Source organism: Ciconia boyciana, chromosome 25 (assembly GCF_034638445.1).
Source record: "Ciconia boyciana chromosome 25, ASM3463844v1, whole genome shotgun sequence".
In the NCBI taxonomy this organism is placed as follows: Eukaryota; Metazoa; Chordata; class Aves; order Ciconiiformes; family Ciconiidae; genus Ciconia; species Ciconia boyciana.
The window spans coordinates 2,565,120-2,634,080 of record NC_132958.1 but is presented as its reverse complement, the minus strand read 5'-3'; the positions used below and the strand labels follow the sequence as shown (position 1 = coordinate 2,634,080).

At 42.0% G+C, this 68,961-nt stretch overlaps 1 protein-coding gene and 1 long non-coding RNA gene across 2 annotated transcripts; both read right to left on the bottom strand.

Moving 5' to 3' along the window:
* Positions 1-19,069: 19,069 nt before the first annotated feature.
* Positions 19,070-38,044, bottom strand: ADRA1A (adrenoceptor alpha 1A). Its single transcript, XM_072846119.1, has 3 exons — positions 37,873-38,044; positions 34,865-36,515; positions 19,070-20,039 (listed from the first exon to the last, which is right to left on the bottom strand). Exons 2-3 carry the CDS (start codon positions 35,745-35,747, stop codon positions 19,528-19,530), a joined length of 1,395 nt encoding a protein of 464 aa, XP_072702220.1. The 5' UTR covers positions 35,748-36,515; positions 37,873-38,044; the 3' UTR covers positions 19,070-19,527.
* A 21,834-nt stretch (positions 38,045-59,878) lies between these two features.
* LOC140643770 (uncharacterized) lies at positions 59,879-62,522 on the bottom strand. Its single transcript, XR_012039644.1, has 3 exons — positions 62,506-62,522; positions 62,144-62,346; positions 59,879-60,039 (listed from the first exon to the last, which is right to left on the bottom strand). It is a non-coding gene; the product is annotated as an uncharacterized lncRNA (long non-coding RNA).
* Positions 62,523-68,961: the final 6,439 nt, after the last annotated feature.

Here is a 68,961-nt window from a genome sequence, read left to right as displayed (position 1 = left end):
GAGGTGCGGCCTCACTTTATGCCTGTGTCTGGTTTTGGGGCTGGCTTTGTGCCTGATTTTACCTTCTGTAAAACAGAAATACAATTCTGACCACTTTTGTAAGCAGCTTGGAGTTCCTCCAATGAAAGCTATCACACAGAAACTATATTATTAAACTAAATATTCTTAGGTTTATTCTTATGCCAGAGCAATAAATCAGATTCTCAGAGGCAAAAAACCCCCTTGGGCTCAAAATTTTTCAGCTCACATCCATTTTCCTCTCTCTTCTGACAGTCCAGTGTTGATCTCAACAACAAAGACCGTGTCCTTTGCGACCGAACTGCTCTGCCTTTCACCAACATTCAAAAATCACTGAGTAGAGCAGTTGCCTTAACCCTGACAAGGTCTAGCAAACCCTCAGAGCATCCCTGACCAAATCCCAGGGCTGCAGTGGGAGGAACCCAGCTGCAACGGGGACCCTACAGTCTTCTGGGCAACCATCTTTGTGGTTTACTGGCCACCAGTCTTGGTTAAATGCGTGCATATGGATGGTGCTGAGTTTTATTGGGCAGCGCCTTCTGATCTGATGAGCGACCGAGAACTCATTAGCACAGCTCTGAAAAATCCTCCTCCAGCCCCGCCTTCGTGCAGCTGAACAGGTCAAAATCTGGAAACATCAGAGGGGAAAAAATAGAAAACAGTTTTTGCGCTTTTTGCTCTTGTGGGGCTCCTCTAGTGTTACAGACATGCATCCTCTCTTTCTGCAGACTTCACCCTTCCCAGCACAGTGAGGCTGGCTGGTGGGGGTTTTTCTAATCCAGCTCTAAAGCAGTTTTTCCTGGTAGTTTAGAAATAAAAGTGAGCAACAGCCACCAGAGGGCAAGAGTCTCCCATCCCGGGCTGGAGAAATCTCTCCCCATATTAAAAACAGGCTGCTCCAAACTGACTTAAATCAATAAGAGTATTTCCATCCACTTCAGTAGTCTGTGCAGTGGGTCCTAGAGTTCTTTTAGTATTTTAAAAGCCCCAACAAAACCAGCAAGATGTTTTATATAAACTTAGAAACAAGGTTTTATAAACTGAAAAAAGCCCCTGGCATTTATACACTTTGGGTTGCACTGTAACTCGTCACTTGGATGTTAAATGGTCCTTTTTATTTATAATAATTTATTTTTTAAATATCCATGTTATGAACAAGCCACAGCAACAGAGGGGATGTGATCCGAAGCCCTGCAACTTTTGCTTTAAATCTCTGAAAAGCTGTGTCTGCCTGGTGTTGCAGTGGGGCTAGCAGTGCCCGTTAATGCTCACATGCAAAGGCCAGTGCCTATAAGACAGTTTTAGGCCGTAATTTAGCAATGTTTGCATGTGCTGGGCTACAGGCATGGTACCAGCTCACCGACTGCAATGGGAACTGATGAAGCCTGAGGTCTGAAATCCTACTTTGCCTCCCGGAGGAAAATCCACAGTCCTAATCCCAGCCGCCAGCCCAGCCGCTGTCTGCAGAGCTCCCGTAGCCAGGCTCAAAGACACGCAGAAGGGAGCGATGGCCATGACCCCAGCCACACAATTTGCAGCTGGGGAGGAACATGAGGAAAACTGGATTAAATTTTCTCTCTTCTGTCTGAGTACGTCTGAACCTATATTTTCCAGAAGTATGAATATAAAGAGCTCCTGGGTTCAACACACTAAATCCCTCGCTGACCCATTGTATGATTCAGGGCAAAGCCACATTTTCTAATTTTACAGCTGAAGAAATGGACGTTAAAAACCTTTAATAAGGCTTAGACAGCATCTCAAAAGCTGCCTAGCTCCTCGGGCTGCCCCAGGGAAGGACAGCAGGAATTGTATATTACCTTCAGCGTGAGAAGAGCTTTGGCCAATACAAAGAATACTTAGAAAAAAATGTCCCCAATAATATTTATAAAGCCCTTTCACGTTCTCTGATGAAAGATGCTATTGAAGTGCACAGTGTTTGCTGGAAGTTTTCCCTCCCACCTACTGCACTGTTTCTAGGCAAATATCTTGCCCTTTTGAATAATATGGTGTGGAGTGAAAAGATAAACTCCTGTAATTATCCCTTCCCTTAGCGTGGCTGCACTGAAAAGACAAACTGCCTCCTTCAGCATTACTGCTCACAGAAAAATGGGACCTGAAGCGTACGTGGGAAGATTAGATGGACTTTAAAACATCTTTTCTCACACGCTGGTTCTTGAGGATGCTACAGCAGAGTGCAAAAACAGTTCAAAAAAGCCCTGGGGACCACCAAGACCTCATTTCCACAGGGAAAGTAATCATCTCCAAGCGTAGCAAAGGTGAGGAGGAGTCCGGGGGCGGACGAGGAATCGCTGCCAGTTTATCAAGAAAGCAGGAACGAGGAATGTGCCCAAGCTGTAACACAAAGATCTGTGTTGAAGCCATTGCTTGAACGAGGGTCTCCTGAGAGCCCAGATGGCCTCCCCGCTGCCTGCTCCCCCTGGCCAACATAGGTATGGAGGTCACCAAAGGGAAAGGGTTGCGAACGTGCTGGTTACCCTGGCCACTCTCTGTTTTGTGGTGAGATTATTTCAGTCTTCAGGGCTGCCAAAACTTACACTAGCACCAAACCCACTTCACTTGAGCACCAAAAGAGCTTGTGAGAAAGCTCAGGAACATCTGAGAAGATAATATTAGCATGTCTCCCCGTTTGGAAGTGCAGTTTGCTACCCAATATCAGGGAAGAGTGGAAACTCCTATTTTGAGAAAAACCTCTTGGCATCAGGCCTGCCCTACGAGTTCGATTTAGAAATAAGGCAAACTGCAGATGCCATAATCATAGATCTGTGTTTGCTCTGGGCCAGAAATTATTCACCCACTGGCTTTGTGTTGCATGAAAGTGTTCCCGGTGACAAGCACTCACGATGGAAGGATGCGAGAATGACTTCAGCCTGACATCCAAAGGGAAGAGAACATAATCTAAAGCCCAGAGAGAGGAAGGCAAGTGCTTCCTTTCGGGCTTGAACATGAGAGTTAATGAGCTAACGTGGTACAGACCAAGGACATTTCACTGGGGAACCTTCAACAGAGACAGCGAGGACAGAAGTGTCGGTCTGAAAGCATAAGGAGATCCTACCAGGAAAATGCCCTTCTTGTGCTGCCTTCCTTCTTCAAAGAGATTTAATTCATTAGGTACAAGTAATGAGTTGTCAGGCTATATCCAGTCCTATTTCTGGTTGCTGCAGTTCTCTCTGTAACAATCTGCAGTTAAGAAAAAAGAGAAAAATAAAATGCTTCTTCTCATTAGAAGAGAAAGTCTGAAATAATGTAATATCTGCCAGAAAAATGATCTGTGCCTTTGTGCACTTAGAACGAAGACAAGCATTTGCAGTTTCGTAGCTGTCAAAGACACTTAGATTCCTAAATATTAAGTCTTTTTTAAAACTATGATTCTTTGGTTAATTCCCTGATTTGTTCCAAGATCAGGCCCAAGAGTTTGAGGCTGAACTATCACATTCTTTAGACACTCATTTAGACTTATTAAAAGTCTTTCACGGAGAATTTATCATGTTGCTTAGTAATGTCTTAGTAATGTAGTAATAAAAAAAAGATGCAACCAATTTCTAATTTTTCTCCCAGACAGCAACTGCTCTAAATGAAGTAAAAAAAGAAAAATAGTCTCCATTTCTTCAAAGAGATCTTAGGGGTCCCAAAGAGAATGGAAATCCCATTGCTCTATCATGCTGCTTATACTGAGCTGTTCTCAAGCTGCAGGTTCGGAAGCTGCTGGATAATATTACCAATACAAATCTGAGAGAGGCAGATTCCTTTTTCTTTGGCGTCTTAAAAAATGACTTCTGATTTTTTAAAAATGTTAATTTTTTTCTGTGGCTTGATTCTTTTGTCTTCGAATAATTCCAGCCTTGCCATTTACTGAGAAGTTCTCTCTTCTAAATTTAGATTAGAGTGTTATTCGCTTTCATAAGAAGTGCTAATATCCCTAAGGTTAAGAATAATTAGATGTTAATTTTCAAAACCTGAAAGGAAATTATACCTCTAATTCATCATTTAGAGTAAGATAGCTGGTTTAAAAGGCATACATAGCTACATTAAACAAAGGTCTAGCCATTTTTTTCCTAAACAAAAATTAACCTCAATACAAATTAAGATAATATGATTCTAGGTAGATTAATGACACCAATTAGGCTAACGCATTGCTAAAGCTCCCGCAGTTCATGGGAGAAGAAGGCAGAAAATCAGCAACTGCAAAGCGGCGTAACTCCTCCAGCTGCGTATTGCTTTACCGGCTCTCCCGTGTCCAGCATTAACCCGTTTGCAGCAGCTGAACCTGTACCCCACGGAGAAGTGGCTCACAACCCACTCTTCCCCAAAACACCTCAAGGAGCAGGGTTTCCTCTGTTGGAGTACGCAAAACTTATCCCAAAGGAACTGGGGAACCTTGCCTGTATAAAACAAGGGTAAGAAGACTAGCTCACTGCGGTGATCAAAAAGTTTCATGTGAAGGGCTCATTTTGCCACGTCAGTCTTAACATTTCCTTGGTCTTCTCAGTTATTTGCAAGCATTTTCTGCTGATGTTTCTGAGGCTGAAGTTCTCCAGACCTGCCTCCCTACTGACGTCTGCCTGACTTGCTCCGGCATCTCCCCAGCCCGCTGCGACACCTTTGCAGAGCCACCCATTGCACGTACCTGTGCCTGATGAGCCTATAGATGCCTATATCAGCCTATACATGCCTCAAGCAGTTGGAAGGTAGACTTTCCTCCCTGTATGTTGCCGTTACTGCTAAGTGGGATCAGAAATAAAATCTGGCAGCAAAGTTCATGGCTCTGAAGAGCCAGTGTAAATGAGTTGCCCCAGTGCAGACAGTGGAGTGATATACTGGTGTGAAATGGGCGGGCAAACAGATTGGGGGCAATTCCTTGGCTCCCCTGACTTCTTTTTCCATCTTCATGGGTTAGTGTAGAATCACTTTCTCTTCCCAACTGTGCCGTCAGATCCTCTTCTTACCCCAACTTTGCTTTCAAACTTGCAGACCCGGGCAGACCACAAGATGGCAAGGCTGTACCGAACATGCCCAGAACAGCTACTGCGGATGCCACAGGTGTTTATTGGCCCATTTGCTGTTTGCCACCTGCTTCGGTAGATACTGAATTGTATTTTTATACGTAGCTTCCAGCAAAACAAATGTCCCCAGTGATGTGAACACTGGGTTCTGGAGTGTTCAGGCATGATCCCTTTGCAGCACCAGGAAAGGACGTATGATTCTTACGAGTCCTCTGGAGCCTTTCAATATGCCCAGATCCATATGTAAATATAGCTTGAGATGAGATTTATATTCAGATATTTCCCAGTGAAGCCAGCAGACACTCCAGGCATGTTACAAATGAAACAACAACCCAACCAAGCCTTGTAATTTAATTTAACTGCCTCTTTTTGGGTATGTGTCATGCATTCAGAATTAGACAACTGAATTCCCAATCAAATGTTCTTTGGATATAACAACATAGTGAAAGGCATAAAAGTGCCTTAAAATAGCTTGCTAACAACCACATGGAACCTATTCTTTTGGCAAAAGGAGGAGGCAATTTATGGGTCTGGACTCAGTGCTCATAAATAAGTACATGTTCCTTTTTCTTTGCATTGGCACATTTTTGGCTTTTCAGATTCGCCATGCACTTTATAAATTCCCATATAACTATTCAGAGAGTAGATGGGAATGCACAGGATTTTTTGGGGGACAGGAATTTATCGCATTTGAACTGTCTGACACAAGTTCTCTGTTAACCTTGCACGGCAATTCCTCCTGGGCTGGTTATTCGAAGTTTTCCTGCAAAGCCTATTCTGCTTTAACATCCTGAGACCAAACAAGCTGCTTGTTTTACCGAACCTGTTCTAAATATTATTTTCCTTAATGGGAGCAGCAGCAAGTGAGTTAAAGCAAACAGCAATTTTAGTCTGTTGCCTCCACTTTTGGTGATATTTGGTAGCAGCAAAATGCCTTTCTTGACGTAGGTAAGTAACGGGGTTGAGTCTGGAGTGGAGGAAAGACAGGCAGCAAGGCAGAAACCCACGGAGTCTGGTGATTAAGTGCAACTGTCTCGGTACAGGCCACCACGCTAAGTACTAAAAAAACCAGACTGAAAAGATCCTTTTCCCTGTGATTATGTTGGGATGGGATTCTGAATGAGGAATATTGAAACTGGAAAAGAGAGTCAGTTTTCTAAGAGTGTAGAGAAATGTAAGGCCAATGGAATAGGCATAATAATAGTAACAACAACAACAACAACAACAACAACAACAATAATAATATAATCCCCAAACCAAATAAACCCCATCCATCTCTGAAATGGATCTCTCTCAGGATTTTTGAGAAAGCCTTATTTCTTAGAGGTTGGTTGATGCACTGGATAACATGACGTGATGAAAAGGCAGGTTTCTGTAAAAAATCCACAATATGTTGAAAATCCACAATGGATGTGAGGACTTAAAAGCTTGAATACAAACAAAAAGCTGCAGGGTTTATGTGTGTTTTAGGAAAAGGTTTATAGTGTTGGCTGTCTTTGCCCTGAATGCCAGACCGTCTCTTTCAGAAATACCAGTTTTCAGAAGGGGAAGCAGCTCTCCACGGGGTCACCTTTACATTACCCCTTTGGAGTTCAGGTATGGGATATTGCAGGACTGGGCACCCTCAGACTATAAAAGCCACTGAAAGAGGTTCTTCCCTTTTCCAAAATAGCTGATTTTCTCTAATTCTTAGGATTAAAACTAAATCAATAAAATGCTAGGAGGGGTTTGATGTCTTTTACTTTTGGGGGGGCTGATTAGTGACCCCTGGGTTTAACAGCACTGCCTGTAACCAACAGATTTGGTTTGTCCTCCCTTTTACAAGTGCTCAAGGAAAGAAATGCTTTTAAAACCTAAGACTCCCTGGTAATAGTCTTCCTGCATGCCCCCTCCTCCACTACATCTCCGGATATAGCACCATTAGTTTGAGATTTTTATGACTCCCAAGGGAAACGCAGAACATTCCTGAAACTGAAGTAGCATTTTGGAGTCCCTGAGCTGGAGTGCAGATAGCACGGTCTCTCTCAAGGATAAATCGTTGGAGCTGCCAACATGTGGGATATTTGGTTTAAGAGGCATGGGGCCAATAAACATCGATACCATTACTTGATTCACTAATAAATAGTAAACGTTTCATCTCGAAGTAGCTCAGTCTGATTTCCAGCAGCAACTTGATGATAAAGAAGCATCACAACTGAAGGTAGGCAGTGTTAGCAAAAAACTAACTTGTCATGAAGGCTTCATTTGCTGCCAGCTGCCTCCGTCTCAGCAGCTATAATGAGAAAAAAAAGACCAATAAAGGAACAGGCAGCAGCTTTTCAGCTTTATGTCAACACCAAACAACACAATGCAATTGTGAATTTTAATAAAAAAGACTAATGGTTAAAAAAAACAACCAGTAAAAAAAAAAAACCCTCTAGTATAGCAGAGCTTTAGCTGGGCTGAAATACTGCTGTGGATTTCATTGAGTGCAAGAGGAATTTCTCCAGTTTTCACCCCTGCGGAGCTGGTCCGTTATGGTTAAAAACTCAGGAGCATTTGAGAGATATTTGAGGGGAGGGAAATCTTGTACTAGCCAGAGAATGTGTTGCTGTGTTCATATACACTTCACTCCTCTAAATTAGTGCTCCTGGGTAGGTTAACATGAAAACTGGACAGAAGCTGGGTTCAATGCTCATCAGCATGCGTTGTTACTTCCCGGCTGCCAGCTCCCCTCTCCCCCGTCCAGGTTAGGACTAACGCTATATATGTTATATATAACTAAGCCTGCCTAGCCCTAGATGCTCTCCTGGCAAACCCTCTTTTCTGTGAGCTTAAGCATGTGTAGCTGATGAAGAAAAATGAAATGTGTAAATGCTGTCTCCTCAGCATTAGTCAGTAGAGGACTTGTCACTCAGCAAGGAAGCAGGATGCAGCTGCAAAAAGCCCTGTTTTCCACAGCCGTGGCCAGCTCCATCAGGAGGGATCAGCTGCTGAAAGGAAAATCAGGTGCATGGTGGGGCAAGGGAGGGAAAAATGCAGAGCCATGTGCAAATGTGAGCATGTGGCTGCCTACAGGGAGGAAACAAGCAACAAATGAGCTATTTAACGAAGCCCTCTAACGCTTTCTTCCCTTTGCTTTGCAATGGATATGTGAAAGAGTGAAGAAACAAGTTAGGAATCTACAAAATCAGGTATGTGCTCTTACTCTTGGTCAGCAAGTTCAAGGCAGGTTTATCAATTTGAAAATAAATCTCATACAGAGTTCAAGTTTCTAAAACAAATCTTTAGATCAGCTGATAGATTTCTACTCCTTGCAGACTATATTCTCTCCCCCCCTCCCAGTTTTTTTCTATCAGTCCCAACTGTGAAAATGCCTACAGACATTGAATAGGGGGCTCTGGGCTAAGGTTAGGCAGGATCTGCATGTGTATGCATCTATCCACAAATACATATGTACACACATATGATAATGTGATACTGAGTTGGTTTCAGTCCGTCCGCTATACCAATGAAATGGTATGGTTTTCTGCTCTCTGGAGGTGCAAAGCAACCATTGTAGTCTGGATTTCAGTCCAGGCTGAAAAGGAGGTGTTCTCCCTTTGGTCAGCAGATCTATGGACAGGAACTTAACTGGTATCCCAACATCTTACTATGCAAAGGGAACTTAAATGCTGTCTTGCCGCTACCCGTCACGTCACAGGCCTTTATTTCTGTGTTGCACGTAAACCAAGTGGGGAATAAAACATGTAGGTCTGGAGAATCATTTGCTTGGGCTAATTTCATTGCTTGTTAGATCAAATTGTGCTCGGTTTTACATCCACTGGAGTCCCAGTGAAGTTAATTGTTGCCAAGATCTCAGGGCTTTGCCTAGAAGATGATGTTACACCCCATACAAAGAAAGGGGTGAGTTTATACCAAGAAGTAACAGATAAGTAATCCTCAACTCAGTATTATACAAAAGGGCTTTTTCCCCTCGTGTTGCTGGGGGGACACGTGAAGACCATCAGTTTGACCCTCTCAGTGCTCTTGGATCTCAAGCATTTCTTGCTCATCTTTCTAAAAACTAGTATTGCTACTCCTTCACCTCCAGGGCGTGCTTATGAGAGTGAATGAACAATTTTCAGCCCGTGATACTAATGTGCTGGTAATCGCTTTTGTGAGATTTGCTTTGCATTAACCAGGCATTCTTCTGCTCTAGGTTAAGGAGCCAAAGGAAACCCACCGACGAGCTGTCCTGCCGGAGCTACTGGGGTTCCTTGGTGACTGACTGCTCAGTATGGGTAAGGAATGCTGGATCTGCTTCAATATATATTTTTAATTGGACTGAGGGGAAACAGGATCGGCCCCTCATTTTTTTGGATATGGGAGGCATCAATTTTTTTCTGTTTTTTTTTTCCTCTTTTCTGCCAAAATATGTCAGGAAGAAAATGCAAAAGAAAAAGAAAACATCCCCAGAAAGCCTCTATCCATCATGCACTGTGTTTTCTTGAAAACAAAACAGAGCACTTGAATTATAACAAACTGTAAAAGCTAAAAGATGTGCTCTGGTGTGGAAGTGTGTTTGGGTACGATCCTCAGCTGAAATTCAATCCCACTCCTTATTTCTTACATCTCTTCTGTTGTGTACAAGCCCAAGCCGCGATTTCAGTTAAACTCTTAGAAATGTTTATGCAGAATTTCTTACCCATCTCTCTGACTCATTTTGCGCAGGTTCTCCTTGCTTTGGGAGACAGACTATTATATTAACAGAACCACTTCTAATTATATCTGGGAACCTGTCTCTTATGGAGCTAATCATTACAGTGATAAACTAAGCCAGCAGCGACGGGTCGCTGGTAGCCTGTCCATATAGCTGCTCCGAATCTATTTGCTTCATGCAAAAGATAATGTCAACTGCATGCCCAGGCCAAATCTGGAGAATGGCGTTAAGCTTGATATCGGGGAGAAAAAAGCCATTTCCCCAAAGTCGTTCAGTCAATTCTGCAGCTTTCTGATAAAGATCAGCGGCTGGTAATGGCATTAGGTGAACGAGTGGATTTAAACAAATACCTGTTTGGCTCACTTACCACTTTAATGAACAGCAGAAGTTTACTGTAAGAACTATGATAGCATTAGGCCAATAAAAAGCTGAAAGAAAAACTGGATGTTTTCTGGCTCTTGCTTCTCCTGTAATTGCCAGCACAGTGTCACTTACTGTTGTAAAAGTGTTTGAACCTCAATAAAGCTCCTGACTGCTTTGACCTTTGTCTGCAGCTAGATTAGCAAAACAAAAGCCGCAGCACTAAGATTTTTGTCCTGCAGGGGACCATGATTAAAACTGTCATAAAATTTCTCACGGGGCCTGAATCTTTATGAAAAACCCCTCAATAGTTCTTGAGAGAGTTAGCAGAATTTCTCTTGAAGGTGAAACAGTCCCATTAGCATCACCCGTCCATGGGTTGTTAAATACTGCATTCAGACAGAAAAATGCAGTTGTGTTGACTGCGTTGCTTTGGCCAAAGTCACATTTAGGCAGTAATATTCTGCCACTTGCATTTCCCTTGAAGTTCTCACTGGTGAAGGAAATTGTGGTTTCCTTATTAAAGCTGTAGTGTGATGCTAATGTAGATGCTAAACCAGATGCTTCCTTTCACACCAGAGTGGAGGATGACTTTAACTTTTCATATAGTTACTTTAAAGCTACGTTAAGTTAAAGTTTATGAAACAGCTTGGGAACCTTTAAGGGGATATGTATAACGCAGTTTCCGTATTGGAAAGGCTTAATTAAGAAATGGTTCTAAAAGCACTTGACGATACTTGACTGAAGTGTACTGCATGAATAGTATTTAGGGTATTTTAACTACTGTGGCATCTATAACACTATAACTGGTAATGGTAAGAAAATCCAGAGCTACTCTGGGATTTGTTGGTGGATCTCATATAAAAAAGAATTGTTTTACTTTATTTGTTTGTTTAAACCTTATTTGTAATGCTGAGCACAGACATTATTGTTGAAATTAATGTGTGGAACAGAGGTAGGGAAAATGGAAACGTTGCTTTTTCTCTTGATTGTGTCATTTTGGAGGAAATCAAGGACCTCCTGGAGCCTTCCGAGTGTGTTATTTTACCCTGATGGCTCAAGTCAGAGAAATAATCCCTAGTAGCCTCAGAAATGGCCCTGAGCAGAACTGCTTGGCAGTGGGGTACTTAGCTGTGCTGGCCCATGGCCAGGGTGTGGGTGAAAGCCGTACCTTTTGCCTTCACATTTAAGACAGGCAGAAGTAGCAACCTTGTGGCTCTTCTTCACTGTGCCGTTAGCAGAGCAGCAGGAACTCTGTCCTACCTTGGCCATGACAAGAAAGGGATGCAATGGGGGCAGTTTATTGAAGAGACTGAGTGGACCAAAGCTGCTGAGAAACTAGCAAAGACATCTGAGGACCTGGAAAGGGGTAGGAAGCTTATCCCAGAAAAAGCACAGGCAGAATTTGCCAAATTCATGTACTTGTAACGAAATGAAACAAATGCATCAACAGGTTTTATTTTTTTGCTGTCATATGTCAGCTTTTCAAAATAATTGTTGGTATTTTATGAGGCTCAACATTCCTGGGACAGTTGGGACATATCACATCCATTGCGCAGAGGGGAGTTTAGACACAGTGTAAATGCACTGACTTGCCTAAGGTCAGAAAATCATGACCCGGTCAGGAAAATGAAATCCTCATCCAATATGTCAGAAAATGTAACTCCTTCCTCTCCTCACCTGGCAGGTTCACAGCAAGGTTGTGTGCTGTGACAGAGGAAGGACCTATAGCCACATTACTAAGACAGACTGACGTAGTCCCACGTAATCTTAACAGGATTTATTTTATAAAGCCAAGCAAAAATGCGCATTTCCTGCATAACTTTCCTACCACTGATTAAAAATAACTCTACTTCTTTTATCTGACAGTAAATCTAGTGATCACAAAGGCATTCTGATGCTGTGAGTTATTACTTATCATTGCAACATTTGTCACGTCCATCCGTAAGTTTAGAAAGGTATTCTTTAGAGCAAGGTCTGATACAGTTAAGGACCAAATCTTGGTCTTTGGCTGAAGCTCCCGGGCTCTACTGCAATACCAAGTAATACAGGGTAAATACACATTGTAAGCCAGAGGAAGAACAGACCTGTAAAAGAAGCAGAAGGGCAACTGTTTGTTTTTTTGTTTTGTTTTTTTTTTTCAATTACAGTTTTTTCCAGAGCTTCCCTGAGACCTAGGAGGAAATTTTCAAGGGTGTCAGCAGTGACAGCTACAGCCAGGGCTTTCTAGGTTCCCCATGTATCAGCTGTTTTGGAAATCTGTCTTATCTTCTCTGTGTCTCAGGTGTCCCTTCATAAATCATGGAAAATAATAATTCAGCACTGTCGTTCCCAAAGAGGATTTACATTCTTGGGTTGACAGGGATTGTTCTCTTAGTGTTTGTTTATAAGGAACACAGCAAAATGGGCTGGATTTCATCTGGGACATGATGTTTTACTGTAAGCAAACTGAAGAGGCACGGTAAGGATCTGGGGCCCAAATGAACTTTTCAATCTCCTTTCAAAATTTTTTAAGAACTTAACTTTTTACAGTAGAAATACAAGTTTGATTCCTTTAATCTCATTGTACCTTGCTCCCACTAAAACCCACTGAGATCAGCACTATTGGTAGGAATCTCTGCCTGATCCCTTGCCTGAAATGTTTGTTGCAACGGAGAGATCACATTTGTATAAATACTTTTGGGGAAAAAAAAACAACCAACCAACCAGACTTGTAGCTCACATGTCACAAAGTGCACATTTCCCCCAATAATTTATTTGTTCACCTAGCAATATTTCATATACATTCAGGTTTTTTCAAGAAAATGACCAGCATGACTGTTCAAACATGTTGCATGATAACCAATGGGCCTTTAAAAACAGCACATAGAAAATTCAATGACATCAGAATACCATGTTCAGAAAATGCAGTGCCCACTTCAAGAAACAGCTTTAAAAACCACTGGCAGCCAAACTTGTACAACATGCAGGCAAAACGCTGCAGCAGACAGAAGAAAAACAAAACATTTTTGCAACCAAAGACTGGCAAAGCAAAAAAAGCCCAAACCAGCTCGCGTACAATTCCCACAGTCGTAACGTCAGTAAGTAGAACTGAGTATTCAGTGATATTCAGCAAAGGTTTTGTATCACGAAACAATGATGAGCTGAGTGGAATTGCTTTTTAAGTGGAAAACTGCTGAAATGCTGGCTAGATTTGTGTTTTCTTACTTCAGAAAATGGTTTACAACACCGAGTTTTTGCAGATCATAGAAGAAATTTGGATCGATACCGGAAGGTCTTGTCATTCAGGCCGAGACAATGAGTACTGGAAATCATATTTCCTTTTCAGTATTAACATTTGGACATTTTTGACTCTGAAAAAGATCTTAATGTTATTGTGATGCTAAAGGAGAGGCTATTTCTCAGCCTGGGTTGGAGCTCAGTACAACAGACAGTAATCTGCATTAACTAGGTCTTTGAGCATGTTGTGGAACTAAAAGATGTGTTATTTGTTACGTTACAGTTACTTGCAATACATAGCTCTCCTCTTTAGCAATTCATTTCCTCTTAGCTCACGCTTGCTATTTTTCTCCTTCTCTGTCAGTATGAGAAATATGCAGCATGCTCTGCGTAGAAGGCATGACATTTTACTCGAATCCCTAATACAAATGCTTAATCTCCTCCTGGGAAATAAGTGATTCAATTACATTTATCAGGCTGGGTGGAAGATCTGTATTTTCATGCACCACAAGCTATCTCGTAGCGTCTTGGATTTTCATAATACTGTCATATATTAAACAATCTGCTTGGGAATACCTTCAAAAAGTAGTTGATTACGCTTGTGGATTAGCTCCCTTTTACAGATGGAGGTTTAGTTTACTTACGTGCAGTGATGGGAAAAGACAGGATTAGTCTGGCCAGACAGTCTAACCTTCTCCCTGTGAGTCTCAATATAATTAGGCAAGAAACAGAATAAATATTGGATAGATTAATTCATAGAAAGTGCTAGCTGACTCTTGGGCTTCTTGGGAAACAATGTAAAGGCTGATATGCTAGTGAGATTTAAGGGCTCTGTGCAGAAGGGTGCCTGGAAGCAGGTATGAGGAATGCAGCAAGTAGATAGAGAGCAGATATGCAAAGCTGCCTCATTACAGCAGTTCTCTCGTGAGCTATTAGCTACCTTTTCCTTCTGGCAAATGATGGCACTGCGTGGCGCAGGTCCCAGATATGCCTTGAACTTAGGGTAACATCTTGAAGACTGACGGGCTTTTCTCTTTGGCTCCGTTGCCGGAAGCAATCATCCAGAAATAATGGGTGTCAGCAGCCTGTCCTATTGAGTGGCTTTTCAGCATTGTCTTGCTTATCCAAACAATATTAAGACAGGAAAGAAGATAAAGGTATCTCTGAGTAGGATACGGAGTTAATAACCAAGCATGGATTCAACATGGGACAGCTGAAATCTTCCTTGAGCGAATCATTGGGTCACTCTGTGCCACCATAGCTTTATCTTAAAATGGAGTTCCTAATAAAACCCCATTCAAACACGAGCATGAGTTAACGAGGCCAACAGGCATACCTAGAACTAAGCAGCTTCCACTTCAGTAAAGCAGTAAGATCTTTTTTAACTGACTTCAATTGGTATACGATACTGCAGTCTGTCATTGTTACCCTTCAGAAAATTGAAAACGTCAGGCAGGGAAATTTTGCAAGTAAGACTGAAGAAACTTTGTGAAATCCATTTGCTGACTCTGATGAGTAGAAAAGTAAGAAATATTCCTAGCTTCGTCTTTCTTCTTTTCAGTGCCATGGATTTTCAAGACATTAAAGCCTGGCAAAGGAAAATATTCTTTTACACAATACATAATTTATCCTGGGACTTGGCAGAGCAAAATAAAAAAAAAAAATGAGGAGACATTTATTTGGATAGTGGGCAGATCTTAAGTATTTGGGATTTGAATAATCTTACAGAGTACATGAAGCCTGAAAAACATAAGACAGTAAATCTGAATGAACACTAACTGTGGAAACTGGAATACTGAACCTTCCCTGCCCTATGAGGAAGAGAGATTGGTGATCTGCTTAGCCTCAACTTGTGTAAATTAAAAGTCATCTATATGATGCTCCAGCTCTCAGCTCTTTGCAGCAGAGACTATCTATCTGCTCCACTCAAGATGGAAATCTTGGCCGTCGCTCTCAACAGAAAGTACTGAACAGAGAGGACGGTGGGATGTCATACGCGTCCCTCAAAGATTTCAGTCAGGACACATCAATTGACAGGTCAGTGTGGTCCACTGGATGTGGCTTTGAGGGGAAAATCATGGCACTCCGCTGAGTTCTTACTTCCCATCTGATCACCTTCTGCTCTCTGTTCTGTGCTCCTACGGTATTTCACACGACAGAGGCCTCATTGTAGAAAGATTTTACATGTGATGATAGATGGCAAGCCACGGGGAAATCTCTTGTTCTGCTAGTGCTTTTTAGATAGACAGATACATTCAGCCTCTGTGGCTGCAGCTCTTTTACCAGTGCCAAGTTCACTTTAAATAACAGAAAAATACAGGCTGCTTAAATCTGCACTCTTTTTTTTTTTTCTTTCTTTTTTTTTTTTCTTCCTAGAGCTCCTTCTATGGCTTTTGAGACTTGTTAGTCCAAATGTCCATCAAAATGACAAGTGCCTATGACCCTGCTTGCAACGAGGGAACAGGGCAGTTTTCACGCAGAGATTCTCTGAGCGAGCCAAACAAATTCTGGGTTTGTTTTTGCTGGCAAATGTGACAGCAGCAGAGGTGTGGCTGGGACCAGGCTTGCCTGGTGCTGAGGTCTGAGTGCTTCTCAGAGTCACTGGACAGAGAGAGGTCCTTCAGCATCTGCTTGATGACAGAAAAAAAGGATGAAGATGAGACCAAGACTTCATTATTCTAACCTCTGCCTCTCAGAAGCAGGAGTGCTGTGCCACAAAGGTGACTCTCCATGCCTGCCTATCCAGACACTGCCACCAGCATGGTGACTTATTTATCCTCATCTTACAGATTCATATTAGATTGGTACTTTAGAATTGCTCTGGAATTAAATGACTAATCCATGTGTGGAGCTCCACAACAACCCCTTGCCTGACACCACGAAACCTCAACAAATCTAAAATTACTGGAGAGACCCTGTGTAAATCTCCCAGCTCCAAAGGAGAGATGGCACAAATGACCTTATTGGTTCAAGTTATAAAATAAGTACAGATGGGGTTGGGCAGCAAGCGTGTGCAGTGAAGATTTTATATCTTGCTAGTTTTGCTCAATTTAATGGGTGTTTTCCAAAATGTTTCAGAGTTCAGGTTTTGTTCAAATAAATGTCCCATGTATTTGAACCCCGTGAGACTGAAAACCTTGGCCACGAGTCTCATGTGACTTTCTTATGAGATTTCCAGCTTTTCTGCTTCTGGTCTTGGCTTGAAGTACCATGAGAATATTTTTTTAATGGTATTTCAACACTTCTAGTTTCAAATTCTAGACTTTATTGAAAAACCCTAAGACAAGCTTTAAGGGGTGGGGTGGGGTTCGTATTTAAACTAAAAATGGGATAATGCTACAGATTTGCCGTCCATGAATGCATGTGTTTGGAAATAAATAAGGGTTTGGGTCCAGGGATTTGATTTGAATTCTCCTCTAATTTTAACCTGCTTGGGACATTCTGTATCTTTCTTATGCAGCATTCATGTGGGAGAACAAATAACTATTTGCTTCAGCTAATCACTAAGCTGATTTTCCAGCTACAAGAAGAGGTAGACAGTACCCTTCACTGGCCCACCAAACACAACAAAAGCTTAATGGTCTGAAAAACCCTGTGCTTCCAAGTTCAAGAGTCTTCTCAATGTCCTCAGGACCACTGCAGGCTGAGCTGAGAACTGCCAGCTTCATTTTCCCTGGCCCTCCGTACTCAGTTGTTTGAAGGCTGGGAGAAGCAAGCCCTCTGCTTGATGTGACATCCTAGCACCTGAAAATACCTATAAGACATATATCTGAGGCAGCAAGTGCTGCAAGGAAAATTTACCAGCGCGTATGGGACCTGAAGTGTTCTTGGTTATTACACCAGAAAAAAGATGCCAACTTTACCAGGTCTTCTACACCTTTCTTGTTTTCTGACGTAGCTCCCTCAGGGGGGTGTTGTCTCAGTAAATACTAGTGAATCTGCCCAAAGACATGATTCTCACTGTTATAGATTTTACTTTTGATCCTGCAAGATTAGCAAGATCTGTAAATGGGCACTTTGTAATAGGTTTCCTAAGTGTACTGATATTATGCAATAATTTTAATGCATTGAGAACAGGGCCAAATGTAGGGGGGAAAACAAGCTGGCTGGTTCTACCTCTGTGAATTCTTTACACAAAACACAGGCTTAGGTCCATCTACTCTTTTCTTTCGCTTTGAGCTCAACATTTATTTACAGTGGCAGTGCTTGATGTAAATATATACATGTACACCCTGGCCATGTAGGGGTGTGAAGTCCATTTATGCTCTGAGGTTGCTTTCTGCTTCCAGGACTGTGCAAAGCAACAGTATTGCAAGAACTCCAAGGATCAGATTTTACTTTCGCAAATTGTCCGATTAATGTTCTAGCTGCAAAGATGTATTTGCAGGAGGAAAGAAATCTCATTCACGCATAAATAAAAGACACAGAAGACTGAAATTTTCTTGACATTGGGGACTTAGCGCTGAATGCGAGATGAATAACAATAATTCCTCATCAGTAATATCAAGGTGTCCTTTCAAGGCCCTATCCTGTAAAAACTAACCTTATCTTAAGCCCTTTCCCTTTTCAAGCCAGTAGATATTCAGCACAGGAGCTGACATTGAGACATGAGTAAAGGCTTATGTGTTGTTTCAAGAAGCTGCATTCTTACTTGGCAGGCTCAGGAGGAGTTATGTCAAGAGCTGCTTATTTCTAATATTGTACAGAGAATTCCTCCCACTATTTCTTCCAGATGCTGAACAGCTCATTTATTTATTTATTTGGATTAGCTATATTAAAATATAACATGCTTCCAAATGCTTTTCTCCCAAATTCCCAAAGGATGGCCCTTTCTCATGGGGATGTATGTCCTTAAGTCATTTAACGTGCTTAACTCCCACTGCTCAGAACGAGGGTAAAGTTCCTGACTCCAGGATACCCAGGATCTTGTAGAGAGCTTAGAGCACTTGGTATGGAAGGAGCCAGAAAAGGAATGTAGCATAACACTGGGCAGGGAGAGAGCAAAATGTCTGCAGCTTTTCCAGTGACTGTGGCACTGATCTGACTAGCAAGCACCTGAGCAAGGAGTTACTGAGTTTTTAAGCAGGTTCCTGCTGGACTCAGAACAAGGAAAACAAATGGATGAGTGCAAGTGACCTCTTTGATCCTTATTTGATGATGACTTACCTAGTTTTGAATTTTATTAGACCCCCATCAAAGCGCAGGGACCTTCCAAACAAACCTAGGATGCATGCAAATTTTCTTTTGGTTTTGTTTGGAGATTTGGGAGGTTGGTTGTAGAAAAAAGAAAAGTTCTGGTTGGTCTCTGAAGCTAGCTGGAGTGCAGCCACTTGGATCAAGTTTCCCTTGGCAATGGAGTTTACTGAAATCCACAGCACAAAGGCAAACTTAGAGGGACTCCAAGCAGGGCAAGAGCCAAGATCGTGTTTTTGCTATGCCCTGTGAGCTGAAGGGCCTGCTCTTCCAGACAGGCTGAGGACAAGCAGCCTTGTGGGCATTACACAAGACCAAATCCCCACCTGGTGCAGCCCAGGCATGAGGACCAATGAGGCTGCCCAGCTGAAGATGCAAATCCAAAGAGTTGCCTATTCTCTTCAACAAGGTGTGCAGGACCTTGCCAAGCCAGGACCTGGACATGAACAAAAGAGGCAAGACATGGCAGGAAAACATTCTTGTCCACAGTCCCTTCATGAAAAGCAAGCAGAGATCTGTAAACACTGTCCCAAGACCTGAGCCTCCCAACCTCAGCTCTCCCAGCTGTAGAATCGAGGTTTAGCTTTTTTTGGGGGGGAGGGCAGAATCACACAATGGCTCTAAATGTCTGAAAGTATCCATGCTGAAATCAGCATGGGGTCTTTGTAGTTTGCTCTTTCTCCCCCATTGCACATAAACCAGAGCAGTAGGAACTTGGAAACAGGGGAATACAGTGAAAAATAAAGCCTTTAAATGTCAGGCAAATGACTGCGGAGGCCAGTCTCTTGGAAGACCGTAGGGTGCTCACCATCCACTGAAGTAATTCACTGTCTTATAAGGGGCTTCGTTCAGGCTACCAGCACTCAAAGACATCACTCCTCAAAAGCTTTGGCCCTGTTTTACAGTATGCTATTTGTTTCACCTGGATCCTTTCAACTGTTGTAGCATCTACTCCTACTTCCCAATAAAAAGAGCAACATCCCATTAGCAGAGCCACGAGTTTGCCAGCCTATGCTGCTCGGCACATTCAGTGCTTTAGACGTCCTCCCCGTTTTCACTGAGGGAGATGGTGTGTATTTTAATGGTTGGCACTTTACAATTTTCGTGGACAAGCTTCCCTGAAGTGCCTGCACAGCAGCATTCCTGGAGGAAACCTTTACTTTTCGCTTTGGCAGCAGTACAGTCTTTAGAAACGGCATTTTTTGCAGGCATGCTTTGCACAGCGGAGAATATCTTCCATTCGCAGACCCCATCCGACTTGGAAATCTTATAGAAGGTTTCTCCGGAGCCAACAGGGATACGGACCACGCCTTTGCCGCTCTCCACGCTTTGGCTAGTGGGATGGTTGAGGTTGAAACTTGGGGATTGCTTCTTTGCTGCTTGTTTCCTTGGGAGGCACTGCGCTCTCAGGACGTTTTGGAACGCTTTCTTAAACTCTTGACTTGAGCATGGATAGATTATGGGGTTGATGCAGCTGTTTAAATATCCAAGCCAAAATGTTATTTTAAAAACTGTGTCCGGGGGTTTGATTGCAGGAAAGAAAGAACCTAAAATGGAAAATACACAGAGTGTTAAGGCAGAGGCAGTGAGAAATTGCAGGTAACCAAAGAAACTTAAACACTGGCAAAAATAAATAAGATTCTGTTCTGTCTTGGAAAATTTATGACTTGAAGCCCAATTCCTCCTGAACTTTCAGAAGTATGGTGTGGTACAATTACATGGATGTTCTATCAGAGATCAATTCAAGATATCTACTTTATTATACAAGCGCTGTATTCCCATTTACAGGCAGAGAGGCAAGACAGAGGACTGGTATCAAGTGACAGAGGAAAGTTGCTTCCTCCGGGACTTCTAATTCAAGATTAGTTAGACAAATAACAGTTATATCTAGGAGGGCATCAAAAGGGGTTTCAAAAGGCAAGAAAATGGCACCACTTCAGAAGTCAGAGTAAATGAAAAGTAGGATTACGGAGTTGACTGCATTCCAGCTAAAAGTCTTAAAAATGATAAAGTATTGCGCACTCATTTTCCCTTGAAACCTTTAGAAAATCTAACTTTCCACATTTTTCAGTCTCATGGAATGCATCTAAAATTCAGAGAAGTTGAGGAAAGGTTCCTTTTTACATCAGCAAACACTGCAGCTGCTCCTGGAAACTGATATATACTTGCAAGGTTGCTGCCCAGAGACGATTAAAAAAGCAAGAACTTAGATGGTTCCTTCATAAGGAAAGTACTGTGCGGCTTTTTATTTTATAGAAGGCAAGATAACATTCAAAAAATTAGAAATTGTTTGACAAAGCTTATTCAGCATATCAGTGACAGAGCCATAAACTGTGCATTCACTAGTCCTCACTGTCTTGGCACAACAACAGTCAACTACAAGTGACCAGGCCAACTGAAAATTAAATAGCATTACTAATATCCTTTTTAAAAAATAGATTATGATATATGATAACATGGGATTTAATTAAGAGTTATCTGCTGATTTAAAATCTTGGGAACATTTTTCCTAATGCTAAACCTTTGGGTTTTTTGTTTAACTACAACTTGAGCTCCTTACTGCTTGTATAAGCAAGTTTTTAACTTTCAATGATTTGAATAGGATGTCAGTAAATGCTTAAGAGTTTTGCTCATAGGTAGAGACGTTATTATAAAGCTACAGAGACGTATTTAAGATATCAAAGAGTCAACACTACTGCTTACAGAGAGCTGTTCAGAAATTTGTTGCTTTTCTTGAAGGACACTGGCAAGTGACCATTGTAACCAGATCCTGTAATTCTCTTATTTGGTACTTCTCTTTGCTTAGAAATAAAACCAATATTGTCTGAATGTGAACGAACCAGAAAACTAAACTCAGCGTGATGCTGGGGTGGGAATAAGTGACAACAGCACTTCTAAGACCAATTTTGCAAAATGAATCTAGAACCAGAGAAAGCGAAAAAATATTTGCCGTATGTTGTCAAGGGGAAAGGTTGTTTCTTGCCTCCTTTAAAAGAAAGGGGAAAAAAAAAAAGTGGTTCTATCATACCAGTGTTAGTAATTAGTTTGGGCACAGGAAGAAAAATAATTTCCCAGAAAACAGAATTGGCTTGTTCTGGACTTTATAGTCAAGTTTATAATAAACAGAACCTTTAGCACTGACAAATGCTTGTCTTCCTGCTTCCTCCTGGAAAAATCATGTGCATGTTGAAAGAAATACTGTGGAAGATTTAGGCATCAATACATTTGTCATCTTCTGCAGTTTAACTAGGTCTGTAAGCAGCTCCTAAGCTTTACAGGGATCGATCCGTTCGTTGGACCTCCCCTGACTCAGGAACAGCTAATAATGCAATCAGAGGGTGTTCTAATTTAATTCTGAGAGCTGCTGAACTTCGATTTGAATCTTTTCCTTCCCATCTTTGTGAAACAAAGCTACAGCTAGTGCAGCAAATGCTTTCAAGCGGCAGAAGCCAGAGAGGAATTCTCAGGGTGGTTTTGCCTGTGTGAGATTGTATCAAAATATTGCCTGAACCAGAGACACAAATAATGCAGTGTGATTAATGACTTGCTCATTCTCCTGAACGTGGTCTCCGCTGTGGAACGCGAAGCAATGTCTTCCTGCCGTGGCACCAGTTCCGACCCCCTGAGAGGAGCCCATGTGCCAGAGGACACGCTGCTGTCCAGGGAAGAAATAGGGGATGTGGCAGGGCGAGAAGCCCTTCAGTTATCTCTGGCGTGGGAGAGGTCCCCTAAGACCCAGGCCATCCGGTGCATCTTGGAGAGGCAGAGAAGCGAGACCGAGGCAGAATACCCAAAGGCAGTGCAGAACGTGCCACAGGAGCTTGCTCCTTGTATGGGAGCAGCTGAACCTCTGATTCCAACCCCAGCTACAACCTGGGCACCAAACACGAGCCTCGCTGCCTCCGTAGCTGCTGCTGCGTTGCTCCAAGCTAGCTAGGTAGAGCAGTTTCACTATCAGTTTCAATATCAACCAGTTTTTAAGACCAAAAATGTTGTGCTAAAGAAAGCAAATGCTGTTTTGCAGTTAAGCATGAGTGAACGGGCATATCCATGACCTAGAATTTTTCTCAGCAAATTAATGCTGTTTTCCTTTAGTGAAGAACAACTAAATAACATTCTCAAAGAACTTTCTGGCTGAAGTCATTGGCAGATGAAAAATAACGAAAAGGTTCTAAATGCTCAAATCACGCTCAATTTTTCTTTATTTCCTCATTTAATTGCAGCATATCTACTGCTTTCCCATTTTGTGTTAAGACAAAAGGTGAAACAAATCTCAGTCTAGGGAATCAGCTGTGTGAGGCGGAGTGTAAAAATGGGTAAACAATAACAATTCCTGTTTGCTGCAACTTCTGGCTCACTTTAAACGGAATGTTAGTGCCTTGCCAAAGTCTGTTAAAAATAGAAAATAGCCAGTGTTAGTCTCTTGCTCTTTTTTTGGGGTGGGGATCTGCATGCTAATTTATTAATGTAACCTTTTTTGGTTCATCAGTGTAGAGACTTGTTGCCTTGGAACAACACGCAGTGAAAAGAAAATGAAGTAGCTTTAACAGCATACAAACTTTGCTATCTGTAGACCCCATCACACGTTGGTTTTCATTTTTCTTTCCAGTGGTGGATCGAACTTGGGCTTTAGGACAGTAGCTTTGCTCTGCTGTGCACTTGGTTGTGCTGGTCAGGGATGTTTCATAAGTTTAGAGCAGCTAAAACTCTGTCTCCAGGCTTCGTTATAAGTGTGTGTTGGCCAGCGAGTGAAACAGTACTAATGTCAAAAGGAAGAAATAACGTCAGTGGCATCTTGAAAGGGCTGAGGCTGGAATTGCTAGTCAATGGACCCAGTAAGTATCAGAGCTAGATGTAAAATCAAAGTAGAAATAATTTGGACCCTCTTCTTACTTATGCTGACAGCTTATTTAACTTCCAGAGCAATATAAATAACGATCAGCATGTCTAAACCTCGAGCCACTGAATTATTGGGTGGGGTGCAAAAAATATTTCACCTCCTGCATCTTTTCCATATAATGAGCAAAATCCTTCTGTATGACGCAGGACTGCTGTGAGGAACTATTGACATGTTAGCATTTGCTTAGTGCCTCTACAGAAGCGTGATGTCCTATTCAAAGGGCCACAGGAAGCAACGCCCTTCTATTGCAGACACCTGGTTACCTCTGTCGTTCAGAAACTTTCCCTAATCTTTTCTGTTGGCTACCTGAGTATCTGGCAAAAGGGAAAAAAAAATTCATATTCTCCAAGTCCTTGGGGAATCAGAATACTAAGAATGTATTCTTTTCTTCCAGGCCTTTAATATTCAGTGATGTTGCTGTCACGATTAGTATCAGCGGTTGATGTATCTGTTAGCAAGCGGGAGTCATTTTCAAACGGTGCTGCTAAGCCTGGTGATAAAGTGTTTTGTTCAGTGTGCTGAAACATCGAACCGGGCAGTGCTGGCAGCTCAAGCCAGATGAGTTCAAAGGAGAAATAAAACATAGGCTTTGTGTTTTGTTGTTTTTTTTTTAAACAATGACCGTAATCAACCATGAGATTAAACAACCAAGCGGAGCGGAGAATTCTCTCTTCTTTAAGGTTACAGTATAGGAGTGTCTGTTTCCTACATAGCAGTAGGCAGTACAAAAGCAACTTGGTGAAAGCGGGGTGAGCAGTTCAGTATCCATGTCCATTCAATCCTTGACCGCTTGGCAGCTGCCAATTCGTGTCCACTCGGGTGTGGACACTTGCCAGGACTGAGAAAACAGAATTATTATAGCACTTAATTCTCCAGAGCAAGCTTTTCCAATTCTCTTACTCTAGGCTAGGTGTAATCATCGATTAATAAAGTGCTGCCATCCAGGTACCCTCCGATAGAGTTGGATAGTGAGCAGCAGCTGAGAAGTGAAGAGTTTTCTTTCTTAAAACTAATTCTCTATCCAATTCACAGGGCTTAATGTCTTCCCCAGTACACTGTCAGGAATAAAACGGTAAATAGTGGCAAAACTGATTACAGTTTAGAGGCTTCATCATCTATTGTCTCCCTGCAGTCTGTGCTGGAGGAACAGTAAGAAAACTTTATCTGATCTTTTAATGCATTTGAATTGTAGATTGACTAAATGATGCTTGAATTCCTGCTTTGTTTTCAAAAGGTTGAGGACTCTCAAGTGTCAGTAGTACAATTCAATTGCCTGTTATATGAAAATTAAATAAAATAAAATGTACTATTAGCCTCCTGAGATCCTTTGCCATTAAGTATTTCATCACTCATCCCTGAAAATGTCAGGATTGCATTCCTTCCCTCATCATTTATTTTCCTGGTTGTCAACTCCAAGTTTCTTCGGATCTGAGAGATAAGTTTTCCATGTGCCTCCTGGTGAGTAAGTGCCAATTCAGTCACAAAGATGTAATTTGCCTTTGTCATTTCTCAGAAGTTACAGAGCTGCTTGATTATAGGTTGTTTAAAAACCAGTACTGATGTTGTGCGTCGTTTCGCTGATGGACAGCAGAGAGGGATGTGGAAGCTGCCAGACTACAGAAGCGCGTGTTATTTGTTTACTCTCTATCGTCTCTGTCAGCACCATGGGAATAAGATCCCATACATTTTTGTGACCCATGGACCCATAGTGGTGTTAAAATCCATCTCTGCTACTACTAAATCTTGCAGCTCTGTGTAGGTTCACTACTTTTCCCCCTCTTTTATGTTGTATGTTACAGATTCCACTCAGGAGGTGACAGCAGTGCCTGTGCACCTTGTGAGCAGAGAACCAAACAGTATTTGTTAGTGTTATGTTATCAGGGCTTAAAGTGTCCTAGGGAATCAGGGGAAGTACCCATTTTAAACCTTGCACAGAAGTCAAACAAAAATCCTAGCATCTCTTGCCTCTGACGTGTAGGAAATACGCCTCTGGAATCACAGCAAACTGGAAACAGGGATAGTGGTCTGCTTTACAGGGAGGCAAAGCTTAAAACTCAGGTCCTGGGGTCTGCCCTAAAGGGGTCAAGCTAGAGGGCAGCAGCCATTCCAGAGCAATTGCCCTGAAGCCGCAGAGGATGAAGCACAGAGGAGCACAGATGTCCCCACAGAGATTAACTCGGAACCAGGGGCACCCTAGATCCCTCGTGAGGCAGTCTGCTCTACAAAGTGATAAATGCATTACATCTTGTGTTCCCAAGCTCAACGTTAGGACTGAACTTCATTCTATAAGACTGGCACTGTATACCACATCTTGGGTCAAACACAAACCACGCCTTGGAAAGTGTATTTATATATATATGTATTGCTGTAGACATGCAACAGCTGCACTCTGTACATATATGCTCTCCCAGCACGTCTCACCCTGCTGCTCCCTTATGGAAAGTATTTTCTGTGGGAACAAAAAATGGGATCAAAGAACCCTTGAACAGTAGGAAATGCTTCTGGGTTTTGTACGATCAAATTAACGTAACAAATGCAGAACGGCGGTTCGTAGATGTGAGGATGGGTAAAAGCCTGCATCTGGCAAGTCTTGCATGGTTACGGCTGTGCCTGTCCCAGGGCCGGGAATATTGTGGCTGATTCAGGGGGAAAATGAGAGCAACTTTGTGCCTAGATATCCCTGTCCCGTAATAAACAGCCGTAGAAGGAGTGAGAGTTTGTCTCTCCTCACAAAAGCATTCAGGAGGGTGCGGGTGTTTGGACACAGGTGAGAGGTGGAAAGGACAGGCGGCAGGAATGGGTCAGGCTGGGAACAGTGCTCCGATTATTTGGATTGTTTCAGACCTAATTTATGCTCTGTTTCATATTGTACCCACTTACGATGGATGGTATTTCTGGCAAAGAGCAAACATCTCAGCAAGCAACTATTTCCAGATTCACTGTGGGCAGTTGCAGATTTAGAAAGCTGATAAAAAACCATGGGAAGGTAAACTGAGGTTTTGTTACCCGTGTAAACCCAAATAATCACATTGTTTTACAAATGAATTTCGTTGTCGTTGAAATTCCAGCTCCCATGCTGTTACTGCAGTGGAATGATTCTGGATCTCGTTGCTCACATTTTTAAGATATTTCATACTCATCCTGAAGCCCTTGCTCTTGGAGTCATGCACTTGCAACAAAATCTTAGCTTTCCTTTAAAAATTTTTTAAAAAAACAAGCAGGTGGTTCAGAGAATAGTTTCAAAAGATGAGTCTATCTCAGCCTGTCTCACGAGTTTGTCACTATGTGGTTGTTGGTCGTGATTTTGGAATCCTTGGGGTTAGCAATACAGGAATTATCTTCTTCAGCAAAAGCTGAATATCTATCCCTTACGTATCCAAATTGAAGACAAATCTTGACATTTGCTGGGTGGGGTGGGAGAATCACTCATCGCCTTTCAATCACTAACAAATCCTGAATTGTGCCATGACGTTTGAGAGCGAGTGAAAAATAAAATTCTTGGTTCATTTACTCCAGGGACTTGAAAGGGGTGACTCCACAAAGCAGGAAGGTTTTGAAGACCAGGACAAGCCGCCTCTGACAGGTAGTGCATGCAGGAGAGCCATAGATGTGAATCACGAAACAGCACAACTGACTCCACTTTCTCTCCCTTCTTTTCAGTTTAAATGGCTATTAATAGCGTCAATTCTTTCCGCTGCTTTGCTGTGTAATGAGTCAGTGGGACACAACGTTTCAGGACATGGTAACAGTGGAGAAATGTTGGCCACAGGGAAGTCAGCACGATCTTTGCCATTGGCTTCAGTGTAGCTATCAACCTAGACCAACAAAGCCTTTCCAGTCTGTGTTTATGAAAAATGCCCCTTGTGATTAGCAAAAAAAAAAAAAACCACCAAAAAACCAACCTTGCCAAGGAAATATCTTGGTTGTTTATCTTCATGGCTTATTTTCGCCCCGTTCAATGGCTTAACACGCACCCCCCCACTTGTGCTCCATGACTCAAGGAGTGTAAACACCCTTCTCCTCCCTGACCTGTGCTCCAGAGAATGAACTGGGGCTCTATTCTGTTTTTTTTTCCCCCTTTATTTCTTTTTTTATTTTTGTCACTGAGGGAACACACTGAAATGCTAATGTGAGGAATCTAGCTCTGGATATCTCCTCCATGGCTGGGATTCAGCATTTTCTGCTACGAAAACTATGAGGGTTAGGTTGTCACAGCTTTTATTAATTTTATTATATTATTACCAGCTGAACACGAAAAGAAAGGGGATTCAGATCCTTGCTTCTCTGAATAGCCGGATGACCCAGCCGTGACGATCTCACGGGAGCGCACGGGCTGCGTGCCTTGCTCTCTGCCCTGCAAGTGAAGGGGCGGGAGGGACGAGGAGGGTCCCGTGCTTCTATTTACTACTACGAGACCATCTCTCTAACTCTGAAGAAGAAAAGAGGTGATTTATGAAAAGAAGTGAAGCTATTTACCTTCTGTATGGGGAAATGCCAGGATAGTATATTGTAGTCCGGTATTTTCCACTATGATTCCCTGGAAGGCTGGTGCAATTCTACACAGTCCTCCTTCCCAGGAAAACCTTTGCTTTCTCTTCTTCATTTTCCCCACCAGCAAACTTATTTGCCCTCCCACCATGCAAGCACCTTCTCTTTAACACTGCCTTCACAGGATAAGACAATACTACCTGTTGCTTCAGTATTATCAGCCAAAATTATTTTGATTCTATAGGAAATTGGTGACTTTCTGTTCAGCACCGACCGTTAACCTGTTACTGAGGGATCCCAGCTCACCGCTGAATCTCACACCGTGGCAGTTCCCATTATACTGCTGCTTAAACTTTGGGGATGGATGCATCACAAGTGCTGCCTTTCTGTGCCCCCAAAAGACCCTAAAGACCATCTTTAAGCTGCTCTCAGTATCTCACACTAGTGGATCCTGTGTGTTACTCTGAAACGGTGTTCCCAGATTTTGCTCATTAAAACACTGCTGTCTGCAGGAATCGGTAAGGAGGGAACAGAGTGAATTGCAGGGTATAAAATTCAAGACAGCAGCAGGTATTTGAACTCCTTCTGTGATAAGGTATGGGTGAAGAGACCCTGGCTTAACTTCCCTGACCCAACTTTGTCACATTGTGGTTCACGATGACAAGGGAACATGGTCCGAAGCCCAGTTACTTTGACAGTAAGTGGGCAGGACACAGGATGGCTTATCCAGAAAGCGTGGGAGTTGATCTGAACATGTTCTGGCAGGAGGACACACTGAATCGAGACTCAGACGATCTTGAAAAGAGCAAGAGGCCATAAAGCTATACCTGATACATTTTTCCCTGGTACTGAAAATCAGATGGGTCCTTGAAGCACAGCCTTTGGGAAATACTGTACCCTAACAGACAAAATGGAAGCTTTGTGTTGTCCCAGCATTGCAACATAGAGGAGGACAGGTCAATCATGCCTTAGCAGCATGATTAAGGTAAATGCATTTCTGTATCTGATAACATACAAACAACTGCAGCTTTTCTGCCATGTCTGGCTACCTTTGACTTCCAAAAATAAGTTTCCCACTTACAGCTGAGTGGACTGGGTATGAATTCATGCCTCTGGAGCCCAAGCAAGGTGCCGTAGTTAAATCAGTCAAATTATTAAAACATATAACAAGTGATGATATATACAACAAATGCAACCCTCACAGGAAAACACAGGGATAAATCCACCAACCTCCAGACATTGGTGCATGTTCCTGCTCCTCACCTTGTGACCTCCTGAGATATTGCATCAACGGCAGAGATAGAAAAATGCATTTTATTTTCTGGTTTACCTCTAGTGAAAGTAGAGAGTCACTCTCTTTGACTCCATTTAAAAAACAACCACAAAACAGTAATTAGAAACCAACTGCAGACAGGCACATAGACAGGATTAGAGGATTCCCTTGGCAGTGTTTGTGTCAGCTCACAAGACTAATTTACTACTCTACTACAAATATGAATACCCTCCAGCGTATCCTCTTTTCTGCTCTCTTCATCATGAGATTGATTGACAAATGCTAAAAGCCTTCCTCTTCCTTGCCCAGTTGAGTAGTCTGGATTGTTTTTTCCCCTGTGACATCCTGGCTCAGACTTTCCCTTTTTTCTTCTTTCTGCTTCTGAACACAACATCTACAACCAGACAGATTTAAGCTAGCTTGCCACAGAAAGTGGACAACAAACAAAGCTCTGTGAGTTTGTTTGCTTCTGAGGGTTTGTAAAGATGAGCCATCAATCCCAACTCAGGACCATTTTTGTAATATCCCAGCCCTTTTTCTTTTTTCCATGCATGTTTCACCTCAAAACAACCTCCAAGCACTGTCATCTGCGTTGTTGAAAATAAACTTTCTGAAAAATTCCCAGAGCAACCCATAAGTGTCTTCCAGCTACAGGAAAAGGTCTGCTCTGTCAGTTGTGACAGCATCCTCAACATCACCTTGAAAACTGGTGCCATCACTATGGGCATGCGCTGAATTTCCGGACTCTTCTAGCTCTGAGTATTTCTTGCTATATGTGTCTATATCCCTTTCTAGCAATTGCAAGAGGAAAACAAAAAACAGAAATGGAAGACACATGCTGTTGTGGCAGGCTGTTATTGCAGAGTGCCAGGGCCCAACAAGCCTTAATTGCCCGGATGAGCCTCATCTGGGGTCTCTTCCCACAAACCCTCTGCCCGTTGGCCTAGGAGCTGCATGTAAGGTCAGGCTCTTCTCCTTACCCCTCTTTGAGTGATGTAGGCAAGCTCAGGCTCGTTCTTTGCCGGCTCTGTTTTATTGGTTTGTGCTTGTGTGGTGGTTACTGGACTATCAGCTGAACCCATCATAGATGCTGCCTCTGCCTGCTTCTGCGCAGGTACAGTGAGTGCATGCTTCCAGCCTGTGCTGTTGTCACCCTCTGTTCCTGGGTTGTTCTCCCTTCTGGAGTAGCCCTACTCTTGCTGTTCCTTGATGTTCAAGTTCCTCAAGGAGCTTGTTCTCGGGTTTCTAGTTCAGCTTCCCGTAGTCCCTATTTGCTGGTGCCTAAGAGAATATGGTTGCTCCAATTTGAAAAGCAATATTGCTTACTTTAGGGCTTTTTTTTTTTTGCCCCAAGATCTTAAAGAACTTTGGTAACGTGCCAAAAAAAGATCTTAAAGACTTTTTTTGCCCCAAGATCTTGAAGAACTTTGGCAACATGTCAAACAAGCTCTTAAAGAACTTTGGGAAGAGAAGCAGGGCTTCGCTTTATAGCTCACTTGAAAAAAACAAACTTGGTGATAAAAAGGTTTTGACTAATGTACAAAACAAAGATGCAGCTCTGTCACCTGCTAGTCCTCCTAGCTAGATCATAGATCTTAATTCCCTTCAGTAAAGTAATGTATTCTTGTTCACGTAAAGGAGCGCATGGGGCGTAATCCCCTGTTTGTGACCCCTAGCTTGCACTCCTCCTAGCTACTTGAATGGAGTGCTTTAGTGCAGGTGCGTTTTGAGAAAGGAGCCAAGGACAAGGTAACCAAAGTGTGAAGGTCAGCACTAAAAAGCTTTTAAAGCTATTCTTTCCATGCAAATTAACAGGAGGGGATGTTAAATGGGGATGCTCAAGGGATTCATAAGTGGCTAGCAGTGGGGAATATGGTAATTAAGTGTTGCAGAAGAGAAAGAAGAGATTAAGAAAATGATGCAACAGGTGTAGAAGATGATATGTGAGAGCAATAGCCCTAACGGGGATAGGGAAACATCCTTTCCAGCTACCTTCTCTGAAGGGCTGAATAACAGACTACCGGGATGGCGTAGGATGCTCTCAGAGTCTGCTTGATGCAAACATCAGCCTGTACTAAACAAGTGGCAGTCAGTGAAAGTATTCAGAGCTCCTAAACAGGCAAGAAGAACATTTCCTTCTGTTGAATGTATCCTGTGTATACTTATCCCTATAGAAAAGTGGATGCCTAGTGTAGAATGAGGAAAGTTTGGTGGACATATCTGAAAATCTTCTGCTTGGGAAGCAATTGCAGAGAGCTGTAGATGTACACGGACATCAGTCTTTCTTTATAACCTAATACTAGGGCTGAAGTGTTGGACATGTTTGCTCTTAGGCAATGACATTTATAGGAAGAGTCCGTGCAGAATTCCTCCAATACAGTTAATTCAGCAACGGGTTTACAGCTTATTTTGTGTAATGGCAATTCAAAGGAAGATCTGCAGAATAAAAAGCACTTTACCCCATCAGACTTCCACTGCTGTGGAGCAGAGACAGAATTTGAGCTCACTAAGAAGAGGTGTCGTATATAGAGGTTAATGGACATAGACAAAGGACCTCACAGTTCGTGCTGGCTCTTAGATTGAACTCCTATTTAGGTGCCGATTGCTACCTTTTATCCTGCATTTTGGTCAGTCTAAACCTTCCCTAAACTATCGTAGAAAAGGACCTCTCGTTGCACTAGGAAAGCTACATGTCTGGAAAAGGAACTGAGATTCAATTAGGGGAATACAAAAACTGCAGATCTGGTTGGGACATACTTGCGCTTTGACTTGGAAGGTTTTGATACATAATGTGTGAAGACATGTTCAGTTCAAAGAAATTTTCACAGGAAAGCTTTGAGACTAGGAGCGAATCCACTGGTCACCTCTAAAGAGGGACAGGAAGTGCCCACAGAAATGAAAATCTGACTTCTTCCAGGGGAAATCAGCTGTTTTGACACTTTCATTTTACAGAAGTTTTGTGAAGCGCGGGTTTGCACTCCAGCATGCAGAGAGAAAACAAATCTTAACCTCAGTTCTTTTCATGCAACAGGATTATCATTCCCTGGCTTACTCCGCAAACATCAAAGCCAAGTGAGAAGAAGTTGTATTGGACTATTGGACTGAAAGCCTTTGCACAGACCCTTTACCGCAAATGAAGCTAATGAATCCAAGAAGGTAAGAAAGACATTAATTACACAGATTGCAACTGGCAACTTTACACACTGATTTCAATTAAGGTATTGTCTTATGGCAGGGATGCTCAAACTGTTTCTCCAGTTTTTTTGCAGCAACATCTACTGATATGGGTATCATGCCTTTATCTCCCTCTTGATATCCTTCTATCACTCTTACCCTTCCCATACCTACACCCCAAAAGTGTCTACCCCCATTTGTTTTATACACTTTAACAAGCCTGGTGTTTCTTGTTTTACATTGGTTCTTGGCTGGTAGATTTGTTAACAGACATGGGGATCTTGAAGATGCTGTAGATTACGGTAGAATAAACTTATATTTTGGGAACTTCTGCTGCATAGAGTGGCAAGCACCTGCCAGCTGTCTGAAGTGGTTTGTGTAGCACAATTTAAGAATGTCTGTCTCGTGGACAACCGTCACTGAGGGTCTGCTTCTAAAAGGCTACGACTCCTACAAATGACTGAAGTGACCTGCAGCAGCCGATGGCTGATGGGACCATTTGTAGGTCCGTCCGTGGCCACAAAGCTGCAGAGCTGCTTTTCTGCACAACAAAGTTCTTGTTGCCCAGCCAGCCGTGTTGTGAACTCCACGACTGCCATTGCTTTCGGCAACAGTGCCCTGTATAGCTGCAAAGTCTGACCTCTGCCTCTAACCTGCTGCGTGATCCTGGCCGGATCGCTTTCCCTCCCTATGTCTGCAGAATGGGTCTGACAATGGTTACTGGACTTTTGGAAAGGGTTCTGCATGGTATAGGTGTCGAGTGTCATATGCGATCATCTCTGGGTGAGTCTCTGGCTCTGGGTGGGACAGTCTGCCTCAAGATGTGTTTCCTTGGTTTTTTTGAAGAGGTGTTTTTTTGTGCCACTTGTCTGTTTAATAGTTGTTTGTCCTTAAACAGAAGTAGCAAATAGGTTTTGAAAGACTTACTATATGCTTTAAAAATAACATAGTAACCCCAGAAAGACAGGGAAACTAACCTTGAGAAAGTTTCCTTATAAGGGATCAAAGAAAGACACAAAGCCACTCTTGAGTCCAGAAAATTTCTTAAATCCAAAGCAAATTAACAACAGCTCTGTGTGGGCAACCACATTTGCAGATGAAAAGAAGTGTGTTTAATGCGTTCTCGCAAACCCTTTTTGGGTATGTTTCAGGCATCTTGGCAACCAGCATTCCAACATGCTGACATCCTGGACAGCACGAGCCAGGCCTTTCCGGGCTCCTCCTTACGAAACATCTACAGCTCTCGCTCCAGCACTTCCCAGGACTGGCCAACTGAAAAGATTCTGTAGGGGTTTTTCACGTGGCAACATTAGCGACAGGTTTTTGTGAAACAACCTGGTGATCTTAGTAAATCCGGTAGACGTTAATTGAAAAAGAACAGCTTTTTATAAGCTTTAAAAAAAAATTAAAAAGAAAATCCCCAAATCTTTGTTTTCATGTCTAGGTAAGATTGTTTTTTTGTTTTTCTTAATTGTACACATTGTTCTGTTATTAGCTAAAACTTCTGCACAATCTTACTTTATTTTTCCTGTACAGCATAAGCCCTTTCCATAAGAAAAGCTACTGAACTTGAGCAAATAATAGGTTTAAGGCTCCATGTTTCAAAACCTAATATTTAGTACAGCTGCTGCAGAGCAAACTTCAGTGTGGTGTGCCACATACATCACACGCAGATATAGGTATGAAATTAGTATTCTGCTTTTGAATCCTGAAATCTCATCAAAGGTGACTGATCAAGGTTTAGTTAAAATTCTAATTACTTCCCTGTATTTCAGTGATAGCAAAGCAGAACAAATCCCTGACTTTCCTCCCCTTTAGAATTACAACTGGTGAATAAATATTCATATTCAGTATGATGGTGGAAGCCAGTGTTTGGGCAGTGGTGTCAGTGGGTTTCCACAATAGATGCAAGTCAGAGAAGTTATAAAATTAGTTTGAAGGATCCTCACTGCTGCCTTCTGACTAGTTATATGATAAATTAAAAAATACATTCATTCCATTTGGAGTATGGTATCTCATAGTGTGAACTTCCTGATAGGAAGCTGATTTTTTTCCTTATAGTGGGAATAAAGTGCTGAGCACTCCAGCAGGTCTGGCCCCAAGTCTGTAAACAGCTACTTTGACCCTGAATGCATTTATATCTTGACCTTTTATGTATTTGTATCACCTGAAGAACTGGTTGCAAACTTGCATATAAACACACTCATCCCTGAAGATATTGTTCCTATAGCAGAGTTCGTCAGAAATAACAGTCCTAGTTCTGAAAGAGTATTTTCTGTATGGAAAAGAGTACTAAATCCTTTCCATTATTTTCAGAATTTATGCTTCTCTTTGAACCAGAGATGGCTTGTTTCATTTGAGACTATCACTTTTTACGCTCACTGCTTTGTGATGGTGAATGTTTTGATTTTGACAGCTTTGCAATAGAAAATTATTCCCTCAGAGCTTTTCTGGTCAGCGTTATTGTACACAGGCGCAAACATGGCCCTGCCTCCAGGGAAGGTGCCGTAAAAGGTAGAGGGTTTGGCTTTACTTACCAAGAGGCATTACTACAAAAAATGGAAGCCAGCAGAGAACGAAGCATCCCACAACTATTCCCAGGGTCTTGGCAGCTTTCTTTTCCCTGGAGAACTTGAGGAGACGCACTGAGAAATGATGCTTGCTCTTGGGGTTGGATGCTGATCCGCCCGCTTCAGGAGCATTTTTACGATGGATCCGTAGGGTCACCTCTTCAGAACGAGATCTCTCCGTCTTCAGACCAGAAGTCAGACCTTTGTTTTCCCTTTTGGCCACGACATACACTCGGCAATACATCACCAGGATAATAGTCAAGGGGAGGTAGAAGGAGCCTAGAGCAGAGAACAACACGTAGCCAGGCTCCTCAGTGATTTGACAGATGGTCTCATCTTCTGGAGCTGGTTCCTTCCAGCCAAAAAGAGGTCCAATCGATATCACCAGAGACAATGCCCAAACACACAGTAACGCCAGGAGGCCTCTCTTCTCTGTCACTATACTTGGGTATCTCAGTGGGTAGCTCACCCCGATGTACCTGTCTATCGAGATGATACAGAGGCTCATAATGGAAGCAGTGCAGCAAAGGACATCAACAGCTGCCCAGATGTTGCAGAAGATTCTCCCAAAGGCCCAGTAGCCCAAAATCTCCATAGTAGCCGAGAAGGGCAGGACAGTGGAAGTCAAGAGGAGGTCAGCTACAGCCAGGTTAATTATATAATAGTGGGTGACACTCTGAAGATGTCTGTGGCAGGCTACAGAGAGGATAACCAGAATATTACCCAAAACTCCAAAAACAATCAGCCCCCCTAGAATAACACCTAGTAAAATGGCCTTTGAAATGTTCACAGGCCCCACAGAGTGGGTGCAGTTGGAGCAGTCAGAGGAGTTTCCAGGGAGGAAAGCCATGGTGAGTGGCTGATAATGTTCATGCGAGGCTGTTGTACTTCACTCTCTTTTCAGGTAGAAAGCGTGATGAGATCAGTTCTCAGAAGGTTCTACAGGCAACATTTGCCTGACTTTGCTGGGGAAAAGAGTTTTTAAGAACGTCTTAGAAGTGCAGCACCAGGAACAATGAGAAGGATCCAGAAACATTTTAGAAAATCTACCTTTCTCCCTAAGTTTTTACCATTATAGCGCAGTTAATAGCCACCATTTCCAAGTCAAATTTAACTCCTTTTGCATTTTTGTTGGGGTGCAGAAGCGAGGCTACACAAAACTGAGGCTATTTATCCTACTTTCCAGGATTACATGATGAGAAATATTGGAACTGCAGGTTGAAATCATGTCTGCCTTTCTGGGAAGATTCAATATTTAAGAAACATAAATATTCCAAAGGGTCTCAAATTTAGGTTTCTCCCAAGAGGAGATCACTGATGCTTTTAATTACCTTGTGTTAGTCCTGATCCTGCCTTACAGCTGGCTTAGAAACCTGACAAGGTGGAGGCTGCTGCTGTGGCTGCTCAACAACGTCATTTGAGATCCCTGCCGCTACCCATCTTCAGGGTCTGAAGTGTCAATCAAAGCTTCTCCATCCTGTGGAGCAGTTGTCACTTGAGCTCCTGGACTGCAAATTAAAGTTCATTTACATCAGCTTCTGGCTTGCTCTGAAGGGGAGCTTGAAGTTTACAGTGTCAACGATGCACGCTGTTGTGCTCTTTGCAGATCATCACTCCCCTGAAGGAGACAAAGACACAAACAATATGATTCCCAGAAACAATGTTCACTTACTGCTGTGGTTCCCATATAAGAGTGGAGTGGGAGGCTATTTTAGGGAGCCTTCCTCAGGCTGGCTCCAGCCAGTGGAACCAACCTTTTTTCAGCCCAGTATTGTTTAACAACAACTAACAGACCAACGTGGATTTTGTTGCCTGAGTGTTCTCGCCATGTTCTCAGCAGCAGTCCGTTCTCCTTTAGGGATAGCAATCAATCCTAATTATCATTCCACATGCAGAGACCGGTTCCAGGAGAGATAGAAACCTGTGGGACACAGTTCAGGACTACAAACTGTGAAGTAGATTTATAAGCCCAGAATTTAGTCTAAGATTTCTTTATTAAGTGACTCCTTTACCCACTGAACTGCTCGTTAGTCCAGCTAAACTGCCCATTTTAGAAATCTATAGGGAAAAGCAATTCCTGCCAAGCAGAAGATGTTGCAAGGAACAAGTTTCCTACTGAGTGACACAACGTTTCAGAGCATCTGGAAGCCAAGCTCAGCCTTAGCTGACTAAATATGGAGAAAAGGTACATCAGATGGAAAAGTGAGGATAAGCCTGGGAACTGAGACACGGGGGACACGAAGGGGAAAGCTACAAGTGTGGGCTGAAAAGCCTTTCGCAACACCTAGACGTGGGTATAGTGTTCCCATCCAAAACATTGGTCAGACAAGTGAAAAACCACCATTAAGACTACTCCTGTTAAATGCGAGATAAGGTAAGGCTCTGTAAGTGTCCTAATATGAAGTCTTTCAGATGAGTCCCTCAGATTGCACTTTACGCAAACGCTGAGCAGCAACAACTGTCACATAGCTGAATCTCAAAACTGAATTCTCCTGCAGGCAAAGGCATTTAAAACTCTGAACCCCTGAAATTCCCAGTTCACAAGCAGGGAGGGTGGGGGAGGGGAGAAAAGGTATTGCACCGTGGGAATTTGCCTTCCGTGCACTGAAAAGAAATTAGATTTTTTTGTATTTTCTTTGCTGCAAGAGGGAACAAGTTGAAGAATAATTCCGAGAAAGAAAAGGACAGATTTTACTAAGCATATCAATGAAAAGTGACTGTAGCATCAAGCATCTCTAACCATTTTAACTGTGGTCATTATAGGGTTGATGGTGGACTAGACAATTAAGAAATTATCAAACTGGACTTTTAAGCACATGAAGCAAAACTTCCCAGCAAGTCAAGGAGATGCAGCAGGAAGGACTGACAGAGATATTCATGCTCAGAACCAACCGGATAATACTCAACCTGTGGAGAGAGAAGGTTTGAGGAAGAGCATATACTAGACCCTAGTGCCTGCCCCAATCCACACTCACCTCTTCAGTCTCTGGAAGGCAGCACAGCTTCTCTGAGCATCTGGAAAGGAGATTCACAGTACAACACAGCAGGCTCCTCTCTTCATGCAGGGATGGGACTCCATGCCTGAAAATCCATTGCTTTTCTCCCTTTATTTCCCCACTAACGTTTTGAGAACTCCCAGTTGCACTGATCCCTGTATCCCACTGCTTGTGAGGGGCTTGGCTCCAGCATCCCTCAAGGGATCCCTCCCCAGTTGCAGTGTTCAGCTCCACGCTGTCAAGGAGCAGCAGTAACTTTACTGCTCTGCTGATGTAGCAGGCAGTACCCTTGCCATTACCGTAATCCCCTGTCATTCCCGTATTGCTCAGAAAGAAAGAGCACTTCATCTGATGACAAGTGGTGTTTTAAATATTTTTTTTTCTTTTCCATGCAAACTACCAGTTCCTGCGGAGATCAGAAAGTGGAAGCCAGCTAACAAGCTCCTCTTTATAGGCTAAAAAGTAACTCTTGTGATATAAAAAGAGAATTGCCTGCCAGGCAAACTGAGCATGAAGAAAATAACAAGGAGAGAGAGAGAGACACTGACCATGCGGTCTGCGTGGTGGGACAAAGCGCTGGGGTAGGCAGCACAGCTAACCTGGAGATGGGGGCTCAAGTATGAAATCCCTTGAGCAGAATGGGCTGTTGAGGTGAGGTTGATTTTTCACATGGCTCTCAACTGCATTTTTTTTTTAAAAGTGCCCCAACTCACTGATGATGAAGAGATGAATATAAAACTGGTGTCCTGAAGTGAAAGGAGGGGGGAGCAGAACACGGAGTGGGATTTTACAGCCAAGGGAAAGCAATTCCTGTAGCCACAGGGAAGCAGATGAGCCATGCGCCTGTTCTTGCAGGACAGACTCCACCACCTCCTCCTCCTGGGCAGTAACTTTGAGAGGGAAAGTTTGTTTGTTGGATTCACGTGTTTCCTGAATGGAGGCAAATTTAAAAGTGATGCTCAGATTCCCCCAGGAGAGCACCGCATGCAGAGCTGGGCTTGTCGGTAGCCCTGATCACTGCTCCGACAACTTTGGACTCTCTGCTTTCTTCTTGGGTAGCCATTGCCACTTGAAGGAAAAATATAAAAGCAGCTAACAGGAATGTGCAATTTGTGTAGATTAGGCAAAGAGTTTGGGAAAGCGTAGTCATCCTTACCTTATGACCGTTCCAGCTACTGTATCATTTGCAGTCTTTCTTTTGGAACAAAAGACCCCATGAAAGGAAATCGCAAGGTGGGGGGGAAGAGAATTCAAATCAATTTTGAGAACATTGCAAACTGCAAAAATAAGAGGCGATTTGTAAATGCTCAGCTTCCATTTCTCCGCAGTTTTCTTGGCACTGGTGCTACTTGCCCTATAGATGTAACACTTGTTTTTTGAAGGCTGCTGAGAGGTCTTGAGCTAAACCTGAGCCCCTACAGCACTCAGAAGTGTCAGGCTGTACCGCGGTGCTTCCCTGAGTAACAAAGGATGTCGGGAGAGAGTGAAGTCTAAATGAATAAAGGAAAGCTTGAGTTACTAAAGACCCTTAAAGACCATGATTCAGCAGACCTATTTTAGATGCCTGTCTTAGGATGAGGCAACTCTATTTCACTCGATCAATTGGAAAATGAGCCTAAATGACTTGGGGGAGGGAAGAGAGGTGAACCCCACCAGCGTTTTGTTTCTACCGATACGTATGACCTCTCCATACTGGTGGCTTGTTCCAAGCTCTTAAATGCGCAATGGAAATACATTTATATTCATAGCTTCAGTCATTAACACTGTACTCAAAGTATCAGCTCAGCTATGAGTAATACCCTTGTTAGAGGACATCTTTCTGGGGTGGAGGGAAGCAGAAGGAAGTGCCAGACGGTAGGTGTTTTTCCTAAAATCCTCAGAGAAAAATTAATGCATCGTGGTGGAAGAACTCTTACACCCAGAGACCACTAACAGCCCAAGGTCGGAAGGGTCACTGAACAAAGTACAGCTGCTGTACGTTATCCGGTGAAGATGGACAGGGCAGGGTTACTGTCACATCTAAGTTTTATGAAGCGAACTTTGTACTTAGCTTTGGCAAGACGTAGGCTGGTGTTGCACATGTCTATTTTAAAAGTTTTGGACTAATCGGAAAGAGTTCAGGAGAAAGCAGTGAGAATGATCCAAGTCTAGAAAACATGACCTGTGAGGCTGGGAGAGGGGGAGCTGTTTAACCTCAAACTTTGCATCCCTGAAGACAGGTGAAAGACTGCCTGTACAGGTGATGAATATCCATCACTGAAAGTTTTTAAGAACAGAGTAGGCAAAGATCTGTCACAGTTTTTTACTTAGCTTTCATTCTCTATTGAGAGAGGATTAAATGTCCTGTAGGGTCCCACCAACATGGTTTTCTACAGTTAAGATCTGCAGAGAAAGGCAGGTCTCTGAGTTCAGGCAGTGGAAGGAACAAGAGTCCTGGATGTGGTCCTTGCTTATACTGCAACCTTCTTTGGTGAGCTTTGGCAAGTCGATCTCTAAGCGTATCTTTCCTATCTGTGAAGTAGAGGAAATAATGCTTTTCCCTCCCTTCTCTTGTTCACTTGGACTGTAATCCTTCTGGAGTAGGGGTTGTATCTACTCTGCCTAGATAGCACTCAACACAAACAACATCCTATGCTTTCTGCATTGTAAATTGTACTCATTAGCATGAGAGGGTCCCCAGGGGAGGACTCCAGGCAATGTGCCGCTGCTCAGCCGTTTCTAAGCCTCTGGCCCTTTCTTATTTGTTAGCTCTGTTAAACTCAGAACCTTAAATCGTGGCTTTTGGCCAGTGTTGTCTTTTCATTACAAGTATGTCATACAAAGGCCCAGCATCCTATTGCTTGTGTGTCCGATGCCATTTAATAAAGTGCCATCGTTAATCTGCTTAGCTCAGTGCCAGACCATGCAGGCAACCTGTCTGGGACCAGGAGTGGAATAACTTCTCCGAGGTGCTATAGGCTGTGACATGATTAGTTATGCACCCCTTCAGAAAGTAGTGAAAAGTATTGTTTTGAGAAATCATGACTCAGCGTTTAGTAAGGGCTTAGCTTCTGCTTGGGTAAGAAAGAAACCCTCCCCAAAGGCAAGGGATATTAAATGTTGCCTATTAAACTTGAAGCTGGAAGTAGACTCATTCCTCTGTCTTTTAAGATTTGGAGAGCCTGAAGCTTATAGCACAGATGAATTGAAGATAAATTGCAAACTTCTGAGTATTTAAAAATAAGAAAAGAGAAAAAATCTACCCAGCATAGTTGCTGTTGGGCTGCAGCTGCCTGAAGACAATCAGTTTGCGTTGAGAACAGGGACCTTGGAGGATACTGCTACATGTGGCCTCAAACTTGGAAGACAGCAGTATGTATTTACTTTTCCTGAACAGCCTCATTTGCAAGTACAACGATGTTTAAACCTAGGGGTGAGATATTAATGGAAAGATCTATATGTACTAGATAAATGAAGTAAAGATGAAAATCATCCAAGTCATCTGGAGAACTCAAAGTGAGCATTCAAACTGTGGGTTAAAAAAGGCATTGGGTAAAAAGGGCTGACAATTTCAGACAAGAGAGATCTGCCTGTTGATTTCATACTTACTTTAATAGTGAAATGTCCAAGTATTAGAAGTGTCTACAATTTTCCATCTTGGGATTCATAGGGACTTTTTCACCATGTTCCCAAATCACTTAAGCATAGGCTAATGCTGGGTAAACAAGATCCATGCTTTTGCATAAATCAAGACAGCTTCATTAAAGCTAAGGGTACTTTCTTAATTCACAACAGAGGAAGATTTGGGCCACTGGATTTCGTGCACAGCTGCAAGTCTGAAGGCTGCCTAATTACATAGAGAAGCTGTTAAATGTTTATTTCGATGTAACTTGTGAAGAATTTCCTGGTTTGATTTATTACCTGGATGATCTGATAAAGTCTAACCACATACAGAAGACAGCGCTGTTTTGTAGCCTCAGGAAGATTGATTTTTACCTACTGCTGAAACAAATCTATCCAGAGATGAGTGCCTATTTCAGTTTTCATTCCTCCTGCTTCTTTCTTGTTTACCTCCTGTGTCGAGCTGGGTCCTTTCCCATCATGTTACTGCTGCTTCCCTCTAGTGAGAGTTTATGCCACTTTGCTCTGCTTTAGCTTGATGTTAATCTTTAATATGTCAAAAAGTTTAGGGGAATTGAAGGTGTGTCTAAATCATATCTGTCTTGGACTGTCTCATTTAAATACTTCATTCAGGTGGTTATCTGCTGCTGCCTGCCCACATGTGAGAAGCAATGAGATCCAATGCACTGAAACACCTGCCTTCATGCTACTGACTTGATTTTTGCCCCAAAACATCTCCCTTCATCTCCCTTTCCCCTTCCAACTTTTGTCTGGCAGGGCAGGACTCTCCTTAGGGCCAGGGCTCTGACTATGTGTCCAGTGTGGCACATCCAGCTCTTTGTACAACAGGCTCGATTGCAATCCATATAACATCACCATGACAGAAATAAAACCAGTGTGCTGCTTTATCTTTCCCAGATCTGAGCTAGATTTAGGTCTGGTCTTGTGCCTCAGCAGTCACTACAGGCCTGCAAGCTTTCTTTTCCATCCAAAGCATACAGTACAGCAAATTTCTTGACTGCTTTAGAGAAGCATGGCTCTGAAAAATCCTGGGGGAGAAATTCTGTCTTTATTCAGAAAGGTTCTCTTATTCCAGGGGGGCTGGAAGTCACTGTGAGCTTTATTTGTCCCCTTATGTTGGCTGATTGTCCAAGCCTAGGACATCTTGCATGGCCATGCTCGATTTCTCTTGCCGTGTGATCTTGTACACAATTCTGTCATCTCTGCTAAGCCTCCACCTCCCTACTGTGCTCAAACAGCAGCTTTTGTCCAAGTAATCTTCTCAGCAGCTTGGAGCATAACAATAAGTTACATTTGATATATGGAACCTCTCATCTACAAGGAGCCTGTGGTTCCTTGGGACTATAAATGTAAAGCTCGTGTCACCCACTGCCATCTCCAGGCAGCAATTGTTTGCTGGCAATATTAGAGAAAATTGTTTAGGGAAAGGATATATGATGCTAGCGATGTATTGGCCTTCTCCTAGGCATATATCTACCCACGATTTGCTGACATGGCATCTTGCCTGAGATCCCCTAGAAATGGAAGGGGCCCAAGCTGACGACAGCAGAAGTCAGCAGCTTTAAAAGAAATGTGGCAACAGTGAGTGCTTTTGGCAGGGTGTTACCGGGAGCAGCTTTCTGATGGCAGCACCAGCACGGGCAGAGATGCGATCCAAAGCCCCCTGAAGTCAAAGTCGATAGCTGGAGCTCCAGAAACTCGTCTGCTGAGGTTACTGGGCCTTTGCTCTTAGGGATTGAAACTGCCGTGTCAAAATAAATCCATGCTCCACCTAATTTAGGAGCCTGTCATATAGTGGCCAGCACAGGATGTTCCAGAGGAAGAGACGTTTGTAGCGTAAGTCTGCAAATCTACGGACGATCAGGCAATCAGCGTCACAGCTATGCAAGATCACTGTAGCCACCTCTTCAACCTTTTCCAAGCCAACCTGTTGCCCTGCCAGCCTACCTCCCCAGCTGATGATTTTGGCCAGACAGATGGTGAGCCGTATCTTCTTTTGCCTGGGCTAAACTCGCTCCCTCCTCCTGAGGCACCTGTTTGCTCCTTTACCCATCTGCTGTGTCATGTCTTAAGCAACATGGGGTTGGAGCTGCCTTTTAGTTCAGACCTGAACAGAACAGAGGACGCTGTGTTCCTAATTAAGATATCAAGGAATTGCTGTAATGCCAGCAACAAAGAACTGTGCTTTATTTTTTCTCTCCTGATGGGTCTTTTTCTTAAGAACCTGAAAGCACAAAAGGAGTTAACAGCTTCCATGCTCCTAGTACTACAACAAAAATCACTGCCCATTTCTTCTTTTATTTCCATTAATTGCCTCACATTAATTCTGTCTGTAGAAATGTATACAGTTTGTATCTCGATGGCATGCTGGTAGACATAGGTGTTTGAGAGACACTAGGCAGATTTTTATTCCCTTAAAGCAACAAGCTGTAGCTTTCTTCCTAAGTATGTGAGCATTTTAGTAATATGTTCTTTCTCCTGTCCCATTTTTTTTCTGGTTCTCTAATCGTTATTACTAAAATACACACACCAATAATTCCCTTCCTCTGAGCCAGCTCTTATGACTGCATAACACAATTACCACAAATTAGCATCTCATGAAAAACAAAGAAACAACACAAAGCCCAAAACCCCAAACAAACCCTCCCAACTGCCTGACATTTTAAAACTCTACTTAAAACACCAACAGGCAAGAATGATAATTAGATTTGCAAAGCAAAATGTTTTTACAGGTTAAGGACTTTAATTCATCAGTACTGTACATTTTATTTATACTCATAGTCAGTCCCTGGAAGACTCGTATGTGAAGTAGAAACGTCTTTCTTATTATACGGCCTAAGCGTGTAGGGATGGAAAGATGCATTGGGCTATTTATTGCCCTCCAGACCCCTGGAGATGAGGTAGGTGAGGAATGAGGCCTTGGAGTAACTTTGAGGAGTAACACAGACAGCTATGATGGTGGGACATCAGCTTGTAGATGACTGCCCCTGCTCACTGGAAGATCAGAAGTGTCCTGAATCCCCTTCCACGAATCTGCAACCCTCCTGCCGGCAAAGCACGGAGACCGTTTCTGTGCCTTGGACCCTTTCAAAGAGGAAACTCGAAATAGTTACATTACAAAGGAGCATCCTAGTGTCCAGAAGAAGGAAAGAACCTCTTTCCTATTAGACCTCCCCCACTTCTCTAAAAGTGAGTTCAAAGCAAAGCTCTTGTGCCCAGATATAAAGCTGCCAGCACAAATTCTCTATCTTAACATTGGAGAGAGCAAAAACCCCAGACACAGATGTGGCTGAACTCTTGATCAAACCCAGCTTTGCTTACTGTTTGTTAAAATACTCACGGTTCAACAATGGGGGGGGGGGGAAATGAAAAACCCTAAATGAAAATATTAATTTCTTAAAATTAATTTTTTCTACAACTTTTTTTCTACAACTCAGTGTTCATTTTTTAATGTGGGAGGATAATAGTAAAACTGCCCTAGGCTCATTTAGCACAAATTTGAGCTTTTTAGTGAGAATTTCTAGATGACACATGATCGGCAATCATGTAACAAAATATGAACCCAAATGCATGATATGCAAGGTTCTCTATGTCTGTTTTTAACATCATATAGATTAGAAAGTCAGTTAGAAATAGGAAAAATTATTGAATTAGTCTCAGAAGCTCTTCAATGTTTATGCAAGGAATAGTCTTACATAAAGAAGGTGATGGAGCAGGAATTAAAGAACTTGCTCCCAATTCATTACACGCTGTTTGAGCCTCCTGGAGTACCTGTTTGTAAAGCTGGCTATGGCAAAAGTTCCCCAACTATTTTTTCCATGCTGATGAATTAAAGTTCTAAAGAGCAGAGACTTATTTCTGGCATCTGTCACTATAGCGGAAATTAGTAAAAAACTAAAATGGGAAATGAAAAGGTATTTGGGTGAAAGCAGAATAAACAGAAATGGGTTGTTTATTACACTGTAAAGCTATTTTACAGAGAAGAAATGATGTGTTGTGCTGTTCATTGTTCTCCAGACTCAGGTATAACTGCAAGCAGTAGGTTTTCCAAGAAACTAAGAGTGCAACTACAAGAAAAATGTGTATTTTTCTTGCTGATGCTTTCCAGGGAATAATCTGGCTACATATGAAATATCAATTAAGAATGTGAAAGGAATCAGAGACTCTTCCACTGGTACAGATAGGTTATTATCTAGAGGTATGGAGTGTTTTATGGTTGGGGCAGTAGAACAGGATTCTGATTTGCTTTGTGCACTGGTGCCTACTGGTGTCGGGTAAATGACGTGAAAGGAGCAGTGCTGCTCCCGCAGCGCTGCTGTAAAATCGCGTTCAGATGCCTGGCAATGGAGAGTCAGCCTTAGGAGCCGTCTCCTGGGTTCTGCTCTTAGTTCTCCAGCTGACGCTTATGTTGCCTGTGTTTTGAGAGAGTCAAAATTTATCGTTACTGAAAACACTGTTTCTTAGCGTTACACAGTTGTTATCGCCTAATAAATGCCATCTTATTTCAGAGATATAAGACGCTAGCAATTCCCATGATATCTTTTACCCTCTCCCCATGGCATATTGTATTTATCATAGTCTTTAGATTTTTTTTTTTTAATAAAGTGGTTTCTGAGTTTTAGTACAGAGTGTGGAACTGGTTTTGGCCTGTGGCAAAGTGATTTGTAGAGATGTTCTGCTGTCCTTTCTGAGCTGACACGTGGTTGTTAGTGTTCACACAGGACTGGACTTTGACTTAGGGAACTACTCTTGATCACGCTTGGAAAGATGACCAAAATATCAAGTGTCTTTATACCTGTTCAAGTTGAATTGGTTCTCCCTAGTGACCAATGTAAACTAGGAAAACTGCTACAAGGGCAGATGTGTTCCTAATCATATCGATGTGTTAGAAAATCCTTGTTCCCTAGAGCTTCAAAACTCAAGCATGCGAAGGTGTGAATTTCTTGGGCTGCTCTCCTACCTTGAATCTGGGCCCCCATGAACATGCACAGATTTTCCCAGGCTGGCTGGCGTCAGAGTGCCAGTGCACACTGCTTTTTGGCAGAAAGATGGGGCACGATGTTCTTTATATACTGAAGAATGGACCCAAACCAAAACGATTTTCCCCTCCAACATCTTCCATGCACAAACAATACACAGAATTCCTGTGACTGAACGTCAGAGAAACCAGCCTCGACTGCAGGATTTCGCAATGAAACTTTCTCCTAAACTTAATATAGCATGGGGAGGTGGAAGAAGTAGTCGCATCACTTATTTTTAGGTGCCTAACTCTGTTTCTAGGCAATAGAGTACAAGTCCGAGGTACCTAGAGTAGGCGATTAACTGCTGGCTAATTTAAGCTCTTGTCTCATAGACTGGAAAATCTCATGCAAAGAACAACGATGCAGGAGAGATTTGAGTTTAGAAAGTATGTGTGTGGTTTTGTGTGTGTGTATAGGGAGTGTTGCTCCTTTTGCTGCTTATTTGACTGTTGGTTTAGCAGACTCTGAGAGGAAAAAAAAAAGTCCCTCTTGCCTAATACCCAATACTTGAGCCTGGTTTGCTCAGGAGAATAATAATAATAATAATAATAGAGTTCCCAGTATCTGGGGGCACACTGTTGCTGAACCTTATCTTCATAGTGCTCCAACATGCTGGGGCTCAAACGGTGACTCATTTTAGCAAAGAGATGAAGATGAGAAAGGAGGAGCAGTTAAATGAAGAAAAAAAAAAAATCTGTTCATTAATTCAGTTAATCAAGTAAAGAATCGGTAATATCTCACCGTATGCTTTTGGGCAGATGAACTTCCTTACAAAACCAATATGCAGGATAATAAAAAAGACCATGCTGATTTCCTAGCGTTAACACTAACCAAGTAGTATTACCTTGGAATACATAAAAAAAATCATGTTAAATAATCCACCTCTGAGGCTGGAGCAGTGTTCCTTTGCTCATATCAGCTGAGGCTGATTGCTTCCCGCAGGGGGTTCTTATTCTACCACAGTAAAAACGCACCTTCAAAATTAGTTGTGCAAGCTACATTTTCTTTTAAGTGAAAAGAGCTATATAACTGGATTTTCCTCCTTTTGTTCAGCACGATGTGGGAGACTGTCTCAGTGAACTGAAATATAAATGTTTTGGTGATGGAGAAACCAGAAATGAATTGTTGTTCCTTGCAATTTTTCCTTCCCACTCTTTACAGCACACCAGAACACAAAACTCTCAAGTCATCAGAATTGGCCAGAACTGCGGCAGTTCTCTCAGAAATTGAGTGTCTGGAGTGATGCACGGTCTTTTTAAAGGAAAAAAAAATAAAATTGAATACTAGGCAGCAAATACAGAGTTTTTTGCATGATGCCAGTTCCAAACCTGTATGAAGGGTATTTTAAGACACTTCGCGGACAAGCAGGAGAAGCAGGAAGCTCTTAAGAAAGGAATCAGTCAATGAACTGGAAAGATGTGCAGCATCCATATGTTACATCAAGGGAAATTCAGCCAGAAAGTCTCTTGCTAGAGCGAGTTAACACTTCAGTGAGTCAGTATCAGAGAAACCTCACTACGTGCACGGCCACTTGTGCAGTGACCTCTCTCGCAGGAGGAAAGCTATCGACCACCTGTGCTAACTTCCAGCAGCTGCTTTTGTTCAAAAAGTGTGTTCTGAATTATTGAAGGCTTTGTGTTGGGACCTGGCAGTCACTAACGGATAGCAGAAGAAGCAGGAATTCTCTCTTTAAAGACTTCAAATGGACATGTGCGCATATGTACTCCCCTTCCTGACCTCTGTCCAAAAATATTCTTATTAGAGCCAAGTAGGGGAGGATAAATCCATTTTGTTATAACCACTGAACTTTCATATTTCATTTTCATCCCACATTAGAACAGAAGCAAAATCTTTCTCCGAAAAAGAATGACATCAGTCTGCCTACTTCAACATTAAAAAACATGAGTGTTTTCATGCAGGTCTATCCTTGCTCTTCTCCTTTAATGCAGGTCCACCAGCTTGCTTGGAAATAGCAAACAACTGAAAAGCTCTGGACAAAAGCTTCTGCTTGACAAAAACTGTTAAAACTAGCACCTCACTGCAAGAGAATTCACCTTCAAAATTTCATTGAGCTGAAAATGTTCTGATCAGCTGTAATTCACATTCCCCTGGTTTCATTCTCCTTTTGCGCATTACTGCTGCACAGTGGATTGCATAAACTCAGAAGCTAATTCTAAGCAGATGGACCTGATTTTAGTTGCTTTTTTTTGCCAGCCCCTCCATTTCTGTGCCAGCAAGAAATCCAGCCACATTGGGAAACGTCCTCTTTTTACTTCTATACAAGGCAAACCAAAGCGCTTCTGCTGTAGCTTTTACTTTTTGCAAGCTAAATGGATGCTTTCAACCAACAGCCATGGCTTTCACTTTAGGTCAGTGTTCAAATGGTTCCCAAGCTTTTATGCCTTCTCTCCTTGAGCAAACAGTGGATTCATATTTTCATGCTCTAAAACTTTTCCTGTTTACTGGCACTGAATACGCCTGTAGTAGTGAGCTCTTAAGGGCAGACCAGTCTGTACTGGTCATCTGGGAAGTACCTAATACACTGAGCTGGGAGGTTAAAGCACAGACAGCAGCACAGATCCAAACATTTGTGCTGGAAAGGACGTTTTCTATGGAAATTGCCAGGTTTGACACATTAAAATAACAATAATGCTAGAAAAATCAAGAGGATATAATTTCAAAATGGAGGAGAAACTGCTTATTTCAAACTACTTGGCTGCAGAATTTATTTAAAATACCGAAGAAGTTAATATGGTTAAAACAAAAATGAAACTTCCTGGTATAATGAAAGGAAATGTTTCAGCTTACACCAGGTGGTTATTTTCTTCCACGACTGATTCCCAAAACCTCTTGAAATTTGGGCTTTTTAGCCATCTGGCTCTGGGATTTGAGCACGTTTCTATGGCCTACGAGATGTGCAAGTTTCGTACACTAAGGCGTGATCAATACCTCCCCCTGTTCTCTCTATCCAAGCTGGAAGGGGTACCTACACTCGCTACCAAAGCATTGCGTCCTTGTCACCACCCCTTTTCTCTTTACTCCTTGAGATTTCTGTAACACGATGCATCGAGGGCACGTCTGCTGTGTCATTGTTTTAATTATTTTAATTTTCTAACTGTGGTATGAACATAGAAATAAGCTCCTCTAGCCCAGCAAAGTACGTCCTGTTCTTTGATCTGTGACCTTTCATTTGTACTCTAACGCCAGGACAGGAGTTACCTTCATCTCATACTTACTGGCCATTCAGTGCTCACATATTTCTACTCAGATACTCTTGATGACTCATTGTTCTTCTCCTTTGCAGAAATGGCAGAGTATCTGGAATAAAATCTTGGAAGCCACTGGTTTATAAGCAGGGGTTCAGCTTAGGGGGTTAAAAGATACAGGGAATTGGTGCTGCAGTAGATAGCCATCCATAGCTGCCGTAATTCTGGCTCACACTTTGAAAGAGTAAAAGTCACACCCATCCTTCGGCTCTCCGGTGCCTTACAGGAAAGTAAAATACCTCATCAAAACACTGGAGGCAGCTCCAGCTTTGCAATATTAGAGACCCTCCTGAATATTAAGCAAAACAACCCCTGGGAAATAGGAAAGTGTTGTTATTTTACTGGGGGGCGGGGGGGGGAAGGGAACCGGAGACAGAGAGATTAAATAACGTCTTCTGGGAGCATTGAATTTATTCCAGACGTCCCAAATAACCTTCTGCTCCATCCCCGTGGCTTTTTCTTTCTTGTTGGTGCCACATGTCTGCAGCCATGTATAAAACTACTGCTGCTTCGGGTTCTCAGCAAGGCTTAGCGCAGCTGGGCCGCGCAGACTAATGACCCTGTCACAGACAAAGGCAGTGCCTTTAAATTCAGCGCTGAGGAACACTGGCAAGGTATAAGGGACACTTGCTGCTAGACTTATTCTTTGGAGACGTACTTCTATTTATTTCTCCCCATATGCTAGAACGTATTTCACAAACATGGCATTTATTAGAGATCAAGATAAAAAACAGTACAGCAGTATAGGAAGAAGATGATTTATGGTTTAGGTACAGGGCTGAGGATGGGGAGAGCAGAGCTCTCTATTTTGCGTAAGGTCTCTACTTCGGTTGTAAAATGGAGATAAAACTGTCTTTCTGTAGGTCTGTTCCTAAACAAGACTAAGTATCTGTGTGGCGTTATTATCATAACAAAGCAGACAATATCATACTCAGGACTACTTTGTTATTTTTATATATATCATCCATCTGGTCATTGGCTTCTCCATCCCCGCATCCCAGCGGCTGCTTTGACAGCTCTCCTGCCACGAAGGAGCAGCCGCTGCCCGGACCCGAAGGTCCGCGGTCGCGAGGTGAGGGAGGCCGTTTCCCCGAGCGTTCGCTCGCTCAGGATGAGGATTTGAAATCGCTTACGGTGCAGAGAGCAGGAGCGAGGGACAAAGTAACCGTAATTCTGAAATGTCTGTGTTTTTAGCGAGCTGCCTTGTTGTACGTAAAGTGGTGTATTGGGAATCTCTTTGCTTTAAACAAAGTTACTCTCTTGCATTTAGCTGGCAGGCCATCCCAGGGCTTTAACATGAAAACAGCTGGTCATTTGTGGTTAGCTAAAATTTCACTGTAACTCCATTAAGGAAAGAACAAAATGGAGAAGGAGAAACAATTAAAATAATTCTAATGTGTTAATGGAGAGGGGGTGTGTGGAATACCAGTGCAAGCTCTTCCAGGTTTCAGATTCACTTTAGTTTTTAATATTTGACACAAGTGAGAAGTCTGTCTGTCTTGAAAAAATTCATTAGAGCTCCTGGTGGTTCCTGGATTCTCTTGCGCAGTGTTTTTGTGACCAGATGACCGTAGTGCCTGGCTGCGGGCAGCAGGGAGACGTCTGACTCCGCAGGCGTTCCCGACTGGCTGCAAACCATCGAACGCCCGCTGGAAATGGCAGCCTGAAATTGCTGCCTAAGGAAAATCAGTCCTTTTGGCCAAAGAGCGATCCTGATGGCTACATCATCAAAAAGATTACAGCTGCTGGTTTGTTCACAAAAAGCACAGATGGAGAACGCCAACACCATCTCCCAGCTCTGCTTGCAGCATTATTCCCTCCAGTTTATTCTCTATTTTCTGATGTTTGTAAAGAATCTTAAGAGGCAGGGGTTCAATGACTCCCAACGGGAGCCAATCTCACCATCTAAAATAGGACATTTCTCTTTATTCTCAACTAGGACATTAGCCATCCTGGGCATGTAGCCTGCCGCACCAAGGTAGCGCGTCTGACTACAAATCTCCTTCTTAGGAAGTCTGCCTCCTTTCCTGGTGATCTAGAAGATTGCATTTCATCTGTAGGAATGTTCCTTGCCTGCTTTGAAACAGTGTTTGGATATTACAGTAAATAGCTCTTTAGGTGAAAAACAATCCAAGCAGGGAGCTAAGCAAAATTATTAACGCTCTGCAGTCAAGCAGGGGCTGGATCCATTCATTGACTTTGAATTCCTCTGGTTTTGTAATGCAGGTTTCACTGTAGGAAATGGATTAAACGATGTCCATGAGGCATATAAGAGAGAAAAGTAATGCATCCATTTTCCATTTTCATGAATTTATTGCTACTTTAAAGATGCTCTCAGGGCACTGGTATATTTGGGAATTATGGTTTTGCTGGTTAGCAGCCAGGCACAGCTGTAAACTCAGATCAGCCTGGCTTACCAGAAAAGCGGTGTTTTACAGTTGTCCCAATTTTTGTTTCTGCATTCAAAGATATTTCCTGACATTGACTCATCTGACTTGGAGTCTGCCCATAACTCAAAGCATCGAGGTCAGGAAAGCACATGATCAAGATGCTTATCAAGACCTCCTGCCTGGGCTGAATTTGCCCGGAAAGCCCATAAAGCAAGCAGTGAGATCGCTCGTGCAACGAGGGTAATTTCTGCTAGCTCAGGACTGGCTCACGCGTTCTGTGATTGGTGCCTTGAAGTCAAAATGGGGTTCTGCTGACAGGTATGGGGAGAGTGGATACTCAAAGCAAAATGCAGTCAACTGTAGTTGTCTATTTTTAGACCCAAGAGAAAATAACTGGTTCCAGAGTTTAGCCGAGACAGACGTTACCGGCCTGACTTTCAATTACCCTGAGGACTCCCACCTTGGATGGAGCAGGGAGTGGTTCGGTTTTTATTAATGTGGGACAGTAAGAAAGGATAACAGGCACAGGGTCAGCAAAGACCGTTTAGTTGGCAACTAGAAGAGTTTTGAAAAGCCTGTGGTTTAACCCCGGGTGAATTCCATTTTTCTGAGTATTCTTCAAAAGCAAACCTCATTGCCATGCAGCAGCAATGCTCACAAATCCCATGCTTACACAAGCAGACTCGTATCAGGGACTGCTCACCAGCTCTGCCTCCAGCCACATCCTTCCAGCCCACCTCGAGGCAAGGAGAGCCGTTGTTTTGTGAGCAAATGCAAAAATCCAGACAGTCTTGAAAATCCTGGGGGGAGAGGAGAGGATCAGGCTTGATTGCAATGAAAGGAGCAATTTACAAAAAATAATTATGGATTTCTAAGGCAACACTACTCATTACTTGCTTGTTTCTCTGGTTCAAATTAATCTTTTTAGAAGTTGCAGTTAAGGGGAACAGAGTTGTGAAAAACTAAAGCTTTCCGCCTACTGATTTGTAGCAAATGTATTTAGTAGGTACATTATATCTAGGGATCCTTCCTTTAGTTAATTTGTTGGCAAAGTACACAGAAGCAGTTTCAGCAATATTGGACTTTTGTTCTCTGTAAAATAACTTGGCTAGGGTATCAACCTGCTACTCAGTAAAAGTCTTCCTGCCATTCCCCAAAATATTAGAAATAAAAGGATATTTGATTGTGTTGCTAGAGTGGGGTCCAACAAAAGGCTTCAAACCTGAGTAGTATTTATGTGAGCTCTCAAGGGAAGGTCTGGCTGGGTCATGCCTCAGATCTTTAAATCTTCCTGGGACTGGCTTGATTTTTCCTTGCCTTCTTGGTGCTCTGACGTGCACGGTGCTAACCAGCGAGCCATATTTCTTTGCACGATGCTGTAATATCGGTTGTAGGCCCATATCTAGGGGAGGCTTTACTGTAAGGCCACCAAACCCCTTTTACACGTTTTTCCCAGGGGAAGGAAAACCTTCCTATCTGAGCTCCGGGTTTGGGAAATGGCCATTCAATGACACAGACCAAGCCCGAGCTCCTAAAATAATGAAACCATGCTGCGTTAGCATGAATTGTCAATATTTTTAAGAGGAGGACAGGAAAGATGTGCTGAATTATTTATGTTGATGGAGAACGGATAGAAATACCTTCAGAAAGGGGGAAAGTGGTTAATTGTATACGTAATGTATGTAAATGTGCATATGACATCAGAAATCTGATGAAGGAGAAACTGGACATACTTGAAGTTTGCACGAATCTTGCTATTATCTTCCCTGATCCACTTAAAAATAGACTGGACGGGATACTTGGAGAGGTACAGAAGAGACCAACAGCCGCTAAATTTCTCCATTTCTGATTTCCTACGTGCTCTGAAATGCATTAACTGATCAACTAGGCCTTGATTCAGAAAAGGACTTGAATTGATACTAGGTTTTGTATTTTCCTCAATAATAGGATTTCTGGAGCGGGCATCCTTGAAGGGGGCAGGGGTTAGGAACCTGCTCCCGTGTAATTAAGTTGCAAAATGTCACTTTTTTCAGGACTGAAGGGACGTTCCTTTCGAATAATCTTGTGGTAAACTGCAGTAACATCCTCTACAGCCCATTCCTGCTCTCAGCATCCCTCCCTTTCCTATTCTGTTGTGATCTGATTCCAGATTCCCATTTGCTGGTAGTGCCTGTCTTTGCATCCTAATTGTTCCGCTGCCAAAAAAGCGTATTAATGCTCGTCACCGTTCTACCTCTGTGTGCCTGGCAGGTTTCCACAGATACTTTTAGCCTGGTTTCCCTTTTTGCTTTAGCCCACAGCATAGCTAAGTAAAAAATGTGGATTTGAGATAGAGAACAAGTTCTGTGGTGCGCATAATTACAGTAGCTTTTTTTTTTTTCCCCCCCAAGGTGCCAGGTATCAGCAGTCTGTTCAGGTTTTAATTAACAGTACAGCTTAGAAGAGGTCTTAAAATGGCTGCTTGGTGATTTCAGCCAATCTATCTATTTAAGGTTGGATCCAGACTCCTAGGAGGTGCAGGAGGGGCAAATTGGCCCACGTTTCTAATAACTTCTAATAACTTCTTCCTTTGTGAAAGCAAAGAGAACTCTTTTTCTTCTAGGCTCATTCCATCAATAGATATTGATCGCTTAACAAAGCCAGTCTTTCAGTTACGAAAGGCCTTTGATTAAAATTTCACTTGGCAGCCTCTTGGATTAGATATTTTATCATTACCATGAACACTAGAGCCCCATAATATGAAAAAGGAAAAGGAAATGAGGAGGCAGTAACCTGAAGCAAGAAGTGGAAAATTATGTATTAAATGCCAGACGCATACTCTTAGATACTACTGTGCCACTTCACATATTATACAGTCAATTAGATTTCATAGGGGTGGGAGCAGTCACTGCAGAAAAAAATCTCAGGGGCTAAAAAGATTCTATTTAATCTAAGCGTTCTGAATAGTACCTGTAAATCTTACTGTTTTTGTTAAGAGGCTGTAGATTTTCTGCTCTGTTCTTGTGATAATTGGAATTCTCTCTGTCTTAGAAAACTGAGTTTGTTTTGAATGGGAAACAAACTGTCTGCTACAAAATCTGCTCTGATATAGCTGAAGTTTCAGCTTCCTCTTTGTTTTTACCAGAAAACTCCATGCCACATAGGGAGATAGCTGATATGACAAATAAATGCTACTGGAGATGAGTCAGCTGCAGAGGAGGAGAGGACTGTTCAAGTAACTTTCTGTAGAAAGAAAAAAATATCTGTCGAGATTCAACAAAAAGGAAGGCAATACTTTATTTAGCTGTAAAGCAGCAGTGATGATCAGAGATGACAATGGAAGATATTTTTTTTAATGCAAGAAGCAAGAAAAAAAAGAATTTATTGCAAGTGATCCATTCTGGCACTTAGAGGCTACTGATAATACCTCGGTGGGTGGTTTAACCCTTTCTTATGTGGTTCTTCATGCTGTTTCAGCGAGGAACTCTTTAGGGGCCAATACAGCTAACGCCGCATTGAGCTGAATAATGAATTTGGTTAAGCATGTTTCTCCAAAACAACATCCAGTTTTAAGTTAATGATAAATAGTTGGAACCACAGTCGTTCAGAGAGAATGAAGTAGTAAAACCAGGCGACAGAAGACTTACAGATCTTCTGCCATTTCCCTCAGTAATGGGACTTATTTGAGGACCTCCAATATCAAAGCTCTAGAGGCTTGGAAATCACTCAGGAGAAATGTGATCTTCTCTCACACCAGAATCAAGCTGGTGTTGAGGAGGCCATGAAAGAAAGCAGACGCACAACAGAATGTACTTAAAGTTATTAATGAACTGTAAATTATTTGGTTTCCTGTGCTGCTTCCAAGTGCTAACACATTAAGTCAGCAAATCCACAGGAAAAGGTTTGGTTCAACAAAAGGTAATAAGCGCCACTTTTTAGTTATTCTGTTCCAGGCAAGTAAATTAGGATATTCACCTAAGTCATTGCACCTAGCTCTGCAATTGCACGTGCTTATATCCGACCTAGTTACTTTGGTAGCCTTTATAATCAATAGACAAAGATACAGACAAAAAGCGAACAACTCTAATTTTTATCAACAAATGGAAGGTCCTACAGCTTACATTATCTCTCCCACTCTGTGGGAAGATAATTAAGCAAAAACAACAGTTTCCTGACTGAGGGGATCTCTTATGACTGCAGTTAGAGCATGGGAAAGATTTTTGTTCTATTTTAACCTAATTCTCTCACCAGGCCTCCTCTTCAAAGGCCACAGATCAATTATTTTTTTAAATGGTTATTAGATCTTTATCTGTGAGTAAGAAAAATAGCACAACATCCGCAAAGGTTAATGCTGACTTGACCAATCCCTCTTTTAAAAGGCAAAGCTGTATTTCTGTGACCTGGAGCTGCCAGTACTGCAGATATTGTGCAATTACAGGACATAGAAACCATCTCAAGGAGATGGGATTCTGGGGAGAGAACCACCAGGACAGGAGAGCAAATGATATTAAGGGGAGGAGAAGCTTTCACAAGTCCCAGTTCTCACATTTGAGGTTTTATGGCTGTTGAAACTGAGTTTGAATTGTTCTTTAAAACCTGCGTGCCTGCCCTTAACACTCCACCCACTACATAACAGAACCAGATAAAATGGAAACACATTTGCTGATCCCTTGAAATGTATAAATAGTACAAAGCTCTCATAATCCAGGCAAGAAAGTGCCAAGCGGTGTATCACCTTCTTCCTCTTCTTTGTCTTATAATGTTGTAAGGTCCAGATGTCACAATGACCAGAAAAATACAGCTTCAAAGATCACCGTTACCAAATGTGCTGCAGCGTAGGTTTTCTATTTGAATAAAAGTCTTTCATGGCACAGTACTGAGGATCTGATCTCAGCCTTTCTGCCTGCTTGGTTGTGGTGGGCTGGAATATTTTCTTCCTGAATTTTCTCATCCAGTCACCATTTGCAATCAGTTACTGTAAATGATAATTTTGCTTGCTCAGCAGTACTAGAAACTAATAAATTCAAGGAAAGCTATTTGATTAAAACAAATCAACACTCATTGATTTTTAGGTTTTCACCTTGAGTCTTTTGTCTGTCATGTCACTATATTAATGAGCTCATTACTAGCTCTGGAGAAGACTAGAAGTTATTGCCACTCAACTCAATCCCTCACTCACAGACCTGCTGCTGTCAACATATAAAATGGTAATATACCACCAGCATAGGATATTAAACTATTGCTGTAATGGAGGGAGCAGTGTGGGTCAGTCTTCTACTATTCACAGTAAAATATATTTAGATCTTAATAGCTCTACTCGGCATTGACTCATGGGTGCACGATATACACATTAATGAGTTACATTCCACTAACAACAAAAGCATGACGTTGTTTTTCAGGCAACTGCGTCTTTATAAGTATTTCTGGTCGATGTGTCCCTGTTACAATTCGTCAGCCTATATCAGCCGAACAAATGACGACACATCAGTCTTATCTTTGCAGAGTACCATGCCCACTTACCTAAACACAAGGTATTTCCTATTGTGTTTTAAAACAAATAGGTTGTGTTGCCTTGATGCTGTTGCGACAACAGAAATCCTCCTCTGCTGCTCTTTGGTATTGCTGCACGTGGGCCAGTAAAGGTTCCATACCCTGTACGTGTCTACAGGCACGAAGGACTCCAGCACCTCCGGGTGATCTCTCTAGCCTCAGCTGCCTGAGTTAGAAGCACTGTCACCCTGGCCTCCTTCTGCAGGGAATGGGGACACAGAGCCATCTCCAGATCTGGGGGGATGCCTCTGCCTGGAAGCAGCCAACTCTCCATTGCCTGTGAAGGAATCCTTTGGTGACTGCTTCTAGCCCGAGTGACTTCGGGAGGTGACATGAATCTGTGATCTTGTAATTAGATCATAAGCCTCAGACTCCTCCGTTCTCTAAGTTAATTCTGCTAATCAAGGCGAAATGGTTTTATGGCTAGAAGGCACATTATGTTACATATGTAACTAAAATCTCAAATCACATGAAATAGCTCATATTTATAAGACAGGCCTAAGGTCTTCTGTATCATTAAGGCCTTTTTTTCTATCAGATAGGGATGAAACTAATTTTATTTATCAGCAAAAACCCCAAGGCTCTGGTAGAAGGCTACAGTGACTAAGTTTGGACTAATGGCTAAAACGCAGCCATCCCAGCCCTCTACACTCCTTCACTGAGGTTGTCACAGCCACAGTGTTTTATAGCCTTGCTTCCAGTCTCTTCCTGCCATGGCATGGCCCCAATCTTCCCATTATCCCAAATGCCAGTATCTGTGATAGCCTGTGCTAATAACCTTCAGTAGGAACAGAGCTAGTGGCACTTAAGTATGAGACAGCTGGTATTTCTCTACATGAAATGATCTTGATAAACTCAAGATTATCAAGATTTAATAACCAAAGGTTTGAGGTTGGACAACCTCAAAATATTTATTAATAATATATATTAAACTACGCCACCTATTTTGGCAGAATAGGTTGTAGCTGGGTTGTATTTGATTTACAAAGGCCAGAAGACAATATTAACTAAGTGTATCCCACAATCTCATGAGCTTTACATTACGCTGTATTAGGCACACGCCTTTTGTGTTTTAGCCCTCCAGAATAAATTACCCCATTTTTGTTGCTACTCCCAAATTCCAGCCTAAAGTAAACCTCAGTGAAGAACCTCAAGCAGCCAAGCAAGAAGGAAGATATTAGATAAGGCACAGAAGTATGGAGACACTGAGGCTAACAGGCAGACAAGGAATAAATAACAATTCAGATTCTTATACCTGGATCCCAAAGGTGGTTGTTTGTATGCAGCCCCAAAACGTAACAGATTGAAATGAATTTAGTCTATTTTATTTTTCCCTTTGTTGCCTTATTAGTTTAGAAACAAAGATATTACTGTTGGATGGCTATTCAAAACCCTGAACAGTTCTCCCTCTGGGCTTTAATAATTAAACCCATTCAATGAAGTGAATTCATTGCAGTGCTAAGACAAGGTGGTTTCAGAACCACCAGATTTAATGTTGATTAAAATATTTCCCTAGGCAGTGATAAGCAGCCAACAGCTGACTCAGAGTTTCTTGTTAAGTAGGATTTAAGTATCTAATTCTCATATCTGTGGAAAAAAGCATTGTTATAATGGAAGAGGTCAAAGGATGCACAAGCCAGAATCCACTATTTAATTCTACCTTAAGGCAAGCTTTAAGTATAGTTGTGTCTGCAAAATGGTTGGAGTTAGGGTCAGGATATTTTTGAAACCCAAAGTACCCACTCTTAGCAAAATCACTCTCACTGAGTTTCAAAGAGAGGTGGATGAAGAGAGAGGCTGACAGAATTATACCCCCGAAAGGTTAAGCCTGTCAGAAACCAACCTGAAACACACTGCATTAACTTTGCCCTTTATTGAGGTAAAAATTTATTGGCCACTGAAACAGAAATCTGCACATTCATTGCAGGGTGCTCCCAAATTCATGCAAAAACTATGGAAGAAGCAACAAATACAGAAGCACAAGCTGCCCAAACTTTCATTTGTTTCTCTCCCCATTTCAATTCACAGCTTACAACGTCTTTATGATAGCACAGCTACAAATAAGTTGGCTGTTCATCCACCGTGAAATGATTTTTTAAATTTGTATCCATTATCTGAGTAGGAAGAGGCACTGCTGCTCTTGTTTATTGTGCTAGCAAAAGAGCTTCCAGTAACACAAAGATTATTGAAAAGGATAGCTGGATGTCGTCTTGTTTTGCTAAGTCTGTTGAGCTAGTTTGCAACATCAGTGCCAGCTTCTTAAGAAAGTTTGTTGGCCTCGTCTTCTTTCAGCTAATTAGTTGGATATAATGGTCTTGCCTGCAGCATCAGATAAAAGAGTACAGGTTTTGTTAATGACTGGCATTCAATTTGATTCTGATTCCCTAGCAAGAAAACTTGAGATACTATAGGAAACCAACTAGTATTTTCTTCTGTGCTTTCCAAACTTTTGCTTCAATAATTTGAGACAGCAGATCATACAATTCCTCCAGCCGCATTCAAACTGAAGTCAAAACTGGCAGATACTTGCATGTTTTACCAAGTTTACGCCTAAAGTGTATCTACCGCGTGTCACGGGGCAGAGCCGGGGTGATGGTGTCAGACCAGTGGTGTTCACCGAGTAAAAATGAGCTATTTCTTAGCCTATCCTACTCACATGAGTAGTTCCAATCTCCACTTGTAATAAAGACAGCTCTTCTATCCCTGACTACGCTCATGGAAAGTATTCAGAAAGTTTTTAGCTCCTGTCGTAGCATCTTTACAATACCCCTGTGTGAATTTCCAGTCCTCACTATCAATCTGGCATATGTGAATAAGTTATACACTTAGTTTCCAGTAAAAAGATGCTTTACCAAATAATATAGTTAGTTAAATAAAAATATGTTTTGAAATGCCAACAATACTGTTTGGTTTCATACAGTGCTGCACTGTTTCTTAGTAACTGGAAAGTAAGTGTATCTGAAAGCAGATGTAAATTGTTCAGCCTCGTGCAATTATTTGCACTCGGTGAAAGGTTGAAAGCAAAGGTCATAAAGCGAACACTGAAATTCTTTCAAATTGAATCATATAAGAAGTCTTTAGTAAATGATTTGACCTTTAACAGAAGTTTGTTAATATTTCTGAAAAATGTAATGATATTCTCTTCCATTTAATTGCTGCTTGCACTCAGATGAGCTTTTGTTTTATTCTTAGGATTTGTGATTGCATTTGAGTAATTGTCCTCCGTTGGTGTGTGTATGCAGACTTCTCCTTTGAAGTTAAAGCAAATCAGTGAGGCAACTGTAACTAGTTCTACATTAGCGGTCAGTTTAAATTGTAAGTGTAAAAAACCTCTTTTGTTGGTAATTTACTTAATGACAAGCTACACATACACTCATTCATACAGAATGCAAAGAAAAATAACAAGTTTGATTTCATTTACTGAAAAACATTGATCTAAACATCACATTTTAATCTCATTTAAAAATAGTCGTAATGCATGCCTTGACCCCGCAATGAATTCCTCTTACAAACTTGAGAACAAGTACATACATCAGTGTTGATTTGTTATAGTCTAGTAAACATGGGGCAGTGTAAGACGTCAATGAAACTGCAAGCTTAAGAAGGGATTATCACCCACCAATAACAGAAATGATGGCTGAGTTGTGAAACAGGTAGCTTTCTGATGGCGGGGAAATTGCTCAAAAACCTGTGTGCAACCGCAGGCCTTCTGCAGCAAAGCAGGAAGGAAATTCAACTTCCCCCCCAGTGCCACATTTTAATTTCTGCAGTGCGTTGTTCCTCAGGATCCTCTGGAGTACTTTGGGACCTCCCAGCTCTTCTGATTGTATGAGAAGATGCTAAAATCCAGATGGAACTGTTCATTTATTTTGGGGCTGCTAACAATGAGACGTAAAAATGCTTGCCTACATTATTTATAGAAAGAGCTTTCGCAACGGTTCGTATGGGACCAGCAGACGCTTCCAACCACTGTGTAAAGTACTGAATGCCCACAGCTTTCCTGGGTCACTCAGTATTGATCAGCTAATACCACGCTGTGAACAGCTGGCTGTGCTAGATTAGAAGTGTGACCTGGGAGGGTTAGATTCTAATAAACTGCAGAGCCACGAGCTGTAGAGACCAAATGAGTCATATCCTCCGAGCTTTCACAGAACAAACGCTGTCACCCTAAGAGCACGCAAAGAGGTTTTCTTTGGAGGCAAAGAGACATCTGCTGTAATTAGAGTGGGATACAGATGGGACGCATTGTATCCAGGTTAACTGTCCCTTATTACAATATATGTTGTTCTAGTTAAATCCAGGTAAGCTGCCTTTTGGTGCTAAATATTCAAAGCCTCGTACAAAGCTTGCCACCTTATTTTGCTGTCTTCATAGGGGTTACATGGTCCCACAAGCATGCAGTTGTAAAATAAGCAGTACTCACCCTTCCAGAGCGTGGCCAGAGAGGCTATGGTCATCTTGCAGTATGAGATGAAGTACAGAAAGACATCTTGCAGAGAGAGAGCCAGTCTTGACAGGACGGTGACCAATAGAGATTTGCAATACACCGTTATTTGAGATGTACTGTCTCTGCATTAGATATTTTAAAAACAAACAAGAAGGACCTTGCTCTGGTGAGACTGCCATCTAAAAGAGACAAGACAGAAGAAGAGAGAAGTTAACGCACATTCCCATTACATTGCCCGGTCTTCTGGACAGCCTGCGGTAGCAGGAGTTGCACCCTCTTTTTTCTATATGTTGTTAACAGTATCTGTAAATGTGGGGAAAACGATTGATGTAACTCACTTAACCATTTCCATCTGTATCTCTATACAGCTCTTTAAGAATATGTAAATTAACTGTTCCATGCCTCCCAGGGCATATGCAACATTTCTTCCCTTCTACAAATTATTTGGCAAGTCTAAATGTAAACATATGAAGATGCTTTAATCATCTTCTCTGAGACATCCTACAGCTTGTCCTATTCTAGAAAGATGTAGGAAGCCCATTTCAAGAACAATAACAGAACCAATTAATTTGCGGTTATTCCTGTTGATCTTTGGGAACTGCAGTGTCTGGAAAATGCACTGCCTCATAGAGAAAACTGGCAGGGAAATTTTTCTTGTTATTTAGAAGAAATCGTCAACTAGATGAATATGAAGGCTTGAGAAATCCATTAGGAGGTTCAAAACTAGTTGGTTATCTCACTTCATTCTTCTACCTCTGCACTTTGGCATGAGTCTAAGAGATTTCTGTCATCATTTAAGAGTCACGGCTAAATGGAGGAAGACTGAACTTGAAAATCGAATCATTTATCTACAGACTTAAATTAAGCGATGTTGAGAAATTCTTCCAGTTGCAAAGGAAAAAAAATGGAAGCTCTTCTCTCTGCAAAAAATGCAAACTTTACAGACAGTAAGAGAGAGCCGGCAGTAATGTATTCCAATAGTATTTGAGAAGGCATATGTTTATGGCAAAGTAACTTCAAGGCATCAGAAAAGATAATCATAGGAGCTATTTTAGTCTCTAATATTTCACAATCTACATCACAGCGTGACCTATTAATATATCTAAGTTGTAAACTGTTCTCAAAGTTCCTCGCACTCTGTTTCTCTCAAGCCCCTGAGCAGAAGAGCTTTGAATGAAATAGAGTTAAGAGTCTGCTGTCGGGGATTGTATGAGATGAAAGAATGGAATAGACCTTTATTTGAAAGAGCAGAAGAAAGAGCTATTGAAGAGTTATTTGTGTTACACCAAAGTCTTTTTAGTAGGAAGAGGTTTAAGTAAACATAAATGGACTTTACGGTTCTTTAATTCTGTCAGCATGAGAACCAGGCCCTCTTCATTGCACGGTATCTTAAAAGGTTTTAATATAAGAAGTGGAAGAGCTGCATGGAGAGACAGAGTACATTCAGATAGACAGAAAAATAAGTCAACTCTTTTTTCCCTACTCCTTCAAACAAAGGTCGCTCATCCGTTCTTATCTAATTTCCCATTTTGTTCTGCCTCAGACTGCAGCATATTGCTTCTCTAGCCACCTCCAACCCCCCTTCTAGGCAGGCCTAATTTGCTTTTGTCGAGTCTGACCTGAAACATGCCAAAGCTAACAAACATCTTTTCCCATTGACTTCAGCAACTGCTGTGTGAGGTCCTTAAAATACAGTTCTAAGCTCAGTTCTACCGGCCTTGCATTGATGTAAATTCATTGACTGCAGTGGAGTTTTGATAATTATGCTGTTGTAGAATAAGAACTAAATCAAGCCATCAGTGACAAACGACGAAACTGGAAAAATAAACTTTGGTGTCAAAGTCCACTTCAGCTGGGGGTTGTGCAAATATTCTCACAAAAAGCAAAGCATAAAGGGAACAAGGAAAATAAACGATCTAGCAGTTGTCCCAGCACTTTCAGGCACTGGTTCCCGTGACTCCATGAACAGCAGAGAACCGAAAATATTTACTAATCCATTTTTGAATGATTTAACCATATTCAGTTGTGATTCTTAAAGAGAACACCCACTAGCATGTAATTTCTCATGTGGAGGAAATCTACTCTTGATATCACCAATAGGTATTTTATTTTCCTTTCACGAGCTCTGTGTCAGCAGCATGAAGGCATTTCTTATCTGTAGAAATTCCCAGGAGAAGTTAGTGACACAAACAGCGGGAGTCTGAGCAGCAGCAAGAGCAGTGGAGCAGCGTGCTCTTCCCATGTTCTGTTGGTGGTTCTGATGACAAGTCTTTGGCATCATAGGACGCTCACCGGAGCCAAGAGACCATGGGCAAACTTCACTGTTTCTATTTTTGTGATTGGTAGGGTTTTTTAACAATTTCATGCTCTCTTTTCTGATAGAGCAAAGCTGTGGCACCGTTGTAGTCAGACCTTTCCTTGTTGGCTTTCCAGAATATTACATTAGTTGGCCAGATCTGTCTAAGTGCTTACAAGGATGTGAGCTACATTATTTACCGTAAACCAAGAGGAAAAGTATACGTAACACCCCCATTCCCCTGGCTGTTTTGGCATCAAGGGAACCGTAGATTAATTATGAGTCCTGTTGGCTGCTTGACAGTAAAATCCTCAAGAATTAACTTCTTCAATAAATTACTGAAATGTGAAAGTAATTCAGTACAATCTAGGAATGCCTTGGCATTGCAATATAAGATTTAATCGTAATTCCTTGCATTTTCTGTTCTCTGGATGAAAGGTGCTTTATAAATATAAGAAGACGTTTATTTCAAAAAAGCTCAACTTGATGGGTGCAAAGCACCTCTAAGACTGTAGCCCTCTGGTTGCACGTTTCTTTTCCTTCTGTGGCAAATATATTTTCAGAGATTCCCCTGTTCCCCATTTCACAGTTATTGCCATTTCCATAACACACTTTCAGTTGTGTTGATTCATCTGATTGTACAGCCACGCTTCAAACCTGATTTTGCAAACAGCTCTGTTTTAAATATTCCGATCTACTTCATGGTGGAGGCACCAAATAGCTGGAGTGGCACTGCTGTGGGAAGAGCATTTTCTCTCCAAGGGGAGGGGATGACAGGCAGGAGATATAGAGTGGAAACCACATCTCCTTCCCAAGGAGGAGCAGCATTCAAAAACAGCCAAGGGGATCAAGCAGGTGCACTGTGTGCTTAAAGTCCGTTTTATGTCCATTTAAGTCTGTTTTATGTTTAGACACTTAACTGGCAACAGAGAGATGGAGGCTTTTAAAGAGATAGATCAGGGATTTTGAAGAGCACCTTGGCATATGAGGTGCCTAATTCCTGTTCATCTCAAGGCATTAAACACCTCTGATGACCCCTCTCTTTTGCAAGTGTGTGCCCCCAGGTTCCAAATGCATCCCCTACTCTATTTGCCTTATTAGTTTTAGTGTTTTTTTTCCCTGCGTATGCCTACCACCCCTGTCTCAATCTGTGGTAGCTAAGTGTGCGCTGCTTTTGGAAGGCTAGTAGTGTGTGCAACGTGAATGCTAAAGAAAATTAATACATTAGCAACAACTGACAGAGAAAAATGCCGGTATGCTGGATGGCACTGGTAGTAGCTTTTATTTGCTTTCCAAACATATTTGCACAAAAGTGTTTTGCCAAGAAAGAAAGTAAAAAGGAAAAAGAGAGAGTGTTAAATATAGAATGTATTTCTACATTGTGCTAATATCATCATGAGGACATGGGTCATCCAGGCAACAGAAACAATCCATGAAGATCTCTGAGCTGAAGCATGTGATATGAATAGCAAGGCCTTAATGCAATGGCTGCAGTAAATGGGCTGTGACCAGCCAATTGCCAGGGATGATTTATTCAAGGAATGGGTTATGAATATATAATTTAAAAGCAGCTACGTTCCTAAAAATCAAAGCCTGTACATGGTCATTTGGAAAGAGGTAAGGAAGTTACATAGACCCACTTGTTCCCCACAAGCAGCTCGCTCAGTGCTCAAGGTGTGTAGCCTTTTCCATGTTATACAACTGGACAAAGGAAGAACATGGTGCTTAAATGATTTGTGCTTGTTATGTATGCAGGGGGCTCAGAAAAGCACACCAAGGACATGTTAAAGCAACATGTCCATCTACCAATGCAGAATTTTTTTCCCCGTGATAGATTTCCCTGTTCAATTCCAGGTAATTTGAGCAATAGGACACTTGAATCCCTTGGGAACTGTGAATACAAGGCACCTGACAACCACATTATTTACTTACGCTGGAAGAGGTCTGCTATTCTTTTAATACATGTAACTTTTCCTATGTCTCTGTGCAGCAGGCTTTTTTTATAGCAGGGATTTAACCTTGGATCTTTTAATTTAAAGAACAAGGCTTTATGCCTACAGTAAAAGACTGAGCTGTTAGTCTACACCATCTCAAAGATTTCAGTCACTAGAGGGTGACAGAATCATGTAAGGGAAGCACAGACTACCCACTTAACAGCACTCCTGGTCCTAACTTGTAGCTATTGAGTTAGCAGTAGGTTGTGAAAAATTCTCACATCATTACATTAATGAAACAATTTCATTGACAGTGATTGACCCAATCTGTTCAGCCCTGACAGTGAGAAATCTCTTCTCTGCCTGCAAGGGCAATTTGTGTAATTATACACGTGCCAGTGAAATGAGGTAAGGAATAAATCAGTGTCAGTGTACTAAACCACAGCCTGTTTCCTCCATCAACATGAAGTGAAGTATCTTCCCATATCAACATCCTTTACATTTATTAATATCTTTTAGTCCTCAGATCTCCTGCCTTGTCCATAGAGGGTTAATATTCTTGGTTTTCAAAAAAACCCCCTAATTTTTCCATCTGTTACAGAAAAGTAACCCCTCTGTCCCATCTGAGAATGCTGCTGTCTGATGCAACGTTGCCAGGCTCCAGGACAGCAGTAGGATGGAGAGATGAGAACCGTTGCACCCTTAACGCACTTCTACCAAAGCATGTGATAGCTGTCAGCTACTCGTATGCTCATATATCCTATAAGTCCTTATTTCTGCAGGCAAAGAACCAGTGGACCCAAGACAATTACTGTTCTTAAATTTAACCAGTGTGCAAGGTTTAAAGTACTTGGAATAAACAAATACTGTAAAACGCAGGCTTACTGAGACCGCATCTTAGAGAAAGCTTTGTAAATAGCCATCTTCTACTCACCTTCCTTTAGACATCTGTGCCATAGTGATAATGTGCATTGCCAAGACTGAAAAGCCCTTTTAGATACAAACTAGGCAGGATTCCTGTGTTTTTCTTATAATATCTAGCAAAAGACCCTGACTTAATTTGGTGTCTCTGGATTATACTATAATGAAAATAACTGCATAACTACCATAATAATTGCAATAGTAATGCTCCACTTACTGTAGAGCTCTAAACAATCATCACTGCAGGGTTTTAGAAGCAGATCTGGTACAGTCAATAATCATTTCTAAGACATAGTGTTTGATTCTCAGCATATGGTAGTCAATGAAAAGCTTCCCGACTATTTTCATTAGGTCTGACCAAGTCTCCTTCCACCACCCTTTGAGCTCCGCTTTTGAAAAATATATTACACCTTGTTCTTAATTCCAGCCAAGTGCAGGGTTTCACATCTAGCTTGACTGCAACTAAAACCGCCAGTGGGATCCTCCTATACATCACCAAAAATTAGGTGCTTCTTTTAAACTGACTTTGCACAGCAGAATATTTTATTTTTAGCGAGGTCAGAGTAAGTCCGAAGTGCAAATAAACCCAATTTCTCTAGCTCCGATAAATGAAATAAGTATCTTGCAAATGCCAGTGCCTCCTTTCTATGAACCAAGCGATGGTGGGTTAAGACAAGGTGCTCTCATCCATCTTTGATTAAAACATGAACCTGCAGCCTGCTTCCTATGCTTTCTTTAGTGGGAGGATGCATGATCTCCCCCAGCTGGCTACTAAAGATGTTGGCTGCTCTTGGAAACTTCATCACTATTGTTTGTAGGAAAAGGTAAAAAGTTATTAGCAGATTTAAGGGAAGTAAAAGAACACAAAAAGCTGAAAATGGATAGCCAGTATTAAAAACTAAAATAAAACTAGGTTGGATGGCTTAAACCATTTAACTGGGTGACTTAGCAGTAAATGTGGAAGAGGACAGTGAACGTCAGTCTGTACAAAAAACTGTTGAGGAGTGAGTGCCATCCAAACACAGCTGAGAATTTTCTACCATTCCCTTTCCTGTAGTCTCACATAGGAGGAAAGCACACAAATGGAAATGGCCCCCTTTATACAATGCTATAGCTCCAACAGATGAATAATCAAGTAAGCCATCTAAGAAGCAACATGTAAGAGAATTATAAGAATGCACTAGCTATTTCTAGTCTAGGAAGGAGAAAAAAATATTCACAACCCATTGAGGGACTTCAGAGGATAATTTTATGCCTCATCACAAAAGATCACCAAGGCCATTTAGGGAGATTAAGGGAAAAGCAGCAGGCATTTTGAGAAATAAACATTCTGTATGGTAATCATGAGGGTTTGTTGGTTTTTTTGGTTTTTTTAATAAACAAAACAAATAATCAATTGAAGTTCAAACCTCAAGAGCTTAGGAAAAGACTTATTTTCCCCCAGTAACAGGATTTCCATAACTGACCACTGCTGCTCCTCACACCTTCCCCCGTGGTATACATGCTTGCCGTTGCAGGTTTGGGCAGTGTACTGACGTACTGCTCACGGCAGTTTGTAAGGTCCTGCTTACTTGCTCTACGTTAAATTCATCACCATACTAAAGACCAGCAGAAGTGCTCTGCGCTTTACTCTTCGAAGTAAG

Excerpts from the sequence above, each read along its gene's own strand:
- ADRA1A (XM_072846119.1), bottom strand. The coding sequence starts at position 35,747 with ATGGCTTTCCTCCCTGGAAACTCCTCTGACTGCTCCAACTGCACCCAC. Across the intron at positions 20,040-34,864 it reads TTTTGTAGTAATGCCTCTTG|GTTCTTTCTTTCCTGCAATC; the intron begins GTAAGTAAAGCC and ends TTTCCATTTTAG.